At 38.1% G+C, this 72,089-nt stretch overlaps 1 protein-coding gene and 1 non-coding gene across 2 annotated transcripts; one reads left to right on the plus strand and one right to left on the minus strand.

Annotated features, from left to right (window-relative positions):
* The first annotated feature begins 3,881 nt into the window (after window positions 1–3,881).
* On the plus strand, window positions 3,882–3,987 carry LOC129535387 (U6 spliceosomal RNA). The gene has a single exon (XR_008681648.1). It is a non-coding gene; the product is annotated as a U6 spliceosomal RNA (small nuclear RNA).
* Window positions 3,988–36,035: 32,048 nt separating this feature from the next.
* NEXMIF (neurite extension and migration factor) lies at window positions 36,036–41,901 on the minus strand. The gene is made up of 3 exons (XM_055393269.2): window positions 41,823–41,901; window positions 36,723–41,094; window positions 36,036–36,129 (listed from the first exon to the last, which is right to left on the minus strand). The coding sequence occupies exons 1-3, from the start codon at window positions 41,899–41,901 to the stop codon at window positions 36,036–36,038; spliced, it is 4,545 nt and encodes a 1,514-aa protein (XP_055249244.2).
* Window positions 41,902–72,089: the final 30,188 nt, after the last annotated feature.

A 72,089-nucleotide genomic window follows, 5' to 3' on the forward strand; every position in this document is an offset into this window, starting at 1 on the left:
TTGTGCTCTATGTCACAGTGACTGCTGTTATCACTCTCTGCTCCAGGTTCCTTCAGACTATAAAACCTGCCTTTTAAGGAAGGTTCATCCCTTGTTCTTACAAATGACCCAATAAGGAAAGCACCCTTGACAATTTCCTAAACCAAAGGGGCTGCTGTTGATAACTTCCAAAGGCACTCACCCACTCAGTGAGTACAAGGGTATCTGCTGTCATGTCTTCTTTCCTGAAACCTTGCGTTCCCTTTGGTTTTTAATAACCTGTAGTATAACATTCTTTTGCACTTTCCCCCTCAGAAATAGTAGCATATGCTTGTATTTCTATTTCCTTCTAATTCTCCCCAATTTATTTATTAAAGTTCTGTACATTCCCTACCATGCTTAATGCTAACACTATTTGTTGGACCATATTGTCTTTTGTCTTTCCTTTTCCTTCTCTTTTTTTTGTGTTTTAGACATTTGTTTTCTTAACATACTCCAGGTTTTACCTTAGGGGATTCCTCCCACAGTAAGAACTGTAAAGAAAAGAAGTTCTGGGGGCTTCCCTGGTGGAGTGGTTAAGAATGCGCCTCCCAGTGCAGGGGATACAAGTTCGATCCCTGCTCCAGGAAGAGCCCACATGTCATAGAGCAAGTAAGCCCATATGCCACAACTACCGAGCCAGCACTCTTGAGCCCAGCACCATAACTACTGAGCCCACGCACCCTAAAGCCCATACTCATAAGAGAAGCCACTACAGTGAGAAGCCCATGAACTGCAACTAACAGTAGTCCCCACTCACTGAAACTAGACAAAGCCTGGGTGCAGCAATGAAGAACCAGCACAGCTAAAAATAAATAAATATTAAAAAGAAGAAAAGAAGTTCTAGGTCTGCAGAAAGCATTCACAGTTCAAATAAAACTACCTTATCCATCTTCACATCCCTGAATAGAAGAATTTCTTTTAGGTGATATCTTTGCATCATTCCATTATCTAACCCACACCAGATCCATACATATTGAAATCCTAGTTTAGTAATTTCATCTTTTCTCCTCTTCCCTTAGAGCTCTAACTCCCTAAGTGTTATGGGCATCTTCCTCTTTGCTCCAAACTATACCTGCTTCCCCAATCACAAGTGGTGTCTCCTGAAACTCACTAAATAATGCCTGAAGTATCCTATGCCACTCATTGTGATCTTTCTCTCTTGATTTTTTTTCCTGAATATTTTGTAATCTGTCATGAAAAGGACTGTAATCTGCTCTTATTAATGACACATTGTCTGTAATACTCAGAGGGCTCCTCAATAGTTTTCTGGACCCGGGCTAGTTTGTGGGAAGAGGAGGGGCAATGAGAGGCCTTTCCAGTTTACTCTCATCTTTCTTTTTCTGTTAAATCTCTTTGACCTGAGTTATCTTCCTTGACCTAATAATAGAGCATATACCCTCCTTTTTCCTACTGTATACCAAAAAGCTTTTAGGCCTGGGGACATTTGGGGGGTGGGGTTATCCTTCTTTTCCTTTTCATATAAGCCAAATTTGACCACTAAGATCTTAAGTTTCCTCAATCTTCATTTCTTGATAAACCTCTGGTTTGCTTTCTGACATTCCTAAGTCTAAAATGGTCTTCTAGGCTGTGATTCTCTGTTCATTTACAACATGCTGTACTTTCTCTGCCTGCTGCCAATGTCTTTAAGCTGTTGCTGTGCCAACCAGATTCTCAAAACCAAGGCATTACTGCCACAGTCTCTTTTAGTGTGTTGCTTTTTTTGTTCTGAGTTTTTCTTTTGAATTCTTGGTAATTTATTTCACTGTCCCCCCACCCCCGCAACCTTAATTGTAAAAGCCGCCATATTCTTCCATGTATTTAAGGCTTTCACACTTCTTGATCTGGTTTCTAATAAAGTCTACCATCCTTTGGGTCTTTGAAATCAACAACAAGGATCATGGTATACCTAAGGGATAGCTAGAACCGATTCACAAACTTATGAAACAGGAAAGGGAGCCTTAGAAGTATGGCATACAAGTCACACAGAAAAGCAGCAATATAGGCAGATGGCACCAACTATAAACACTTAAAGGCCTAATTGTCTCCCACCAAAGTTCAGTTTATAGTCATGCCAAAGGGACAGAATGAAAAAAGGGGGAAACAAACTATGATATCCAAAATAATTCCATTGTATTAAAGAGAAAGGATATATCCAAAGAAAAGACACATAAACCGTCACTGTTTGCAGATGACATGTTACTATACATAGAAAATCCTAAAGATTCCACCAGAAAACTATTGAATCTAATCAGTGAATTTGGTAAACTTTCAGGATACAAAACTAATGCATGAAATCTCTTGCATTCCTATACACTAACAAAAAGGCAGAAAGAGAAATTAAGGAAACAATCCCATTTACCATCACAACAAAAAAAATAAATCTACCTAAGGAAGCAAAAGATCTATACTTATAAAATTATAATACTCTGATGAAAGAAATCAAAGAGGACACAAATGGATGGAGAAATAAACCATGTTCTTGGATTAGAAGAATCAATATAGTGAAAATAAATATACTACCCAAAGAAATCTACAGATTAAATATAATTCTTATCAAATTACCAATGGCATTCTTTACAGAATTAGAACAATTTTTTTTTACAATTTGTATGGAAACACAAAAGACTCCAAGAGTCAAAGTACTCTTGAGAAAGAAAAATGGAGCAGGAAGAAACAGGCTCCCCAACTTCAAATTATACTAAAAAGCTATAATAATCAAAACAGTATGGTACTGGCACAAAAACAGAAATATAAATCAGTAGTACAGGATAGAAAGCCCAGAGATAAACCCATGTACCTATGGTCACCTAATCTATGACAAAAGAGGCAAGAATAAACAATGGAAAAAGGAGAGTATCTTCAGTAAGTGGGGCTGGTAAATCTGGTTAGCTACATGTAAAAGAATGAAATTAGAACACTACCTAACACCATACATAAAAATAAACTCAAAATGGATTAAAGACCTAAAAAGGTCTGCATAGTCAAAGCTATGGTTTTTCCAGTAGTCATGTAGAGATATGAGAGTTGGACCATAAAGAAGGTTGAGTGCCAAGGAATTGATGTTTTCCCAAGAGTTGATGCTTTCAAACTATGGCTCTGGAGAAGACTCTTGAGAGTCCCTTAGACATCAAAGAGATCAAATCAGTCAATCCTAAAGGAAATCAACCCTGAATATTCATTGAAGGGACTTATGCTGATGCTGAAGTGCCAATACACTGGCCGCCTGATGGGAAGAGCTGACTCCCTGGAAAAGATACTGATGCTGGGAAAGATTGAGGACAGAAGGAGAAGTGGGCAACAGAGGGTGAGATGGTTGGATGGTATCACTGACTCAATGGACTTGAATGTGAGAAAACTCCAGGGGATAGTGAAGGACAGGGAAGCCTGGCATGCTGCAGTCCATGGGGTCACAAAGAGTCAGACATGACTTAGTGATTGAACAACAGCAACAACAACAAATGTAAGACCAGATACTATAAAACTCTTGGAGGAAAACATAGGAAAAACACTCTTTGACATAAATCCCAATAAGATCTTTTTTGAAGCACCTCCTAGAATAATGAAAATAAAACAAAATCAATAAAAAGGGTCTGCATAGTCAAAGCTATGGTTTTTCCAGTAGTCATGTACAGATGTCTGGTTTGACATAGCTTTCCTTCCAAGGAGTAAGCATCTTTTAATTTCATAGCTGCAGTAAACATCTGCAGTGATTTTGGAGCCCAAGAAAATAAAATCTGTTACTGTTTCCACGTTTTCCCCTTCTGTTTGATGGGATGGATGTCGTGATCTTAATTTTTTAAATGTTGAGTTTCAAGCCAGCTTTTCACTCTCCTCTTTCACCCTCATAAAGAGGGTCTTTAGTGGTCACTTTGGCAGCACATATGCTAAATTTGGAATGTACAGAGAAGATTAGCATGGCCCCTGTGCAAGGATGACACACAAATTTCTGAAGCATTCCATATTTTTAGACATAGAGAACAGACTTGTTGACACAGCGTGGGGGAAGGAAAGGGTAGGATGAATGGAGAGAGTAGCATGGAAAAATATCTACTACCATATGTAAAATAGATAGTTGGAATTTGCTATCTGACTCATGAAACTCAAACCAGAGCTCTGTGACAACCTAAGAGTGGTGGGATGGGGTGGAAAATGGGAGGAAGTTTTAAGAGAGAGGGTACATATGTATACCTATGACTGATTCATGTTGGTGTATGACAGAAACCAACACAGTATTGTTAACCAAGTACCGTTCAATTAAAAATAAATTTTTAAAAAGAGACTCTTTAGTTCCTATTCACTTTCTGCCATTAGAGTGGTAAGTAAGTAAGTGTTAGTCACTCAGTGGTGTCCTACTCTTTGCAACCCCATGGACTGTAGCTTGGCAGGCTCTTCTGTCCAGCGTTCTCCAGGTGAGAATACTGGAATGGGTTGCCTGTTCCCTTCTCCAGGGGTTCTTCCCAACCCAGGAATTGAACCCATTCCTGTCCATTTTAGTTCACTGATTCCTAAGATGTTGATACTCAACCTTGCCATCTCCTGGTTGACTACATCCAATTTACCTTGATTCATGGACTTAACATTTCAGTTTCTTAAGCAATATTGTTCTTTATAGCATCAGACTTTACTTTCACCACCAGACACATCCACAGCTGAATGTTCTTCCCACTTTGGCCCAGATGCTTCAGTCTTACTGGAGCTATTAGTAGTTGTCCTTCACTCTTCCCCAGTAGCATATTGGACACCTTCTGACCTGGAGGGCTCACTTTCCAGTGTAATATCTTTTGCTTTTCATATTGTCTGAAGTGTTCTCCAGGCAAGAATACTGGAGTGGTTTCCTTCTCCAGTGGGCCATGTTTTGTCAGAACTCTTCATTTTCAACCATCCATCTTGGGTGGCCCTGAGAAGCATGATTCATAGCTTTTTTGAGTTACACAAGCCCCTTTGATATGATAAGGCTATGATTCATGAAGTGGCTCAGTGGTAAAGAATCTACCTGTCAATGTGAGAGACTCAGATTCAATCTCTGGGTTGGGAGGACCACCTGAGAATAAAATGACATCCCACTCAAGTATTCCTGCCTGGAAAATCCAAGGGACAGAGGAGGTTGGTGGCTACAGTTCATGGGGTCACACACACACACACACACACACACAAATACGTGGCAAGTAAACAGTACACTACTAAACTAGCAATGGATCAGTGACGAAATCAAAGAGAAAATCAGAAAACACCTAAAGACAAATGGAAATGAAAATGTAATTTTCATTTATATTTGTAAATGAAAGCACAACAGTCCAAAATCTATAGGATTCAGCAAAAGCAATTCTAAGAGGAAAGTTTATAACAATACAATCTTCCCTCAAGAAACAAGAAAAATCCCAAATAGATAATCTAACCTTACACCTAAAACAACTAGACAAAGAATAACAAAAAACCCTAAAGATAGTGAAAGAAAAAAAATCATAAAGATCAGAGCAGAAATAAATGTAATAGAGGCATAGAAAACAATTGCAAAGACCAATGAAACTAAAAGTTGCTTCATTGAAAAGATAAACATAATTTATAAACCTTTAGTCAGACTCATCAGGGAAAAAAGGGAGAGGGCCCAAATCAACACAATTAGAAACAAAAAAGCAAAAGTTACAACTTGCACCACAAAATTACAAAACAACATAAGAAAGCAACTGTATGCCAATAAAACGGTAAAACGGACAACCTGGAAGAAATGGACAAATTCTTAGAAAGATACAGTCTCCCAAGGCTGAACCAGGAAGAAATAGAAAATATGAAAAGACCAATCACAAGCACTGAATTGAAGCTGTGATAAAAATTTCCCCAAAAAACAAAGTCCAGGACCTGATGGCTTCACAGGTGAATTCTATCAAGCATTTAGAGAATTAACACCTATCCTTCTGGAACTGTTCCAAAATATTACAGAGAAGGAAAACTTCCAAATTTATTCTATAAGGCCACCATCATGCTGATACCAAAACTAGCCAAAGATACCACACACAAAAGAAGAAAATTACAGGCCAATATCCCTGATGAACATTGATGCAAAAATCCTTTGCACATTACTAATGTTTTGAATCCAACAGTACATTAAAAATATCATATACCATGATCAAGTGGGATTTATCCCGGGGATGCAAGGATTTTTCAATATCCACAAATCAATCAATGTGGTACACTACATCAAAAAGTTGAAAAATAAAAACCATTTAATCATCAAAAAGAATAAAATACCTAGGAACAAAACTGCTGAAGAATACAAAAGACCCATACTCTGAAAACTGTAAGATGCTAATGAAAGTAATCAAATAAACCACAAACAGATGGAAAGACATATCATATTCATGGATTGGAAGAATGAATATTTTCAAAATGACTATACTACCCAAGGCAATATAGAGAGTCAATGCAATGCCTATCGAATTGCTAATGGCATTTTTCACAGAACTAGAACAAAAAATTTTTAAATTTGTTTGGTGACACAACAGACTCTGAATGGCCAAAGCAATCTTGAGAAAGAAAAACAGAAATATAACTCAGCCATAAAAAGAATGAAATGATACCATTTGTAACAAATGGATAGACCTAGGAAGTGTTATACTGAGTGAAGTAAGCCAGACAGAGAAAGACAAACATTATATGACATGGCTTATGTATGGAATCTAAAAAATTAGTACAAACTATTTATGAAACAGAAACAGACTCACAGACTTAGAGAACAAACTTGTGGTTGCTGGGGGAAGGGAAAGAGGGGAAGGGATAGTTAGGGAGTTTGGGATGGACACGTACACACTGCTACATTTAAAATGGATGACCAACAAGGGCCTACTGTATAACACAGGGAACTCTGCTCAATGCTACAGGGCAGGCTGGATGGGTGGGGAGTTTGAGGGAAAATGGATACATGCATATGCATGATTGAGTCTCTTTGTTGTTCATCTGAAACTATCACAACATTGTTAATGGGCTATACTCCAATACAAAATAAAATGTTTTAAAGAAAGCTTATTTGTCTATTTTACTACGAGTGTTAACATATATTTTGTCCGTTTTTCTTTCTTTCTTTTTGTTGGAGACTTTGGGATTCTAGTTACCAAACCTAGTTCCAGGCTCTTGACGGTGAATGTGCTGAGTCCTAACTACTGGAGTATTACAGAATTCCCTTGCCCATTTTTCTATTAAGTTATTTTGGTAATTTCCCTTACTAACTATATATTAAGGAAATTAATTGTTTGTTATATGTGTTACAAACTATTCCCCAGTTTCTCATGTGCCTTTTGATTTTATTTATAGCATTTTCCCATGCAGGAAAAAAAGCCCATGATTTTTATGTAGTCAAATTCATCAATCTTTTCTCTAGTAACTTCATTATTTTGCTTATTTTAAAAGTTTTTTTTATTAAAATATAATGTACATAAAAGTGATTATTATCACATGTCATAAATGTAGTTCAATGAATTTTTGTAAACTGAGTACTTTCCTGTAACCAGCATCCAGATCAATAAATAGAACATGAACAGTATCCATGGTACTCCCACACAGTCACTACCTGTTCCTTCCCACACAAGGTAGTAAATTAGTTTCATAATGTTTCATTTTTTAATATAACATTCAAAAACTCATTTTTAAGGTAAAGAGTGAATCCAGGGACCCATTTTATTTTTTTAAATGACTAGTTAGTTGTCCCAACACCATTTATTAAATAATAAATAAATAATAAACCTTTTCTCCATTGATAGGAAATTTTACCTTTATCATATATCAATCTCTTTTATGTATTTGAACCTATTTCTAAACTCTTTTTTCCACTGATGTGACTATCTCTTCATGGTTTCTAGCAGAGGAATGACATAGTCTATGCTTTCAAAAGATCATTTTGACTGCTGTGTGGAGAATGGACTGTATGGTGGGGTCATGTGCAGGGTGCAAGTAGGGAGAACATTTACAAGGATATTGTAGTAATCTAGGTGAGAGACAACAGTGGCTTAGAATAGGAAGTTACAGCAGAATAGAGAAAAGCTGTCATAGATGAGGTAAGATTTGGGCATTTAATTCATATATCAGTACCACACAGCTCTTTTAATTTCTGTATCTTTATAACATACTTTAATATCTCATAAGACTAATTTCTTCCTCATTAGTAATTTTTCCAGAATTTTTCTTACTTTTCTTGATATGAGCTTTTCTTTATATTAGTTTAAGAATCAGTTTGTTCAGTTCCAAAAAATTCTATTGTTGTCTTTAAAAGATCAAATTAAACTTATATAGTAATACATACAAGAAAGAACATCTTTGTACTATGAGTAGTCCCATCCGGTAACAGAACATTGAAGACTCTGTGATTGTCAAAAGTATATAAAAGGTTTCTTCACACAGATCTTTTAAGTTTCATATTTTTAAGTCCTGAGGGTTTTTATTGTTGCCATTTGAAACTGGGCATTCTCTACCATTATATTTTTATTATCAGTTATTATCTCAAATACACAAAAGGACAAAGAATCAGACACCCATGTTTTTATTATCTAGACTTAACTGAATGTTGACATTTTTCATACTTGCTTCAGATCATTTTAATCCTATTTTAAAATTGAAGTATTATTGATTATAATGTTATATGTTACAGATGGACAATATAGTGATTCACAATTTTAAAGGTTATATTCTATTTATAGTTATTATAAAATATTGGTTATATTCCTGGTGCTGTTCATTATATCCATGTAGCTTATTTTATGCCCAATAGTTTGTACCTCTTAATCCTTTATCCCTATATTGCCCCCCCATACTGCTTACTTCTCCCCACTGATAACCACTTTTTTGTACATATCTTCAATTTTACTGAATATTGACTCACTTTCTGAATAGCAGTTAGTTCAGTGCACAAATATTTATTTACTCCACAATATGTGCCAGACACTATACTAGGAGCTGCGTGACAAGAGTGAACAAAGAAGACAAAATTTCCTGCATTCTGAAGAGTACATTGAAGTTGGGAGAGATAGATATTTTCTTTAGATATCAAAATATCTAAAGAAAATATAGAATGTGTTATATCAGATATGTTAGAAAAAAAATAAGACTGAGAAACTGAATATAGAGTGCAATGGTGGTTAATCTTAATTGTTAACTTGGCTAGGCTATACTACTCAGTTTTTTTAATAGAATACGAACCTAGATGTTGCTGTGAAGGTATTTTACAGATGTGGTTGACATCTACAGTTAGTTGACTTAAAGATTACCCTAATTAATGTGGGTGCTTGCATGTATGCTCAGTTGCTCAGTTCTGTCTGAGCAAAGATGCAGTAACAGAAACTCTAGCCTGCCAGGTTCCTCTGTCAGTGACATTTTCCAGGCAAGAATACTGGAGTGGGTTGTCATTTCCTTCTCTAGGGGATCTTCCTGACCCAGGGATTGAACTTGTGTCTCCTGCATTGACAGGCGGATTCTTTACCACTGAGCCACCTGGGAAGCCCTAAATAATGTGGGTGGACTTCACCAATCAGTTGAAAGTCTTAAGAGAAACCCTGAAGTTTCTTGGAAGAGAAAGAATTCTACCTCAAGATTGCAGCATCACTTCTTGCAGTTTCCTGCCTGATGGCCTGCTCTATGGATTTATGACTGACAGCCTCTGCAATTGTGTGAGCCAGTTTCTTAAGATAAATATCTTATTATAAATATATTAAAACATTGTATATAATTTTATACATATATAAATTATGTCCTATTCAGTTTATCTGAAGAACCATGACAAATGTACAGTTTGGCTTGAGAGGACAGAATCTTAAGGATAAGTTTTCATTTTTATTATTGTTGTTGTTGTTTTGGCCATGCCACACAGAACATGGGATCTCAGTTCCCTGGTCAGGGATGGAACCTGTGCCCCCTGCAGTGGAAGCATAAAGTCTTAACCACTTAACCAGGGAAGTCCCAAGGATAAGTTTTAAGAATTGGTTCTGGAGTTTCTGGAATTGCTTCTCTAATCTATTAGGTTTAAATACATGAATGGCCCTATTTACAGTGGTAAAGAGGGCATTGGGGAAAAAGAAATAATCAGACTTTCAGGAATTATTGATCATGAGCTCTGAACTGACATTAATTCTAGGAGACCCAAAAGAACAGTATACTCCACTAGTCAGAGTAAGGCTCATGCACGTCAAGTGATAATGGATAGCTCAGGCCATCTCAAAGTGGATACAGTGGGTCCTCAAATCTGTCTTGTGGTTATTTTTCTGATCTGGAATGCATAGTTGGAATAGATATAGTCAGTATCTGGCATAATCCTTTTATTGGTTCCCTAACCTATGTAGTGAAGTCTATTATGGTAGGAAAGGCCAAGAGGAAGCCACTAGAACTGCTTCTACCAGAAAAATAGGAAACCAAAAGCAACACCACCTTCCTAGAGGAACTGCAGAGATTAGTGCCACCATTGATGACTTGAAAGATGAAGGGATGTTAATTACCACCACACCCACATTTAGTTTGCCTATTTGGTTTATGCAAAAGACAGGTGGGCCTTAGAAAATGACAATGGATTACCATAACTTTAACCAGATGTTGAATCCAATTGCTGTTGCTATTCCAGATGTGGTTTCTTTACTTGAGAAAATTAATATATCCCTTGGTATCTGGGGTTATTGCAATTGTTGATCTGGCAAATGCCTTTTATCAATACCTGTTAGTAAACACCACCAGAAGCAGTTTGCTTTCAACTTCCAAAGCAGCAATACTGTCTTGTTGCAAGTATATCAATTACTCCACTACTAATTTTCATACTTTATAGAGATCTTTATTGCTTTTTACTTTTACATTGATGACATTGTGCTGATTGGACCTGGTGAGCCAGAAGTGGAAACTACTCTAAACTTACTGGAAAGACATTTACGTGTCAGAGGGTGGGATATAAATTCTACAAAATGCAGAGGCCTTCTATCTCAGTGAAACTTCTAGGGGCTCAATGGTGTTATGTGAAGATATCCTTAGGATGGCTAAGTTGCTGCATCTGATCCCTCCTACAACCAAAATATAGACCCAAAGCCAGGTGGGGCTTTTTGGATTTTGAAGTTATGTTTTTCATTTGGATGTGCTACTCTGATCCATTTACCAAGTGATCTAAAAAACCACTAGTTCTGCATGGAGCCCAGAAGAAGAGAAGGTTTTGCAACAAGTTCAGGCTGCTGTACAAACAGCTCTACCATTGGGCCATATGATCTAGCAGATCCAGTGTCACTTTAAGTGGTATTTGTCAGTGGAAGATAGGGATTCTACTTGGGGCCTTTGGTAGGACCTTATCAGTCAATCATAATGTATACCCTTAGGATTTTGAAGCAAAACCCTGAGAGTTTCTGCAGATAACCACTGTCCTTTGGAGAAATAGCTTTTAGCTGCTTGCTATTGGGCTTTAGTAGAGACTGAACACTTAACCATGAGCCACAAAATTACTATGAGACCTGAGATGCTCATCATGAAGTGGATATTGATTCCCCCACAAACCCATAATGTTGGCTATGCACACTGGCACTCCACTAGCAAATATAAGTGGTATATAAGATTATGCTCTAGCAGGCTCTGAAGGCACAGGTAAATTAAATAAAGAAATGTATCAAATGCTTATGGCCCCTACTACTTCTATATTACCTCCTTTCTCTCATCCTATATCTATTGCCTCATGGGGAGTTCTCTACAATCAGTTGACTGAAGAAGAGAAAACTTGGGCTTGATTGATATACATGCATATCAAGATGGTTCTGCTTGATATGCACGCAACACTTAAAAGTAGACTGTTCCACCACTACAATCTCTTTGTGGGACATCCCTGAAGGACAGTGGTGAAGTGAAAGCTTTCCATTGTACAGAACTTTGAGCAGTGAATATGCTTGTTCATTTTTACTTTGAAGCAGAAATGGTCAGAGGTATGAGTGTGTATATACCAATTCATAGACTGTAGCCAATGATTTAGATGGGTAAGCAGGGGCTTGGAAGGAACATGATTGGAAAATTGGTGATGAAGAGGTCCAGAGAAGACGTATGTGGGTAAGCCTCTTTGAATGGTCAAAACCCTTCACAAAATTGGATATTTGTGTCCAATGTGAATGCTCACCAAAGAGTGACATCGGCAGAAGAGGACTTTTATAATCAAGTGGATAAGATGATCTGTTCTATGGATAGCCATGAGCCACTTTCCTCAGCCACTCCTGTCATTGCTCAAGAGACTCATGAACAAAGTGGCCATAGTGATAGGGATGGAATTTATGCATGGGCTTAGAAACATCAAGTTCCACTCATCAAGAACAACTTGTCTCCACCCACTACTCAGTGCTCAGTCTGTTAGCAGCAGAAACCATTGCTTTGTCTCTGATCAGACACAATTTCCAGGGGTGATTAAACCAGTTATTTGGTGGCATGTGGCTTATTAATACATTTGAACACCTCTAGCATAGAGGGGGACAGTCCTTTAGTTTTACTGGAACAAATGCATTAGATATGGACTTGTCTTCCCACCATTCAGTTCTTCTGCCCAAAATACACTCTGTGGACTTACAGAATACCTTACCCACTACCATGTATTCCAAACAGCATTGCTTCTTATCATGGATCTCACTTCATAGTACTTGACTAGTGGCAATGGGGTCATACTCATGGAATTCACTAGTCTTACAATGTTTCCTATCATCCTGAAGCAGCTGAGTTGATAGAACCATGGAATGGCTGTATGAAGGCTCAATTACAGTACCATCTGGGTGACAATATTTGCAGGGCTGAGGCATGCTATCCAGGAATTTGTACATACCCTAAGTCAGCATCCAATACATGGTACTGCTCCTCCTTAGCCAAAATTTATGGGTCTAGGAACCAAGGGGTGGAAATGGGAGTGGCACCACTACTATTACCATAGTTATCCAATAGCATAAATTTGGCTTTCTGTTTCTGCAACCTTGTGCTTTGCAGATCTACAGGTCTTAGTTCCAAAGACTGGAATGCTTCCACCAGGAGATACAACAGTGACTTCATTGTACTTGTAGTTAAGAGTGTCACCTTGCCACTTTGGGCTCCTCATGCCTTTGAATCAACAGACAAAGAAGGGAGATGTTTTATTGGCTGAAGTGATTGATCCAGATTACTAAGGAGAAACTGAACTCCACAACACAATGGAGGCAAGGAAGAGCTTGTATGGAATACATTAGAGTCCTTAAAGCATCTCTTAATACTACTATCCTTATGACTGAAATCAATGTAAAACTATAATAACTCAATTCAGTTATTACTAATGGCTCAAAAATTTCAGGAATGAAGGTTTGAATGGCTTCATCAGGCATAGAACCACGATCAGCTAAGGTGCTTGCCAAGGTCAAAAGGAATATGGACTAAGAAGTGGAATAAAGTAGTTATGAACACCAGTTATGACCATGTGACCAGTTGCAGAAAAAATGGCTATAATTGTTATGAATACATAATCCTTATTTTTTATTAATATTTTTGGGTGTATATTTATGTCAAATGCCTTTCTTCTTCCATTATCTCCTCATAGAACATGAGATGCATTAACGATAATTAAATTTACATCATAGCATTTGAGTTACTGGATATCAAGGAGAGAAGTGACTCAAAGACTTTGCATACTCTTATGGTGAAAAAGTTAGCAATTTTTCAGTTGTAAATGACTTTGTTATTGTATTTATTTAGAGATATGTGTATGGATACCAATTGGACAAGAGTGGGACTGTGATGGTTCATTTTATGTATCAACTTGGCTAGTTTATTGTATCCAGTTATTTGATCAAGCACTTACATAGGTGATGGTGTATGCTAGATGTAGTTAAAATATGCAGTCAGTTGACTTGAAGTAAAGATTACATTTGATAATGTGAGTGAGCTTTATCAATTAGTTGTAGGATATAAGAGAAAAGCCTGAGATTTCCTGGAGGAAGAAATTCTGCCTCAAGGCTGAGGTGTCACATTCTGCCTAATTTACATCCTGTGGGGTTTGCCCTAGATCCCACTCAAGACTGCAGCATCAACTCTTCTTGAGTTTGCAGCCTGCTGGCTGGTCAACAGATTTCAGATATGCCAGGCCCCACAATCACAATCACAATTACATGATCACATGTTCTAACTCCTTAAAATAAAATTATATATATAAACATATATATTATGTTTCTTTGGAGAACCCTGACTGATTTAATTGTGCAGGTGCAATTTTAAATAAGATGTTTAGGAAAGGTGGCATTTGAGTATCATTTATGTTTCCAATAATAGTTTATGCCTTTTTACTGTTTAAAAATTATTTCTTTATTATTTTTATTTATTAAACTTTCATTTTTAGATACTGTAGATTCACAGTTTTTTTTTATAGTTCCACTATATATTACAACTGTTTTTAAGTAGATAAGATTTTTCATTGGAATTTCAATATCAAACTCAATTAATAGAAAGAATAGACAAAAAGTAGGAAGATACAGATCTGAAAACACTATGAACCAATTCAACATAATTAAGATTTATACAATTTTCACACAACCACAGGATACAAATTCTATTCAAGTCCCCATAGATTATAAACCAGGAAACACTGGAACATATCCAGGGACATGAAACAAAGTGGAAAAGTTTCATGGTTTAAAGGTACTGAAACTATAGAGAGTCTGTTCTCTTATCACTGTGGAGTTATGTTAGGAATCAATATCAAAAGATATTTGAAAATAACCATTCTGGTTCAATATGGCAGAGTAGAAGGATATGCGCTCATCTCCTGCAAGAGCACCAAAATCACAACTAGCTGTTGAACAACCATCAACAGTGGAACTCACAAAAAAGTATACCCCATGTCCAAAGACAAAGAAGAAACTGCAGCAAGATGGTTGGAGGGGCACAATCACAATAAAATCAAATTCCATACCCACCGGGTGGGTGACCCACAAACTGGAGAGCAATAATACCAAAGAAGTTCTCCCACTGTTGTGAAGGTTCTGAACGCCATGTAAGGCTTCCCAGCCTGGGGATCTGACAAAAGGACTGAGAATCCCCAGGGAATCTGACCTTGAAGGCCAATGCGATTTGATTACAAGACTTCCACAGGACTAGGGGAAACAGACACTTCAGTCTTGGAGGGCACAAACAAAACCTTGCATGCACCATGACTCAGAGGAAAGGAACAGTGACCCCATAGGAAAATGAACCAAAACTACCTGCTAGTGTTGGAGGGTCTCCTGTGAAAGTGTGGGTGGTCAGGGGCTCACCACAGGGATGGGGGCACTGGCAGCAGCAGTCCTGAAATATCCCCCATGGTGTAAACCCTCATGGAGGTCGCCATTAACCCAACCACAGAGCCGGTAGAACCGAAGTCTGGGTCACTTCTGGTCAAAAAACTACCGGGGAAAGAGTGCAACCCCACAAATCAGCAGATAATTGGATTAAAACTTTACTAAAGCAAGACCCAGTTTTTCCCACCAGCAGTCCCTCCCATCAGGAAGCGTACACAAGCCTCTTAGCCTTCTCCATCAGAGAGCAGACAGAAGAAACAAGAACAACCACAGGCTCACAGCAACTAAAACAAAAATCACATTACAGAAAGCTAATCAGCATGAAAAAGCAGAAGGTTATGTCCCAGATGAAGGGACAAGTTAAAACCTCAGGAAAACAACTAATTGAAGTGGAGATAGGTAACCTTCCAGAAAAATAATTCAGAATAATGATAGTGAAGATTCTGGATCTCAGGAAAACAATGGGGAGGATGCAAGAAATGTTTACCAAAAACCTATAAGAACTAAAGAACAAACAAACAGATGAATAGTACATTAGAGGGAATCCATAGCAGAATAACCGAAGCAAAAGCACCAATAAATGACCTGGAGGACAAAATGGTGGAAATCACTGCTGCAGAACAGAACGTAGAAAAAATGATAAAAAGAAATTAAGACAGCCTAAGAGACCTCTGGGGCAACATTAAGTGTTGTCTGCTACATTATAGGGGTCCCAGAAGGAGAAGAAAGAGAGAAAGGACCTGAGAAAATACTTGAAGAGATCATAGCTGAAAAATTCTATTACATGGGAAAGGAAACAGTCAACCAAGTCCAGGAAGCACAGAGAGTCCCAGGCAGGAAAAACCCAAGGAGGAACACACCAAGACACATAGTAATCAAACTGACAAAAATTAAAAACAGAGATAAAATATTAAAAGCAACAAGGAGAAAACAAATATACAAGGGAACGCCCATCAGGCTATCAGCTGATTTCTCAACAGAAACTCTACAAGCCAGAAGGAAATGGCACGATATATTTAAAGTGATGAAAGGGAAGAACCTACAACCAAGAACACTCTACCCAGAAAGGTTCTTCTTCAGAATTTTGTGTGTGTGTGTGTGTGTGTTTTATTTTTTATTTATTTATTTTAATTGGAGGCTAATTACTTTTTGATGGAGAAATCAAAAGCTTTCCAGACAAGCAAAAGTTAAGAGAATTCAGCACCACCAAACCAGCTTTACAATAAATGCTAAAGGAACTTCTCTAGGCAGAAAACAAGAGAAGGAAAAGCCCTACCTACAGAAAATAAACCCAAAACAATTAAGAAAATGATAATAGGATCATACATATGGATAATAATAACCTTAAATGTAAATTAACTAAATGCACTGACCAAAAGACATAGACTGGCTGAGTAGATGAAAATATGTGCATGTATGCACTTCCACTTCCACATCACTCTGCTTGACCCCCCAAATTGTAAGTAATTATTTTATATTGTTAGGCTAGTCATGTTCCCATTATGGCTTTCAACTGTAATAATCTTTTATTTTTTGTCTGGTTATTGATTGGGAAAACTGATAAACATCATTTACTATTGTAATTGGGTAACTATTACTCACTTAATACCATTGTATTGGTTAACAGAAAAATAATAGAACTCTATGTGACCAAAACTACCATTTAATAGAAAATCCTGTAATCACTTTTAAAAATCTAGATGTATATCAGAATCATCTTGGAATTTTTTGAAAAATACAAATGCCCAGGAATTGCATTTTATTCACCAGCACTCCAGATACGTTCCTAATGAGCAGTCATGTTTAAAACAACTGGACTCTATGAGGATCTTTTACTTTTATCTAGTTTGTTTCACTTTTTCTATTTCACATTCAGTGCTTTCATTTCATTTAGTTTATGTTTTCCAGTTTCTCCATATCTTTTTTTAAATGTTCTTTCTCAAGCCTTTATCATGCATAGTAGAAAAGCTCTTGTATACATATATACATAATGTGTACAATATATGTATTTCAGAAAACTTATGAATTTTTGCCTAGCTAAAAATTTTATGACATTTTGATTCCACTTGTTTGACTTAATATAAATAGAATGCCAGATTTCTAATTAAGAAAACAGACGTGCAACAAGCAACAAAGGTTTACTGTCTAACACAGGAAACTATAGTCAAGAACTTGTTTTAACCTATAATGAAAAGTAATTTCAAAACTAATATATGTGCTTATATATAAATCTGTATCACACACACAAAAATAATTCTATCTTTTGAAATTTAGTAATGTTTATCTTTTTGCCAGTTTTTTTAAATGTCCTATGGAAATCTAATAACAATGTATGAGATACAAAATTTTAAATATATTTGTGTAGTGTATGATTAATATAAATTAATTAAATAGAAATCTATTATTTTTAAAGCATTAGTGACATAATTCAAGATCCTCCTATTGTTGTTTTTCTGCACTTGATAAAATATTCTCAGAGAAATGTTAATATGTCTCACTATGATTATATATTTTTTCTTTTCCCTGATATTTCTTCTGATTTTTGCTTTATGTATCTTTGCTTCTTTGTTGTTAGGTGTCTAATGGTTTATGATGTCCATCTCTTTTGTGAACTGTACCTTTTATCATTAAAAGTATTTATATTTGTTTCATTTAAAAATAAATTTAATTACAAAATAGATATTTGAAAATAACCCACATATTTTCAAGTGCAATATAGATTCAGTTTTATTGATCTTTTTTACCTAGATTTTGCTCTGATTTTCAATGTTGTTTATTTTGGCTCTTTATTCTTTCCTTCCTTCTTACTCTGGTTTTGTTTTGCTTTTCTTTTTCTAGTTTCTTGAGTTAGAAGTAGGATTACTGCTCTGAGACCTTTCCTGTTTTCTAATGTAAGCAGTTAGTGCTATAAATTTCCCTTAGCACTTTAACTGCCACCCCATGTATTTTGGCATTTTGTATTTTTATTTACATTTAGCTATTTTTTTTTTCCTCTCAAGACTTCCTTTTTGACTGATGAATTATTTAGAAGTCTAATTTCCACATTTCATGATTTTCCTTTGTCTTTCTATTATTGACTCCAAGTTTGACTCCATTGTAGTCAGAGAACACATTCTGAAGGATTTCAATTCTTTTAAATTTGTTGAAGTTTGTTTCATGGTATGGTCTACCTTGATGAATGTTCCATAGTGAAGTGCAAGTTGCTCAGTCCTGTCTGACTCTTTGTGACCCCACGGACTATACAGTCCAAGGAATTCTCCAAGCCAGAATACTGGACTGGGTAGCCTTTCCCTTCTCTAGGGGATCTTCCTAACCCAGGGATTGAACCCAGGTCTCCTGCATTGCAGGCGGAGTCTTTACAAGCTGAGCCAGGGAAGCCAGAGAATACTGGAGTGGGTAGCCTATCCCTTCTCCAGCAGATCTTTCTGACCCAGGAATCGAACCGGGGTCTCCTGCATTGCAGGCAGATTCTCTACCAACTGAGCTAACAGGGAAGCCTGATGAATGTTCCATAAGCTCTTAAAAAAATTCTGCTATTTTTGGATGGGGTGTCTTACATATGCTAATCAGATACTGTTGGTTGATGGGTACTTCTATATCCTTACTGATTTTCTGTGTAGTAAGTAGATCTATCAGTTGCTGAGAGTGAGATATAGGAGTTTCTAATGGTTGATTTGTCTATTTCCTATTTTGACTCTATAAATTTTTGCTTTGTGAATTCTTGGACTGAGGTTTTTGATGTGTACACATTTAGGATTATTAAATCTTCTGGGTGGATTTACCTTTTTATTCTATTTAAAGGTTTTATTTTTATTTAGTAATAGTCTTTTCTTTGAAGTCTACTTTATGTGACATTATGTAGGCACTTCTGCTCTTTTAAATTTATGTTTACATGGTATATCTCTCTCCATCTCTTTTCCCCCAACTCATCTATATCATTAAAGTTGAAGTGAGTTTCTTATAACCAGTACATAGTTGGGCTGTATTTTTTTTTTAATTTACTTGTCCAATCTTTGCCTTTTGAATGGTTTAGACCATTTAAATGTATTTAGACCATTTAAATTTAAGATGATCATTAATTTGTTAATACTTAAGTTTATCATTTTATTGTTTATTTCCTGTTCATTTCCACTTTCTTATTCCGCTGTCTTTCTCTTATTGCTTTCCTGTGTGTGAGTTATTTGACCAATTTTTACAATTTTACATTTATTTATGTGTAGTTCTTTGGGGTGTATTATTTTCTATAGCCTTCTTAGTGGTTGCTATGGGTATTACAATATCCATACACGACTTATTACAGTCTGGTGATATCACATCTCAATTGTGATGTGGAAATCTTACTTCAATTTAGGTTCTTGTAGCCTCCCAATTTTAAAATATTATTGTTTTGAGTATCAGATGGAGTTTTAATTTTTTGTTTTAATCATCATGTCTGATATGGGTTGAATTGTGTTTCTTCAAAAGATATGTTAGCTCCTCAGAATGTGACCCTATTCAGAAATAGGGTCATTGCAGATGAGGCCATACCAGAGTAGGCTGGACCCTTAATCCAATCTGACTGGTGTCCTTATAAAAATAGAAGAGACAGAGAAACAGAGACACACACACGGAAAGCTCCACATAATGATGACAGCAGGGATTGAAGCACTACAGCCACAAGTATTGTCAAAGATTGTGAACAAATCACCAATAACTAGGGAGAGGAAAGGAAGGATTCTCCCCCTTAGGTTTCAGAAAGAGCATGTCCCTGCTAACACCTTGATTTTGGAACATGTCCCTTCCTTCAGAACTGTTAGATAATAAACTTTTGTTTTCATAAGTCACACAATTTGTGGTACTTTGTTATAATAGCCTTAGGAAACTGATACAGATTTTGGTAGTGGGAAGTGAGGTTCTGAAGTAAAAATTACCTAAATATGTAGAAATGGCTTTGAAATTGGGTAATAGATATAGGTTGGAAGAATTTTGAGGTGCTTGATTAAAAAAAATAAACCTAGATTGCATTGAAGAGACAGTTGGTAGTAATATGAACATTAAAGGTACTTCTTGTGAGGAATCAGCAGGAAATAATGAACAAGCTATTGAACACTGAAGGAAATGTGATCGTTGTTATAAAGTGTCAAAAAGCTTGTCTGAATCATGTTCTGACTTTGGACAGAAAGTAAACTTGCAAGTAGTGAATGTGGATATTTAGTTGAGGAGATTTCCAAGCAAAGTACAGAAGATAGGGCCTGGTTTCTCCTTTCTGTTTATGATTAATGCATAGAGAAATAAACTGTGGAATGAACTGCTAAGTGGAAAGGAATTAGACAAGTAATAGAAATAAAAGGTATCAAAATTGCAAAAGAAGAAAAACTGACACCATTTGAAGATGACATGATACTACATACAGAAAACCCCAAAGACTCCATCAGAAAACTACTAGAACTAATAAATGAATTTAGTAAAGTTGCAAGATGCAATTAACACAGAGAAATCTGTTGCTTTTCTATACACCAATAATGAACTATAAGAAAGAGAAAGCAAGAAAACAATCCCATTTATAATTGTGAGGTCCTTTATAATAAGGAGAGACCTACATTCTCAAAACAATGAAATACTGATGAAGGAAACTGAAGTTGATACAAAGAAATGGAAAGGTATCCCTCGAATCAGAAGAATTAATATTGTTAAAATGTCCATACTACCCAGGGCAACATACAGATTTAATGCAATTCTATCAAAATATCCATGACATTTTTCAGAGAACTAGAACAAATAATCCTGAAGTTAATATAGAACCACAAAAAAACCCCAACTGCCAAAGAAATCCTGAGAAAAAAGAACTAGGTTAGAAGTATTATGTTCCCAGAAGTCAGATCATACTACGAAGCTACAGTAATCAAACCACATAGTACTGGCACAAAAACAAAAACATAGAATAATGGAACAGACTTGACAGACCAGAAATAAACCCACACACTATGATCAATTAGTTTATGACAAAGAATGCAAGAATATACAATGGAGAAAAGACAGTCTCATTGGTATATGGTAGTGGGAAAATTGGACAGTTACATGTAAAATAATGAAATTAGAATATTTCCTCACACCATATACAAAAATAAACTAAAAATAGATTAAATACCTAAATGTAAAACCTGAAAATAAGAGCCTCTTGATGAAAGTGAAAGAGGAGAGTGAAAAAGTTGGCTTAAAGCTCAACACTCAGAAAACTAAGATCATGGCATCCGGTCCCATCACTTCATGGCAAATAGATGGGGAAACAGTGGCTGACTTTAATTTTTGGACTCCAAAATCACTGCAGATGGTGATTGCAGCCATAAAATTAAAAGACGCTTACTCCTTGGAAGGAAAGTTATGACCAACCTAGACAGCATATTAAAAAGCAGAGACATTATTTTGCCAACAAAGGTCTGTCTAGTCAAGGCTATGGTTTTTCCAGTGGTCATGTATGGATGTGAGAGTTGGACTATAAAGAAAGCTGAGCGCCAAAGAATTGATACTTTTGAACTGTGGTGTTGGAGGACTCTTGAGAGTTCTTTGGACTGCAAGGAGATCCAACCAGTCCATCCTAAAGGAGCTCAGTCCTGGGTGTTCATTGGAGGGACTGATGTTGAAGTTGAAACTCCAATACTTTGGCCACCTGATGCGAAGAGCTGACTCATTTGAAAAGACCCTGATGCTGGGAAAGATTGAGGGCAGGAGGAGAAGGGGATGACAGAGGATGAGATGGTTGGATGCCATCACCGTTTCAATGGACATGAGTTTGGGTAGGCTTTGGGAGTTGGTGATGGACAGGGAGGCTTGGCATGCTGCAGTTCATGGGGTCATAGAGTCGGACACAACTGAGTGACTGAACTGAACTGAATTGAAAACCTGAAATCATAAAACTCTTAGAAGAAAACATAGATCACTCTTTGACATAAATCATTACAATAATTTTTTGATCTGTCTCCTAAAGCAAGAAAAATAAAAGCAAAAATAACAAATGGGACCTAATTACACTTAAAAGCTTTTGCACAGCAAAGGAAACTATTGACAAAACAAAAAGACAATCTACTGATTGGGAGAAGATATTTGTAAATTATATGAACTATAAGGGGTTAATATATTAATACAACACATATAAACAGTTTATACAACCCAATATCAAAAAAATCTAACAACCCAATTTCAAAATGGGCAAAAACTAGGAATAAAACTATCATATGACCCTGAAAGCCCACTACTGGGTATATACCCTGGAGAAAATCAAAATTCAAAAAGACATATGCATCCCAATGTCCATTGTACCACTATTTGCAATCACCAGGACATGGAAGCAACCTAGATGTCCATCGACAGATGAATGGATAAAAACATATACATATACAATGTACACATATGCAATGGAATATTTACTCAGCTGTAAAAAGGAACGAATTTGAGTAAGTTGAAATGAGAGGGATGAACATAGAGCGTATTATACAGAGTGAAGTAAATCAGAAAGAGAAAAACAAACACTGTATGTTAATGGATATATATGGAATCTAGAAAAATGGTACTGATGAACATATTTGCAGGGAGGAATGGAGATGCAGACGTAGAGGACAGTCTTGTGGACATAGAAGCAGAAGGAAAGAGTGGGACAAGTCAGGAGTGTAGCATTGACATATGTACATACTACCATGTGTAAAATAGCTAATGGAAAGCTGCTGTATAACACAGGCAGCCCTGTTCTATGCTCTGATCACCTAGAGGGTGGGATTAAGGGAGAGTGGGAGGGAGGCATATACTTATGGCTGATTCATATTGTCATATGGCAGAAATCAACAGAACACTGTTAAGCAATTATCCTCCAATTAAAAAAATAACTAAAAATATATTAGAATGCCAACTCTAAGGTTAAAAAATGGGTAGAAGACCTGAATAGACATTTTTCCAAAGAAGATATACAGATGGTCAACAGCCATATGAAAAGATGCTCAACTTTGTTAACAATCAGAGAAATACAGATCCAAACCATAATGGGCTACCACCTCATACCTGTCAGAATGGCTATCATCATAAAGTCCACAAGCAAGAAACATTTTCAAGAATATGGAGAAAAGAGAACGCTTGTACACTGTTGGTGGGAATATGAATTGCTGTGGCCATTGTGGAAAACAGTATGGAAGTTCCTCAAAATCTAAAAATAGAATGACCATTTGATTTACCATTTCCACTCCTGGGTATATGTATATATATATTTTAAAAGTGCTAATTTGGAAATATACATGCACCGCAATGTTCATGGCAGTGTTATTTACAATAGCCAGTGGGCTTCCCTGGTGGCTCAGTAAGTAGAGTCTACCTGAAATGTGGGAGACCTGGGTTTGATTCCTGGGTCGGGAAGATACCCTAGAGAAGGAAATGGCAACTCACTCCAGTATTCTTGCCTGGGAAATCCCATGGACGGAACTGGCAGACTACAGTCCATGGGGTCACAAAGAGTTGGACATGACTAAGCGACTTCACTCACTTTAGGATATGGAAGCAACTGAAGTGTTCACCAACAGATGAATGGGTAAAGATGTAGGATATATATGTATATATACAGATACACACATATATAATAGTTATATAGATATTTTACACATAATAGAATATTGCTCAGCCATAAAAAAGAATGAAAATCTGCCACTTACAACAATGTGGATGAACCTGGAGGGTATTATGCCAAGTGAAATAAGTCAGACAAAGACAAATATCCTGTAATCACTTATATGTGGGATCTAAAAAAAAATCAAACCCAAAGACAAAGTGAGGTATGTCTTCATTTTATGTGTGTGTGTTCATGAAAGGGTGGTTAATTCAAAGTTGCTATAATTCTGACTAAAGATGGAAGGAATTTCTATTTAATAGCTAAAATAATATAAAAATGTTGCAGTAGCATAACAGATTATTTCACATACTTGCCCATTTTGAAACTAATTATGGCTTTTCTGATAATTTTTAAATTTGAACTATTTCAAAAGCTGCACATCGTCAAACTCTCAATATTTTGTATTGTACTATCTCAAATTTTCATAATTAAAATTCCTATAAAATATCATCAAATTGGAAAACATGAAGCATTGCTCTCTGGTCTCATCTCTCTACTCCTTTCCAGCCATACTAGCTGTCTTCTAGCTCCTTAAGTACTGCACATTTCTCTCTGCCAAAGGATCTTTGTATGTGGTGTTTCTGGGAAGTTCCCTACTCTCATTTCCATATTCCTCTTCACCTAGGTCAATCCTACTCATCCTTAGTGTGCCAGTCCAAGTATCAGGTCAGGTTTTTTTATTAGTGGTTTTCATAAAACTATGTTCCTTTCCTTCAGAGCTCTTATATCAGTTTTAAACCATATATTCATAATTAAAGTTATTTTTTAAACTAGTGTAAGTTTTATGAGGAGAAAATCAAAGTCCAATTTTGCTCACCATCAGTATTCCCAGTACCTAGCATAGTTCCTAGGGCATAGTAGGTGCTCAAAATAATTTAATTGATTAATGAACAAGTGTCCATAGTTGCTTCAGTAATTTCTAATTTTGCTGCAGCAACTCAATATAATAATAGCTGATATATATGAAGTATCTTATATATGTACCAGCCACTATTTTAAATTCCTTTTTAAAAATTAATTAATTTATTTTAATTGGAGGCTAATTAATTTACAATATGGTGGTAGTTTTTGCATTACATTGACATGAATCAGCCACCAGTGTACATGTGTCCCCTATCCTGAACCCCTCTCCCACCTCCCTCCCCATCCCATCCCTCTGGGTTGTCCCAATGCACTGGCTTTGAGTGCCCTGTTTCATGCATTGAACTTGTATCAGTCATCTATTTTACATATGATAATATACATGTTTCAATGCTATATCATTCCATGCTCGCCTTCTCCTTCAGAGTCCAAAAATCTGTTCTTTATATCTGTGTCTCTTTTGCTGTCTCACATATAGGGTTGTCATTACCATCTTTCTAAATTCCATATATATGCATTAATATACTGTATTGGTGTTTTTCTTTCTGACTTACTTAACTTGGTATAATAGGCTCCAGTTTCATCCACCTCATTAGAAGTGATTCAAATGTGCTCTTTTTAATAGCTATCTCATTTCCCAAATTCTGTGAGATTGGCACCATAATTATTCCCATTTTTCTGATAGAGAAATTGAGGTAAGCCTTACTGTTAACAAGAGGGGAATACTGAATTCAGTTCCAGGCATTCTACTTCACTCCATGCTCTTAAATGCTAAGCCTTCTAACCCAACCTTTTCTTTATCCAGATGGAAAAATGCAAACCAAGAAAGGAAGTGACTTGTCTAAGTTCTTACAATGAATTTAGTGGCAAAACCAGGAATAGAACCAAGGTATCCTGATTTGTAATTTATAACATTTAACTACTTCATTCTGCTACTGATAATAAATTAACTCTGACAGAACTATTACACATATGCAATTATAAAACATATTATTATGTTTAATATAATGACTCTTTCAATTTCGTCTTTAAAGATGGCATCTTTCTCCAAATAAAGGTCAAAAGTTTTTTGAGTTAGGAATATACTAATTTTCTTAGTTTTTAGCCTAATAAAAATACAAATACTTGAGGGTAAGATGCTGGAGTGATTTCTAAGAATCCAAAATAAGAACTTTTAAGAAAACACCTATACATACCTGTTAAACAATAGCAAGTGTTAAGTATTACCTGACTGCCTACTTGGTTCCAAGACTCCACAAGTGTGATCTTTAATCCACAATAAGTCTATGGGAACAATAATCTTGTTATACTAGTTTGTTTTTTGTTTAAGCAGAGACTCTGGGATACAGAGCTATCAAAGTAACTTATCACAAATTTTGCAGTTATTAAATGGATCTAGGCTCATTCTCAACTGATTCCAAAATAGGGGGTAGAGATAGATATTGATTACTGGGAGTGGCATTTTGTGACATTATTTCCTCCATAACAATGAATGGAAGGTTCTCCACACCCCCGCTCAGGTGCTTAAGCACAGCAAATCACTATAGGTAGATCTCGTTTTATTCAGCTTTGCTTTATTGCACTTGGAAGATACTGCATTTTTTACAAATTGAAGGGTTGGGGCAACCCTGCATAGAATAAGTCTATCGGCACAATTTTCCCAATATCATTCATTCACTTCATGTCTCTGTGTCTCACATTTTGGTAATTCTTGCAATATTTCAATTCTTTTCATTATTATACTTGTTATGGTGACCTGTGATCACTTATTGTTACTCTTATGACTCACTGAAGGCTCAGGTGATGGTTAGCACTTATTTTTTTTTTAGCAATAAAGTATTTTAAAGTTAAGATATGTACTTTTTTTGGTAGACATAATGCTATTTCTCACTTTAAATAGACTGCAGTATAGTTAAACATAATTTATATGCACTGAGAAGCCAAAACATTCATGTGACTTGCTTTAGTGTCATATTTGCTTTATTGTAGTGGTCTGGAACTAAGTCTGCAATATCTCTGAAGTATATACCTGTAGTAACTTTATGTGACATTATTAAACTGACCAGTGGGTGTTTTTCTTATTAAATTATACCTCTCTGCTGTATATGTGAATTCCTAGAAGGCAAGGCAAGTGCTTATACAGTTGACACAGGGCTTGAGGCACTGACCCTCTGCCCAGTTGAAAATCCACATGTAACTTTACAGTGGGCACTCTGTATCTATAGTTCTGCATTTGTGGACTCAACCAACCTCAGACCTTATAGTACTGTAGTATCTCCTACTGGAAAAATTCTGCATATAAGTGGACCTGCACAATTCAAATTCATTTTGTTCAAGGGTCAAGTGTATTTAAACATTTTTTTTACTATCTAGCACAATATCTGGCATAGCCAAATATTTATTGAATAATTGTTGTTAGTATTAATACTTATAATCATATTTTTGAAATGGTATAGGCAATATAGTTTATGCTAGAAATAAATGTCTTGAGTTAGAGACATGGGCTTGGATGGGACAAGCACAGAGTGTGTTGTCAGCTTGGGTAAAAAGTCTTTAAGACTATTCATTGTATGATCTTGAGGAAGTTTACTATACCTCTCCGTGTTCCAATTTTCTTAAATGTAAAATGGAGAAAATGCCTCTTTTGCAAAGTTGTTGTGAGAAATAGTAATTCATTAAAGTGCCTGGCACGTAACAGACAATAAATAATAGCTATTATCTTGCGTCAGTGGAGAGGAGGAGATAGACTAAAACTCCATTCATTATACCGTGGGGAAGATATCTTGGAGAATTCATGCCCCTAATATGGGAGTTCCTAACCTGTGAATCCCCTGAAATTCTATGAAAACTTTTGAGTATGTTCATTTTCAGGGGGCAAAGGCCCATTGATTTCATTAGATTCTTAAAGTGGTATGTGGCCTGAAATATTTATTAACTACAGCTCCAATTATTTTAAATAGACTACTATATAAAAGGAATGTGATAATCACTCTCCTCCAAATTAAGTCCATTAAAAGCTCAACTCCAAGATATATCAAATGTCTTTAGACAAAGGACTTACCATCTTCCCCATGAGCTCTGGTACTGTCTCAACTTTGATCAGGAGTCAGAAAGAAAAGGATGTGAAATCACTGGGAAAACAATAGAACCACTTATTCACTACAACCATGCCGTTAGTTTAGTTCAAGAGGAATCTTTCTCTAGGGCCATAGTCACCAGAATACACCTCTGAATCCTGCACAGGGTGAAGAATATACATTTGTGATATCCATCACATAGGAAACTCATAGAAATTGGGAAAAGCAAATACTCAGAATATTAGAGGGGCCCAATTATGGGGGCTTTACCTGCTCTGTCCCTCATTCTCTATCCTCCCCCACTTCCTTGGTCTGGAAACTCAAAATCTCTTTTTATTCTTTAAAGCAATGGCTTGGGAGCTTGGTTTCAGTCTTTCATAGTCCTGGTGAAGAGAAAAAAGAGAATATAGTGCATTTAAATAAAGGATTTCCTGATTGTCTTTTGGTGTTAAAATGATCTTCTGTGAATTGATAATGACTAGTTTTATTTTAAATGTCTTTACTTACCAAAATAAAAAGTTGGTAACTATAAAGACTCCCCCTCCATCTCTTTTTCCTTATTTCCATCTGAAATCTAAGTCTGGAAACCACTGAATTAAGACAATGTTGCAATAGTCCAGGTGAAATACCATGAAAGCTTGAATTAATGCAGTGTCAATGAGCAGGGGCATAGAAAGGCAGGAGAATTAAGAGTGGCCAATTGGATATGAGGATAGAAGAGAAAAGAATTGCTAGTGAACCTTGCTCTCTGGCTTGGGTCACTAACTGGATGAATGGCAGCACCATTTACTGGGCAAGAACATACTCACATACTCAGGGGATATACGGATAAAGAAATGATCTTGAATACATAAGTCTGAAGAACTTGTAGAATGTGCAAGTGGATATAACCAGCCTGCTGCTGCTGCTGCGTCACTTCAGTCGTGTCGACTCTGTGTGACCCCATAGACAGAAGCCCACCAGGGTCCCCCATCCCTGGGATTCTCCAGGCAAGAACACTGGAGTGGGTTGCCATTTCCTTCTCCAATGTGTGAAAGTGAAAAGTGAAAGTGAAGTCGCTCAGTCGTGTCCGACCCCTAGCGACCCCACGGACTGCAGCCTACCAGGCTCCTCCATCCATGGGATTTTCTAGGCAAGAGTACTGGAGTGGCTTGCCATTGCCTTCTGCATAACCAGCCTATAACTGGAAATATAAGATGGGAATGTAGGAGAGATTTGAGGAAATCTAAGTGATAGTTCAAGTGGTAGAAGTGGATGAGATCCTCAAGTGAGAACAGAGGGTCACTTTCTCATACACATTTTTTCAATTTCCTTGAGTATATTTAAAACCAATGAAGTGACTGTTGGCTGTGTGTGCCACAATGACCTTGTGGTTATCCGGAGCTCTAGGCTCTCATAGGTGGCTCACATGGACTGGGCACTTGGAAGCAAAGTCGTTTTCTAGACATAGCCAATATTAAAATACTGAGCACCGTGGGACAAGAACTTAAGAAAGTCTCAGTTAAAAAGAATTATGAAAAATCTGATATCTTTTGGGTACTGGGCAAATTAACACGTATTACTTTCCAAAAAACAGCTTTGACACTTTGAGACGACTGTATCTCTGTAAAATCCATCTGGATCAGAAAATAAGGACATCATTTTCTAAGTCCTTTGAAGACTAGACACACTAGAAAATGATCCCCCAACTCAAGGGGTAGAAAAAACCCTCTGCACGAAACTTACCCAGTGCTTCTCAAATTTTAACATGAACACAAATCACCTAGGAATCTTGTTAAAAATGAGATTCTGATTCAGTAGAATTGTTGTAGTATCTGGAATTCAACATTCCTGGTGAGTTCTCAGATGATGGTAATACTCTTATTCTTTTCAAAGTGTTACTCAAAGCATGGTTAGAACCTTCGATGGCAATTTGACATTAATCAGTGGACTTGTCGGGCTTCCCTGATAGCTCAATTGATAAAGAATCCGCTTGCAATGTAGGAGGTCACTGTTTGATTCCTGGGTTGGGAAGATCCACTGGAGAAGGGATAGGCTACCCACTCCAGTATTCTTAGGCTTCCCTTGTGGCTCAGCTAGTAAAGAATCCACCTATAATGCAGGAGACCTGTGTTTGATCCCTGGGTTGGGAAGATCCCCTGGAGAAGGGAAAGGCTACACACTCCAGTATTCTGGCCTAGAGAATTCCATGGACTGTGTGTATAGTCCATGGGGTCACAAAGAGTCAGACACGACTAAGCAACTTTCACACACAGCGGACTTGTCTCAAATATGGTACCAATTTCTTGCAATTCTTTCCTTTTTTCCTATGTTATGTCTGTTTTGAAATGTAATTTGACATATTGAATTGAATATATTAGAGCTTTTATTTTGCATATCGTTTTAAATTTTACTTTTAAAATTCACTCAGTGTTTTTTATAATAGTATTAGTTTGTAATGGATTGGAGGAAAACATTGGCCCTTCATCACAGACAGTTTGAGAAACATTGATCTGGACAATGAAGAACTTTTTATTTGGGACATAGAATTTAATTAGAAATGGTTGGTTTCTGTTACATATGATTCTAAAGCAGTATTTTAAACTTTTCTTTTTTATTTATTCCATAAACAATAACAAAACTCAGCTAAGTAACATTATGACAGTTTCACCATACACTCAATCACAAATATTTAAAACCTTTGCAACAAGAACAACAAAACCAGAGGTGTTACAAGAATAATTTACAAGAAAATCTATAAAACAGCAAGAAGCTCACAAATGTTCATTTTCTTTTGCACAATATCACTACACTCGTTCACAACATGTTTTGTGTTACAAAATTCCCAACAAAAGTGTATTTTTTCTTTGTATTGTGGTTTCTAAAACCAGAAACTTTGAAGTAAATATCCTTTTATTAGCACCCAGTGGTGCAGAAAAAGGAAAATTCTCACATACAGACACTTCACAGCACTTTTCTAAGAAAAATATACACTTACAAAATATGTTACAAATTGGCACACTTAAAAATATACAAGATTTTGTAGGCGTCTTAAGAGTGATCCCTAAGCTTTATTCTTCGATTGACTCTACAGATTATTTATAAAGTTGACTCTAAAAGAAAAAGGCAAATAATTTCCTAACATTTTAAAGTTGCAGTGTCATATGTCAAACAGAAACTTAGGTTACATTCATAAAAAGGGCCTTTAACACTTTTAAATTTTCTTAAATGCTTAAGGGGCTTGGGAGAGGAGAAAAAATGGGGATAATCATTTTATTTAGCACCATAAATCAGTAACTTACTAAAGAGGTGCATTCAGTTTTATGGAAATTAAATTAAGGACTAGTACATTCAAAACTCTGTAGGCAGCAAACTAATCAGTGCTACAGGAATCCCAGTAGAGCATCTCAAGCTTTCTTTCTCTCATTCTCACTGGGAGTCAAAAACAAAAAGCCTCTTATAGTTTTCATTCTAAACCTTTTCTTTTGTGCTGTAAATCTAGGCATCTCTCAAAGAGGCAAAATGATTTAAATATCTCCTTTCTTCTTTGTGAAGGGGGTGTCTTTCTCAGACTCAGAAATCACCGAGCTTGTTAGATGGACAGACATCCTTTCCATATCATGTTGATGAGTGTTTCTTTAGTATCTTTAATTAATCTATTTACTCAGATACCAATTTTAAAAGCCTCATTCACACCGTAAACTTTGAACCAAACCTCTTTCTTTTACATTGTCCTTCTCCGATGCTTTATCTCTTAGTTATTATTCTGAAATCAAGAGTACATCTCAAGTATCATGTAGCTGCATAGGGAGCTCTGCTTCACGACTGTAGCTACTGTTTAGTATTCTGAGAAAAAAAAAATGTACCTTAAAGGGTAGCCTGAGTACTGCCATCAAAATAAGCCCATACTGGCTGAGGACCTTCAAGCTGATACTGTTTCCCAAGTTAAACAATCCACCTAAAGTTTTTTCTATCTTATCTTGTTCCTTGAGAAAACTTTACAAAATTCCTGGGCTACACTTTGTTGACAAGATCCCTATTTGTTACTAAAAATACTTGATTTTGGTACTAAGTCTTCCAAACACAATGATGGGTTTAGCGAATTTTATTATTAGAAAGTCAATCTCATGTTAGTTTTATTTCATAAAAAGGACATATTCCTGTAGTGATGGGTATTCACTTAAAAATCTCTAAATGAAAACAAAAACTCCTTAAATTGGACAATTTCTCAATAATACAGGAGAAAACCAATACTTCTAGTTCTAGCACCAGTTAGGACTAGCTAATGCTTCATTCTCTTCAGCACAGAAACTTAGCTCTCTTTCATTCTTGGAACTGTTCTGAGAGCATCTGTGAATTGAAGATGTGGCAGATCTGCATCAGACTGGTTCAGCTTGGTAAGACCAAGCTTGCTTAAGAGTTTCTTGGATATGGGTTTTCCCCTTTAGGCAGTAACTGCTAATTAGAACTCACTAAAATTGAAATTTACTAGAACTGCAGAATCTCACATAACAGGACAAAGGATGCTAGCCAGAGTTGTTTACAGCTTGTGAGCATCCTTTATGCCTCTCTCTCTTTTATGCACAGCTGCCCCACCCTATCCTGCCTGCACACATGCAGATGCTTCTTAAGAAGCAAGGAAAAAGGTCAGAGAAGGTGAAAGTTGTCACAAAAGTCCATCTAGCACCAAGGACTTCAGGAAGATGGCTAAAGAAGTGATGGTCAAGGTAGTGCCGGAGGTTTGAAAACATTGAGGAAAAGGTAAGGCCTTAACACATAACTACACAAAGTAACAAGTCAGAAGATAGAGCTGTGAGGAAGCTGGTATATGAGACACTGGAGAGGCCATGGGTTCAAGTCAGTTATCAAAGACCAAACATAACACTGAGAGTCTCAAAGAACATTGGTCAAGGCCACTGTTTCAGCACCCTGCTCCTCATAATCCAACAACTAACCAGGGCAGAAAGGGATCAGATCTTTCCTTATAGATCTTCAAGGAAAAGGAGTTTCCAACTTTCGTTAGTCATGTAATATAATTCTGCATGTGTGTGCATGTGTATTTGCATTTAAAATTAGATTTGAAAGTAGCCAAGGCAATGAAAAGTAATTAAGAGTATGAAAGTTTCCCTTTGAACTTCCATAAGAAAGTAGCCTGGCTGAAGTTGTTATAGTCTGATACCTTGGGGAGGTGGAATATAAGATTATAAAAGAAGAACATTTTTAAGATCAAGAACTGAAATTAAGTAAGGAGAATAATGGAGAATATCACTCCCAGGAAAGAAAAGATTAAAGGGGATTCTGTTGGGGGAGGAATTATAGGAAGAAGCTTCTTAGAGAGAAGAGAGAAGGGAGTGGCAATCAGGAAATTCAGACCAAGGAAAATTCCATATAGCTAATTTCAGATGTCTATGATAGGGTAAAATCACTACCTTTCTGTCACTGGTCCTCACTCCACTAAGGCAGTTGGTTGAATAAGGAATCTCCAAAAGTCAGGCCTATAATGTTGTTAGAGGGAGCAAAAGATTGTGAGAGCAGAGACAAGAGCAATAAAGCTTCCCAAACTGAAGACCTCAGAACATAATATACTGAGAGGGATATAGAATGCAATTTAGAGAACAATCATCTTCTGCCTAATCTCATTGTTCATTTCTCAAACTCGGTTCCTTGTGATGTTTCAGTACAAAATAATTGGTTATAAGCCACTAATTTAACCTTAAAAACATAAAACTAACTGTAGGCCAAGAAAAAAGGTACTTTAAAATGGCAGTTCTCTTCGGAGAAAGGGATAAACCTAGATTAGGCTCCTAATGGGCTCCATAGGAGCAACTAAAAGAGTATCGATTCCAAAAGATTCATGATAGCAAGTTCTGACAAGGAAATTGTTTGTTTCCAACAGTTTTAGGCTGTCCTTCTATCCCACCTCACCCTATTTGCCAAAGCTGAACTGATACTGAGGAAAAGTGGGACAACTGCTCCCATATTTATTTTTATAAAACACACTGTACTCATGGAACATTTTCTTTATTCTTTCTTTCATTGCCACCATTAGATTACATAGAGAGCACTCCATTCTTGTAAGCTGGTGACTTTGAGATTTGGAGTCTTGGGGATCAGAATACAGGCAGAGTTGGTGATTCCAAACTAAATTCAGCTGGAAAATAGAAAAATACAAACAAAACAAAGACCAGTTCTGAGGAACCAGCCATAGCATTTAGTAAAAGCAGCTAGCTATCAGAGTGGAGAAATAGAAGAAAATGTTCCCATTTGATTGTTTTTCCTTTTGAATGGCTGCTGAAGAACTGGAGATATGTCACATCTGGTACTTTTCCATTAAGTAATTTTCCAGGGCTCACCACACACTAGTGTCAAAACCTAGGAATAGGCCTGAAGCAGCCTCACGAAATGCTCTTCACCCACTCATCCCCACAGACATACACAATCACACCATCAAGAAGAAAAGTTTGTTCATTTTACTACCTAGTTGTAAGTAGTAGAGCTGGCTGGTAAAAGGAATCATGGACTGGGAAGTGTATATACTTATATATGTGACAGGCTTCCTTCCATTTCTCTCTGACTACTTTCAAATGTTGCTTCTCTGTTTGTGAATATATTTAGGTGTCAATGACTAGGTAGGTTCATACTTTGCTTAAAATTTTCCTTTTGAAATATATTCCCTTTTTTAAAATCCCCTTTTCCCCCACCCACCTATTCTCCACCCTCCCACCCACAGCCTATATATCCACAAGTTAATAGGTTTAGTAACAATATTAGTAAGAATAGTAAGAGTAACAACAACAACAACCAACAACATTAATAATATTAATCCCCTATATCTGTATAGCACTTTACGATCTACAAAGCGCTTTCACATCCATTATCTCATTTGTGCCATAATGCATCAGTCATCAGACACACAGGCCTTCAACTGTGCAAGGAAAAGAGATCAAATGTTAGAAGTCAAGTGGTGAATAAAAGGGAAGAAAAAGCTAGTTGTGAGGGATGTTGGGGCTGTGAAATTTTTTAAAAAGGAAAAGGGCTAAATAAAAATGTGATTTCAAAGATTTATATAAAAGATTGAGATTTAAGTTCAGTGTGTGGCATCAGATACTCTAGTCATCCTCAGACTAAGTATATATGGCCCCTGTTAGTTGTTACAGATTATTCAGTTTATCAAATATATGTATGTGATTCATAGGCATCGAACTGAGATACCTTAACATTTTCTTTAAATGACATTGGCATTGCAAGATTAAACACTTAACACTAAAGCCATGATATGAGTGCACTTCTGACAAAACTGGAATAAAACATTTATGAAACTACTTAAAAGCAATCTATGTATTTCATTTATCGTAGTCTTGATTTTATAGCTATTTTATAATTTATCCCAGACTATTATAAAATATATAAAACTGAGATATAAAGTATCAGCAATATAACTTTGCACTTTAAATAATTTTCAGATACAGATTTTCCTGTTAGAAAACAAACTTTAAAGCAGCTGCTTTGTTTCCTTGTAAAAGTTTTTGTAAATGCATATACTTGGGTCCCTGATGGACTTAGCTAGTGTGACTTTCAGACTTTTCCAACACTTTAACCCTAAGACAATGGAACAAACAAACCTTTATTGTGCCTTATTTAATGGTTCATGTTTCCAGACAGGACAGTAGAATTTTAATTTTAAAAATAAGGTATGTATTCTTATATTTTAAATTAATTAATGATCTTTAAACTGTGGGGGTAAATATGTAAGATGAGGTAAGGAAATTTGGCACATTTCAAACAGTATCCTTTAAGTTTTGGTAAATTGTGTAACACAACATATTTTTCCACTGTGATCTACAGGTGCTATCCACATAAGTGGGGGTGGTTAATAGCAATAATCACTGGAATGTTTCTAGTAAGTTAACAGGGACAAGTTCCCCAAATACTCACAACCAAATGTTGATATAGAAGTAAAAATATATACAATACAGTCACTTGTCTGTAGTTTGGCACAATGTTTTCCTTTATTTCCCCTTGGATAAATAGTGCATAAACTACTTGTGCAACTGTATGACTTCTAAAGTCTTTTACATAGAACATCAGATTAAAGTTTGCTTCTAAAGACTTATTCCCACACTTTAAAATTCTTTTCTTTAAGCACTTACATGTCAACATACATACCACAAGGCATATTTTGAAAGAAATAAAACACAAACATCAAATGTCTTTCTGGAAAAAGCGAGTCTCTTCTTCAAACACAGGTAAAACCCAAAATGTTGTTTCTGCTTTTAGGAGATTGTAGTCGGAATCCCTGCAGAAAAACCAAACAATTTATGCCATCTTAGTTAGATTTAGTGTATGTCCCACAAAGGGATCATACAATCTAAATTTGTTTACATCATACTAGATGCCGTATGATGCAGAAAAAGATACCAATAGTAGGGGGCACTAGAAAGCACTCCTAATTGCCTTATGATGAGATTTTGTTTTCCAAATTATGCTCTTTTTGTTTAAATCATCTTGGTTTTTTGGTCTACATAACTTTTAAATTCTGTTGGTCAAAATTTTTCTTACTGCAAAGCCCTTCCCTTCCCCAAATCATTCAAAAGCATATTTTAGTTGTATTTTCTCAGTAAGTATAAATTAATGTTGACTAGCAAAAAAAGTAGCCTTGTCAAAATTTATCCCTAGTCAAGCCACAACAAAATTGCCCAATCTTTTGGGTGGCTTAGAGGTATAGGGATTGTCATGCACTTTTTTCTTTTTGTTTTAATTTGAAAAAGGAATGGGACAGTTTCTTTCATGCAAACTTTTGCTTTTAGGAGGGAAAAAATGAGGGACTGTGGGCTTAGCAGAGTAGGAAAGCTAAGGTGCATCATCTCAGCCATTTTGGTGCAGTATTACCTCAGTTTTTCAAAAGAAGCTGTCCCAGCCTCATCCTTGTGGACCTGTTCTCGCTCCATGCGCTTTCCCTTACACTTCTCTTCTCTCAGGGCCTTGGAGCTGGTTTTGTGACGATATAGCTTTTTGTGTGTTGGTACATTATTGCCTAAAGTGCTCGGGTTATTAAGCTTTTTATCAAAGAAGGCAGAGCGAGAGTCCTCATTATAACCAGACATGCTTGCACGACCAGGATCACCTATCGCTGCTTTCCCATTGCTTTTACTCACACCCTTGATAGACCTGTGATTCTTAGTGGCTCCTGGAGAGCCACTGTTGACCTTTTTCTTAGATTCCTGTGGTGTCCCAGCCAATATTTTGAGGGTTTTTAATTTTAGACTATTGGACTCAGGGGAGTAGAATATATTGGGGTCCCCATGGTGCTCCATGGGTTCCCAAAGGGGTTCTATGGAGGCCATCATGAACCTCTGCACATCTGCCATACCAGAGGCAATGTTGGACAAGATATATGAAGGCTCCTGAAATTCCCGTTGGTCATCATCCAAAAGGTTGTTGGTGTTGGTGCCTATGTTCATGTCATTCCAGCCTGGGCTGCTCTCCTTCCCCAAAGACCAGTCTCCAGAAAGTCCCTTCTGACTTGGCATCTTCATAGAGGCCACAGGGCCATGTTGGATACATTCAGACAATGTCTTCCCTGTGGAGGATATGCTGTTGATTTGGCCTCCTCCACGACTGATGCCAATTTGCATTTTCTCTCCATTGATTGCAGCCGTGAATTTCCCTTTCTTTGTTGACTTAGGGACCTGGCGGGAGGTTTTGCCAGGTGGTTTTTCAATCCCTTTGTTGTTGCCTTTGGGGGATTTTTTCCTGTTGTTTTTCTGAGAAGAGCTTTGGTTCATAGCCCCACTCTTGCTGGGTGAACTTTTCTTTCTTGATTTTGACACCTTGTTGCTGGTACTTATTTGACTAGATGGATCATTAAATGTTGATAAGCAAGGAGCTTTCTGGAGCAGGCTGACAGAATCCTCATCATTGAACATATGGAACTGAAACTGATGGTTATTTAAAGTAAATCCATCATCCACTTGAACCTGCCGTGAAAGGGTACTGCAGTCCCACTTGATTTTCTCCATATTGCCCAGTGTTCCTGGGATACCCTCTTGGAATCCTTTTAGTGTTCCTAGTGTCTTGATATTCTCACAGCTGTTAATTTGAGGGGAAAGACTGGGAGTATCAGGTGGAGACATCTCTGAGAGGGAAGAGTGGCGGAATTTGTCAGGAGTGAAGTTGGAGATATCCAGGAGGTCAGTGGACTCCTTTAGTGGTGCTATCTCATCAATGCTCTGCTGGATCACCAACTTGGGGCTGCAGTGGGCCAAGAAGTCATCAGCAATATCATCATCACCATCCTTTTCACAAGATTTCAAGCTTAAGGAGCAATAATTGCTTGAGTTGACAGAGAGTGGAGCAATGGAATCAAAGCTAAAGAGTCGCACATCGTCCATATTGACTGGACCCTGCTGGAAAGGAAAGCAGACCTCTCCATTATTAAAGTGACATAATTGGTAAGAGTCATCAGATGAGAGCTGGGTGTCTTGCACAGAGGTATATATGACCTTGTTGCAACTACTGCCACCACTATTGAGACAGATTGGATTGTATGCTGCAGCTGTGAGGCTATTTTCCATGGAGACTACTTGGGAGACTCCAAATTCACTGGACTGTGTTGGAGCTATCTCCCTTGAGACTTCAGCCATGAATTCCTGGGAGCCAGAAGTCAGTTTGTTATGCCACACATCTCCATAACTGCTTGATTCCATTTTGAAGTTTTGGGATGACTGAAGCAACTCAGACTCAGAAGGTGAGGAAAGAACACATCCCTGGGTGGGTTGGAGAGGTACAAATGATTTTTCTGTTTGAGTGAGCCTGTCTTCATTTTGCTCTGGAGAATGATGATTGAAGTATGAGATACCAGTATTATTTGACAAGTCAGAAGCATCTAACAATGTCTGTAGATACCCTCCAGGAATAACAGGTATATTGTTGGCAACATGAGCAGATGATAGAGGCATTTCAGAAGAGCAGCTGGTTGGTAGGAAAGTAGAATTCTTAGAAACCTTTGTCTCATGATATTCAGATAGATGAGAACTGTTTGAGGTCCCAGCAATAGCTTCATTCTTTGAATTAGCCTTGGAGGATTGGTTTTCCAAAAGAGGGCTCATTTGAACAACTGGCTTGCTTTCTTGCCCAGCTTTGATTTTCTTGGATTTTAACCTGGCTTCACTTTTAAATTTGATTTTGTTAAGCACTTTCCTCTCTGGTCCCTTAAACTGACCGTCTTGGGCTTTGACTTTCTCTGAGTCAGGACCTGTGATGTCATTTAAATGTGATCCATTTGCACAGCTGGGGGAAGCCAGAGGTGCTGCCTTCAGTGTGCTTTTCAGGCCTCCATCTTCTTTACGATTATTAGCTTGCCTCTCATCATTGCAGAATGAAACTTGCTTACCACTTGCTGATGTTTCCATGGATGGGATTCTTTGAATCCTGTGCCTGTTGCCAAGTTTAGATTTTCGTTTGCGAGCAGGAGGCAGAAATGACATCTCAAAGCTACCTGGTTCAAAGCTTTGCTTTTGGCATAAGGATGTTTTGCTGGAGTCTGCATTACTGTTTCTCTGCTTTTTCTTCTTTTGCCAGAAGCCCTTCAAGGGAGCCAGCTTGGCATATTTGTTGAGCTGATTTTCACTCAAATTAACTGTTGTTTCACTGGCATCCACTCTACCCAACTTCACCAGCATGTTTTTCTCACCTTTAAAACGGTTGATGATAATATATTTGATAATAACAGGGGGCTCCTTACGGGTTACTTTTCTTCTCTTTTTGGGACACCATTCATCATCATCTTCTTCTATAGAACCACCTGGCAGCCATTCCTTCCTCTCATTTACTTTTTCACCCTCTAGTGAGTCAACATCATACAGATAATCTTCACTATACCTGACTTTTCTCTTGGCTCGTAGCCCATAGTTCTGCTGGGAGGAGGAGCTGCCAGAATTAGTGTCCCGAGCCATATAGCGGTTACAGTCCTTGACCTCCCCCATGGTATCAAATGATACCTCAATGAAGGAACTACCATCACTGAAATTCCCTGATGCCTCCAAGGAATTGGCAAGATGGCCTTGCTTTAGATTCTTAAATTGCCCTACTTCAGTTCCACTGCATGGTTTATTTAAGGCAGAGTTTTCTTCATTATCCTTTCCATCTTTTTTCTCTGCACCTTTTTCTTCCTGGCCTTCTTCTTTGCCTTTCTTCTTGTCCAGGTTTTTATCTTCCTCCCCCCAGATAATGCTCACATCAGGGACCTTGAATTGGGAAAAATCACTACTTTGCTTCAGGGCCCCAGTCTTAGACTCCCGCTTGGGACAGGTAGTAAAGACACTGGGAAAAAAGTTGAACTGGGCATCCTCCTGCATCAAAAGGGTGGTCTTGTCTCGAACATTGTCCTGGAAGGATTCATATCGAATTTTCAGGGAGCAGACATCACTACCCAGTGTTGACTCATCATCATCAAACATGTAGTTATCCACATCTTCTTCAGAGAACAGGTTGACAGACAGCTCATTCTTGGAACAGAGGTCAAGTAGTTCGATCTTACTCTCACTAATGAAAGTCTCAAAGTAACCCCAATCCTGATTGGAATTTGTCAGCAAAGCCTCTTCTGTATTGCACTTATCTAACAGTAATGCCTCATAATAACTTTTCTGACCTGGGTCCTCCAAGTCAATGTCAGGTTTCTCAGCTTCTCGTCTATCTCCTGCCCTTGATTTGTGCAAGGGGAAGCCTAGGAGCTGATCTGAGAGAAGCTGTTCTCCGTATTTCATGTTCTCTCCAGCATTAATACACTGAATCCCTATATCAGAGACTGCACAGGTTTCATAATCCCTGTTTAGATCACTGACTTTTAGACTGATCCCTGGTTCAGGATCTACTGCATCCTTGGATTCCATGAAGCAGCCCAAGCAAGTCCGGCTTGGCTGCATGAGGCAGTCCCCATTCAGAGCTGACATGCCTGCAGGCTCCATTATGGCAAATGGAGCTTTTTCACACTCATTGGGCAATGACCATGTGTTCAGGCCCTTTGCGACACCAGATGTAAGGGAGATGGCATTCACAGAAGCACTATTAGCAGCATGCTCAGGTGCTTCAATCAGGCCCAAAGGAGAGGGAGGGCTCTGCATACAGGGCTTCTTAGAGGGCAGAGGCAGGAGACCTCTGGGGTACATCAGGTTCTCTTTTTGAGCCACCGGTATAGACTGGATTGGTGCAGCAGCTTCTAGAGCTGCAAATGACTTCATTGCCACATCCTGGTCCTCTGAGTCTAGAGAAAAGGGGGAAAATGACAGAAATAAAGTTAAAGATCTTAGACCAGACTCATTAACTCTTGCCCTTGATCAGTTTCTGGTGCTTGACCTTAATGTATAAAAGGTAAGCTTCTGCTTCTCTAACTTTAGAACTAGAAACTACAAAGTTAAAGAATGACCCTGATTTTGTACTGAACATTTATGGGAGTGAAAAGTAATTATTTCTTCAGGTTCAGCTTTTTCTTCAGACACACATAACACTCTCCTCAGAAATGAGGGGAAAATGGATTGCTTGATCAATTGGAAAGTCAAAGCTTTCAGGATGGGAAAATGCTCAGATGGGATATATTCATGATTTTTAAACTCTAAGGCATATTCCTATCCTTCAGACTTACCTCTGTTTTGGAAGCTTCTACAGACATTTCAAACTTCACATCAAAGCAGATTTCTAATTCCCTACGAATTTAGGAGAACCAGAGTCGGACACAACTGAGCGACTGAACTGAACTGAACTGAAGTATTCATTTGATAGAGATGATTTCAGAGAGCAAAGGGGTTGGATTAGATACCTCCTAGAGACCCTTCTAGTCCAGTTACAGATTTGGTGGGATAAAGTTTAGGATTAACACCTATCTCAGAGGTATTCTAGGCTTAACTTGCCCCTGCTCTGTGGATAATGAAAATTTATAGCAATAACAAAGTACTACTGGAAGAGCTATTGCATACTATAATTAAATTCCCTTACCATTTTCCTTGACCCCATTAATCATAGTGTTTTCTCCGTTGGTTGAGGCAGCAATAGAATTATCTTGTTGGTTATCCATGAATGGAACCTCTTATTGTTTCATTCCAAGTCCAAATGCTGTCCAACCTGCACATTTCAAATACATAATAATATCAGTCACTAAATTCTTTCTCTGTTTTAAGGTTATTTCAGCTAGAGAGGTCTTAAAAGCTTTACTGGAATTTACCTGTTTCCAGACTGGCTTCATAGCCACTATTGTTTTTGTTTCATAGCTTATATATACCATATAAGTCAGCTTGGAAATTCATACTTAATTCATACATTCTAGATCCTTCTATCCCCTCTTGGCTACCATACTATTAAAACAGAAGTCTGAGGAAGCAGGCAAACTTACATCTTCTTTCAGATAGTAGCACATTTAACCACTTCCAACCCCTGGCCAAAACAAGGATGTAAAAATGTTTCCACAGATTACTGATCTATACTTATATACCCTTTCAGGTAATGAAATAAAGAACAGTTCCTTCAGACAAATATTACGAGCAAAAATTAATGTATCATGAAATATATACAGGAGCAATGCACTTAATTATCAAGAATTGTCTAATCTTGTCATATACAATAAGAATACTGTGTCATGGAACATATAAGTGCCACCGTAACTTTACTCTGGGATGCTGTTTTCCTGAGAACATAAATTTCTCCTCAGAAAAAATCTGACCAAGCACCCAGGACTCATTGCTCTGAATTAAATGCCAAAGAAGTGTTGAGAATAGAGATAATATGCTTTGGCGAAAGAGAGAAGAGGTGGAGACTGGTATGGGAGTTTGATAAGTTGGGAAGGGGAGAGGAAGAGAGCATTAGGTGCTAGGCTGGATACAGTTACAGAAGCTCTCTCATTTTGTACTTATAATCACCTTGTAATTTTGGCTCTAGTAGGTTCTTATTTGTTTTATTTTTCTGGGCCATGCCATGTAGCTTCTGGGATTTCAGTTTCCCCACCAGGGATTGAATCTGGACCATGGCAGTGAAAGCACTGAATCCTAACGTCTAGACCACCAGGGAGCTCCCTTATTCCCTTAATTTTTTTCAAAAGGGCAAACTGAGTATCATAGATACTGGCTTAGATACTAATAGAGATACTATCATAGATATTAACAATGATTATCAATTATTTGGGCCTTTTTTCCCCCTACAGAATCAGAAGGCTAAACCATGAGCAGAAAATCCTTTAGTCCTTTCCTATGACTTTTTAGATCTCAGGTCTAAATGACACAGCTTAAAGGTATGTATTTTTGCACATTTTAATTTATACCTTGGCTATTTATAAAAAGAGATTTGGGAGAAGGATTATAATTTTTTTATACCTGTAATACAAACATCTCTGCACTTGTTTAACTCTTCCCTATCGATCAGCATTTTAGGATAACAAATTTTATGGGGTTATTAAAATCTATTTTGAGCTAAAATTGATTAGCACATTTGGAATAATGTACAAGTTGCTTTGCTGATAATGGTAAATCATGCAGTGTAGTGGCACTGACATAACATTAGCATGGAGACAGGTATTTTGAAGTAAGAAAATGCTCAGTTAAATTGGAAAACAACCTCTCCTACTTGACCTTCCCTCATTTGGGTCTGAAGAAGGCTCACAGATCTTGTCCTAGTAGATTGCTATGCTCTTCCCCAAAGGCCTTTAGGGCTCAGGTCTCAGAGTCCAGATGACCCATGCCTACAGTTGTGTTGGGGGCTGTCCTCGGCCTTTCCCAACTGGGAAAAAATAAGGCAAGAAAGTAATTTATGTTTCTGCCTATGGATCTGGGACAACATAGCCTTTGGGATGAGTAGTGCTAATCTCTGGGATACCAGTTTAAATTAATTCAACAAGTTTACTATGTACTACCTGTGGTCATGGTGATGCACCAGAAACTGCAATGGAAAAGACAGTTGACTGAGACTAGATCCTTGCTCTCAAGGTGCTCAGAATTTATGGGAGAAAACAAGTCATAGACAAATGCTAATAAATATATTTTATTCACTGAAATAGAGGGGAAAAGTTTCTATAGGAGTTCAAAATAGAGAGAAATTATTCCACTTCTAAAAAGGAGGGAAATCAGTGAAGGATTCACTAATAGCAGCATTTGATTTGGACCTTGAAGGATGGTGTTCCAGGGAGTAGGAATGGGGAATAATAGAAGAGAGAAAGGCATTCTAGGCTTCAGGAACTTCATGAGTTTCCATGAGTCTCTCCCTTCTCCAGTCAACTTAAACAATTGCTACAGAATCATAGGCCTGACACTTTCCTTGCATATAACACCCTTTTCCTTATTTTTTCATTGTTCTTTTTTAAAAATTAATTTTAAATGAAACAAAGATGAATATCTTTTTATAATAAAATGTACAATTCACCAAGAAGATAGAAATCATAAACCATTAACAGCAAAGAAACCGTAACAACAAAGAAACAAAGATACAAAAGCAAATATCAGAAGAAATATAAGTGAAAAGAAAAAATATATAATCATAGTGAGACATATTAACATTTCTCAGAGACTATTTTATCAAGTGCAGAAAAAACAAGAATAGAAGCATCTTGAATGATGTCATTAATAATCTAAATATAATAGATTTACATTTAATTAATTTATATTAATCATTTTTTTAAATTCAAAATTCTGTATTACATAAATTGTTATTAGACTTCCATAGGACATTTAGAAAAACTGGTAAAAAGATAAACATTACTAAATTTCAAAAAATATAATTCTTTTTTGTGTGTGATTCAGTTTTATATATAAGCATATATATTATTTTTGAAGCTATTTTGTTATAGGTTATTACAGGACATTGACTATGGTTCCCTGTGCTATATAGTAAACCTCTGTTGCTTGTTGCATATCTATTTTTTTAAAATTAGAAATATAGCATTCTATTTATACTAAGCCAAACAAGTGGAATCAAAATGTCATAAATTTTTCAGGCAAAAATTCGTAAGTTTACATATATATATTCGTAAGTTATACATATATATATGTATACAAAAGTTTTTCTACTATGATTGATAAAGGCTTGAGAAAGAACATCAAAGAAAAAAGAAGAGATGGAGAAATTGGAAAACATAAGCTAAATGAAGTGGGAGCACTGACTATGAAATACAAAAATGAAACAAACTAGATAAAGGTAAAAGATCCTCATATAGTCCAGTTGATTTTAAACATGGTTGCTCCATAGAAACATATCTGGAGCTCTGATTAAAAAAAAAATACCTGGGCATTTGTATTTTTCAAAAAATTCCAAGATAATTCTGATATGCATCTGGATTTTAAACAATGATTACAGGTTTTTCTATTAAATGCTAGTTTTGGTGATATAGAATTCTATAATTTTTCTGTAGTGAGTAATACTTACATAATCACAATAGTAAAAGATATCTATCAGCTTTCACAATCAATAATCAGACAAAAAATAAAAGATGATTACAATTGCAAGCCATAATGGGAACATGATTAACCTAACAATATAAAATAATTACATACAATTTGGGGGGTCAAGCAGAGTAATGTGGTAAGTGGAAGTGCATACATGCACAGGTTTTCATCTGCTCAGTCAAACTATGTCTTTTGGTTGGTGTATTTAATATATTTACAGTTAAGGTAATAATCGATATGTACGATCCTATTCCCCTGGAGAAGGGAATGGCAACCCACTCCAGTATTCTTGCCTGGAGAATTCCATGGACAGAGGAGCCTGGCAGGCTAAAGCCCATGGGGTAGCAAAGAGTCAGATATGACTGAGTGACTAACACTTTCACTTTCATGATCCTATTACCATTCTTTTGGGTTTATTTTCTGTAGGTAGGGTTTTTCCTTCTCTTGTTTTCTGCCTAGAGAATTTCCTTTAGCACTTGCTGTAAAGTTGGTTTGGTGGTGCTGAATTCTCTTTACTTTTGCTTGTCTGGAAAGCTTTTGATTTCTCCATCAAATCTGAAGGAGGGTCTTCCTGGGTAGAATATTCTTGGTTGTGTGTTCTTCCCTTTCATCACTTTAAATATATCATGCCATTCCCTCCTGGCTTGTAGAGTTTCTGTTGAGAAATCAGCTGATAGCCTGATGGGAGTTCCGTTGTATATTGTCATTTTCCCCTTGTTGCTTTTAACATTTTTATCTCTGTCTTTAATTTTTGTCAGTTTGATTACTATGTGTCTTTGTGTGTTCCTCCTTGGGTTTATCCTGACTGGGACTCTCTGTGCTTCCTGGACTTGGTTGGTTATTTCCTTTCCCATGTTAGGGAAGTTTACAGTTATGATCTCTTCAAGTATTTTCTCAGGTCCTTTCTCTGTCGCTTCTCCTTCTGGGTCCCCTATAATGCAAATGTTGGTGTATTTAATGTTGTCCCAGAGGTATCTTCAGTTCAGTTCACTTCAGTTCAGTTCAGTAACTCAGTCATGTCTGACTCTTTGTAACACCATGGACTGCAGCACGCCAGGCTCCCCTATCCATCACCAACTCCTGGAGCTTACTCAAACTCATGTCCATCAAGTAGGTGATGCCATCCAACCATCTCATCCACTGTCATCCCCTCCTCTTCCTGCCTTCAATCGTTCCCAGTATCACGGTCTTTTCAAATGAGTCAGCTCTTCGCATCAGGTGACCAAACTATCTGAGTTTCAGCTTCAACATCAGTCCTTCCAATGAACACCCAGGACAGATCTCCTTTAGGATGGGCTGGTTGGATCTCCTTGCAGTCCAAGGGACTCTCAAGAGTCTTCTCCACAGTTCAAAAGCATCAATTCTTCAGTGCTCAGCTTTCTTTATAGTCCAATTCTCACATCCATACATGACTACTGGAAAAACCATAGCCTTGAGTAGATGGACCTTTGTTGGCAAAGTAATGTCTCTGCTTTTTAATATGCTATCTAGGTTGGTCATAACTCCTTCCTTCCAAGGAGCAAGCATCTTTTAATTTCATGGTTGCAGTCACCATCTGCAGTGATTTTGGAACCCCCCAAAATAAAGTCTGTCACTGTTTCCATAATTTCCTCATTTATTTGTCATGAAGTAATGGGACTGGATGCCATGATCTTAATTTTCAGAATGGTGAGTTTTAAGCCGACATTTTCACTCTCCTCTTTCACTTTCATCAAGAGACTCTTCAGTTCTTCTTCATTTTCTACCATAAGAATGGTGTCATCTGCATATCTGAGATTATTGATATTTCTCCCAGCATTCTTGATGCCAGCTTGTGCTTCATCCAGCGTGACATTTCACATGATGTACTCTGCAAATAAGTTAAATAAGCAGGGTGACATTATACAGCCTTGACCTACTCCTTTCCTGATTTGGAATGAGGATGTTGTTCCATGTACAGTTCTAGTTGCTTCTTTACCTGCATACAGATTTCTTAGGAGGCAGGTCAGGTGGTCTGATATTCCCATCTTTTTAAGAATTTTCCATAGTTTGTTGTGATCCATACAATCAAAGGCTTTGGCATAGTCAATAAAGCAGAAATAGATGTTTTCCTGGAATTCTCATGCTTTTTTGATGATCCAACATATGTTGGCAATTTTATCTCTGGTTCCTCTGCCTTTTATAAATCTAGCTTGAACATCTGGAAGTTCATAGTTCACATACAGTTGAAGCCTGGCTTGGGGAATTTTGAGCATTACTTTGCTAGCGTGTGAGATGAGTGCACTTGTGTGGTAGTCTGAGCATTCTTTGGCATTGCCTTTCTTTGGGATTGGAATGAAAACTGACCTTTTTCAGTCCTGTGGCCACTAGTGAGTTTTCCAAATTTGCTGACATATTGAGTGCAACACTTTCTCAGGATTTGAAATATCTCAACTGGAGTTCAGTCATGTCCACTAGCTTTGTTCGTCGTGATGCTTCCTAAGGCCCACCTGACTTAAAATTCCAGGATGTCTGACTCTAGTTGAGAGATTATACCATCATTATTATCTGGATCTTTAAGATCTTTTTTGTATAGTTCTTCTGTGTATTCTTGCCACTTCTTCTTAATATCTTGTGCTTTTGTTAGGTGTGTACAATTTCTGTCCTTAATTGTGGTCATCTTTGCATGAAATTTTCCCTTCAGTTCAGTTCAGTCGCTCAGTCGTGTCCGACTCCTTGCGACCCCATGAATCACAGCACGCCAGGCCTCCCTGGCCATCACCAACTCCCGGAGTTCACTCAAACTCATGTCCATCGAGTCGGTAATGCCATCCAGCCATCTCATTCTCTGTCGTCCCCATCTCCTCCCGCCCCTAATCCTTCCCAGCATCAGAGTCTTTTCCAGTGAGTCAACTCGACGCATGAGGTGGCCAAAGTATTGCAGTTTCAGCTTTATCATCAGTCCTTCCAATGAACACCCAGGATTGATCTCCTTTAGAATGGACTGGTTGGATCTCCTTTCAGTCCAAAGGATTCTCAAGAGTCTTCTCCAGCACCACGGTTCAAAAGCAGCAATTCTTCGGCGATCAGCCTTCTTCACAGTCCAACTCTCACATCCATACATGACCACGGGAAAAACCATAGCCTTGACTAGACAGACCTTGATTGGCAAAGTAAATGTCTCTGGTTTTTAATATGCTATCTAGGTTGGTCATAACTTTCCTTCCAGGGAGCAAGCGTCTTTTAATTTCATGGCTGCAATCACCATCTGCAGTGATTTTGGAGCCCCCAAAAATAAAGTCAGCCACTGTTTCCACTGTTTTCCCATCTACTTGCCATGAAGTGATGGGACCGGATGCCATGATCTTAGTTTTCTGAATGTTGAGCTTTAAGCCAACTTTTTCACTCTCCTCTTTCACTTTCATCAAGAGGCTCTTTAGTTTTTCTTCACTTTCTGCCATAAGGGTGGTGTCATCTGCATATCTGAGGTTATTGATATTTCTCCCAGCAATCTTGATGCCAGCTTGTGCTTCCTCCAGCCCAGTGTTTCTCATGATGTACTCTGCATATAAGTTAAATAATCAGGGTGACAATATACAGCCTTGACATATTCCTTTTCCTATTTGGAACTAGTCCATTGTTTCACATCCAGTTCTAACTGTTGCTTCCTGACCTGCATACAGGTTTCTCAAGAGGCAGGTCAGATGGTCTGGTGTTCCCATCTCCTTCAGAATTTTGCACAGTTTCTTATGATCCACACAGTCAAAGGTTTTTGCATTGTCAATAAAGCAGAAATAGATGTTTCTTTGGAACTCTCTTGCTTTTTTGATGATCCAGTAGATGTTGGCAATTTGATCTCTGGTTCCTCTGCTTTTTCTAAAACCAGCTTGAACATCTAGAAGTCCATGGTTCACATATTGCCGAAGCCAGGCTTGGAGAATTTTGAGCATTACTTTGCTAGTGTGTGAGATGAGTGCAATTGTGTGGTAGTTTGAGCATTTTTTGGCATTGCCTTTCTTTGCAATTAGAATGAAAACTGTGACCACTGCTGAGTTTTACAAATTTGCTGACATATTGAGTGCATCACTTTCACAGCATCATCTTTCAGGATTTGAAATAGCTCAAGTGGAATTCCATCACCTCCACTAGCTTTGTTTATAGTGATGCTTCCCAAGGCCCACCTGACTTCACATTCCAGGATATCTGGCTCTAGGTGAGTGTGAGTCATCACACTTTTATGATTATCTGGACCATGAAGATCTTTTTTGTACAGTTCTTCTGTGTATTCTTGCCACCTCTTCTTAATATCTTCTTCTTCTGTTAGTTCCATGCCATTTCTGTCCTTTATTGAGCCCATCTTTGCATGAAATGTTTCTTTAGTATCTCTAATTTTCTTGAAGAGATCTCTAGTCTTTCCCATTCTATTGTTTTCCTCTATTTCTTGGCATTGATTGCTGAGGAATGCTTTCTTATCTCTCCTTGCTATTCTCTGGAACTCTGCATTCAAATGGGTATATCTTTCCTTTTCTCCTTTGCTTTTCGACTCTCTTCTTTTCACAGCTATGTGTAAGACCTCCTCAGACAGCCATTTTGCCTTTTGGCATTTCTTTTTCTTGGGGATGGTCTTGCTCCCTGTCTCCTGTACAATGTCACGAACCTCTGTCCATAGTTCATCAGGTATTCTATCAGATCTAGTCCCTTAAATCTATTTCTCAGTTCCACTGTATAGTCATAAGGTATTTGATTTAGGTTATACATGAATGGTCTAGTAGTTTTTCACACTTTCTTCAATTTAAGTCTGAATTTGGCTTCCATGTCCTAGCTAATGTACATATTGCCACAATGAACATTGGGGTACATGTGTCTCTTTCAGTTCTGATTTCCTCAGTGTATAGTCCCAGCAGTGAGACTGCTGAGTCATATGGCAGTTCTATTCCCAGTTTTTAAAGTAATCTCCACACTGTTCTCCACAGTGGTGTACCAGTTTGCATTTCCACCAACAGTGTAAGAAGGTTCCCTTTTCTCCACACCCTCTCAAGCATTTATTGTTTGCAGATTTTTTGATGATGGCCATTCTGACCATTGACAATACCCTTTTCAATCAATACTCACTTTCATTCTCTTCACCTCTACCTTATACTCCAAAATATTTTAACTTAATATTCTAGACCACTTTTGATTCCAGGTATCTTGCTTGATATTCTCTGTGCCTGGAATATCTCTCCCTATTCTTTCTCCTTCCTCTATTTTTCCCTTCCTCCCTTTCCAGCTTTTGTTTAATTTCCCTCTCCTATTCCCTACTCAAAATTTCCTGACACTGTCCTTTATTCTCCCTGCTGCTGCTGCTGCTAAGTCGCTTCAGTCGTGTCCGACTCTGTGCGACCCCAGAGATGGCAGCCCACCAGGCTCCCCCGTCCCTGGGATTCTCCAGGCAAGAACACTGGAGTGGGTTGCCATTTCCTTCTCCAATGTGTGAAAGTGAAAAGTGAAAGTGAAGTCGCTCAGTCGTGTCCGACCCTTAGCGACCCCACGGACTGCAGCCCACCAGGCTGCTCCATCCATGGGATTTTCTAGGCAAGAGTACTGGAGTGGCTTGCCATTGCCTTCTCCATTATTCTCCCTACTACAAACAAAATTAATTTTTTCCCTTCTCTGTGTTCCCAAAGAACTTTGCTCTTCTCCGTGTTTATCATCTTATATAAATATTACTTGTTTATATCTGATACCCTCAAAAGACTAAGCAGTCCTCACTTACATAGGGCTTAGCTCAAATAGTGTTTAGAATATGGTATATACTCTGTAAAAAAATGTTAAATGATAGAAAATGATGAGGGAGAATTTGGGCAACAGTAGTTTTTTTTTTTTTTTCTAAAACATCAGATACATATAAGAAGCTATGGTTGAAAAGATGAGAACTATACTGTGCAGGCCACCCAAATCTTAGTTAAAGAAGACACTGAAAGGTTTTGAGCAGAGAAATACTAGGATTAGAACATTAGGACCAATGAGAGAGGGAGAATCAGAGGTTAGAAAATGTTAGGAGACAATGTTCAAGTATGAGTGGTCAAGAAGATTAGAATTAGGGAGGAGGAAATAAAAATGGAAAGATTTTAGACTTGAGTAAATTGCAGAGGTATGCTGTAGAGATTTGGAAAATGATTTAGATGTGGCAGGTAAGGGAGCAGGAGTTGGCATATGGAGAGGAGAGAGGTCAAAGAGTTAATTTATTGTTGTTTAGTCACTAAGTTCGGAGAAGGCAATGGCACCCCACTCCAGTACTCTTGCCTGGAAAATCCCATGGACGGAGGAGCCTGGTAGGCTACAGTCCATGGGGTCGCTAAGAGTCAGACATGACTGAGTGACTTCACTTTCACTTTTCACTTTCATGCATTGGAGAAGGAAATGGCAACCCACTCCAGTGTTCTTGCCTGGAGAATCCCAGGGACGGGGGAGCCTGGTGGGCTGCCGTCTCTGGGGTCGCACAGAGTCGGACACGACTGAAGCGACTTAGCAGCAGCAGCAGCAGTCACTAAGTTATGTTTGACTCTTTGCAATTCCATAGACTGTAACCTGCCAGGCTCCTCTGTTCATGGGGTTCTCTAGGCAGGAATACTGGAGTGGGTTGTCATGCCCTCCTCCAGGGGATCTTCGTGGACCAGTGATTGAACCTGCATTTCTTGTGTTGGCAGGCAGATTCTTTACCACTGAGCCACCAGGGAAGCTCTCAAAGAGTTATTAAATGATTGTAAAAGGACGCGAGAGACGCCAATTCCGGCGGTGTAGACGCGAGAGACACCGGCTCCGGCGGGCGCAACCGACCACGCACAGAAGCATGGCCGAGAGGAGCTACCCCACATCCAAGGTAAGGTACAGTGGCTGCGCTTTGCTGGAGCAGCTGTGAAGAGATATCCCACGACCAAGGTAAGAGAAACCCAAATATGATGGTAGGTATTGCGAGGGGGCATCAGAGGGCAGACACACTGACATCATAATCACAGAAAACTAGTTGATCTGATCACATGGACCACAGCCCTGTCTAACTCAATGAAACTAAGCCATGCTATGTGGGACCACCCAAAACGGACAGGTCATGGTAGAAAGGTCTGACAGCATGTGGTCCACTGCAGAAGGGAATGGCAAACCACTTAGGTATACTTGCCTTGAGAACCCCATGAACAGTATCAAAATGCAAAATGATAGGATAGTGAATGAGGAATTCCCCCCAGGTCGGTAGCTGCCCAATATGCTACTGGAGATCAGTGGAGAAATAACTCCAGAAAGAATGAAGGGATGGAGCCAAAGCAAAACAAATACCCAGTTGTGGATGTGACTGGTGATAGAAGCAAGGTCCGATGCTGTAAAGAGCAATATTGCATAGGAACCTGGAATGTTAGGTCCATGAATCAAGGCAAATTGGAAGTGGTCAAACAGGAGATGACAAGAGTGAACATAGACATTCTAGGAATCAGCGAACTAAAATGGACTGGAATGGGTGAATTTAACTCAGATGACCATTATATCTACTACTGTGGGCAGGAATCCCTTAGAAGAAATGGAGTAGCCATCATGGTCAACAAAAGAGTCCGAAATGCAGTACTTGGATGCAATCTCAAAAATAACAGAATGATTTCTGTTCATTTCCAAGACAAACCATTCAATATTACAGTAACCCAAGTCTATGCCCCAACCAGTAATGCTGAAGAAGCCGAAGTCGAATGGTTCTATGAAGACCTCCAAGACCTTTTAGAACTAACACCCAAAAAAGATGTCCTTTTCATTTTAGGGGACTGGAATGCAAAAGTAGGAAGTCAAGAAACATCTGGAGTAACAGGCAAATTTGGCCTTGGAGCACGAAATGAAGCAGGGCAAAGGCTAATAGAGTTTTGTCAAGAGAACGCACTGGTCATAGCAAACACCCTCTTCCAACAACACAAGAGAAGACTCTACACATGGACATCACCAGATAGTCAACACCGAAATCAGATTGATTATATTCTTTGCAGCCAAAGATGGAGAAGCTCTATACAGATAGCAAAAACAAGACCAGGAGCTGACTGTGGCTCAGATCATGAACTCCTTATTGCCAAATTCAGACTTAAATAGAAGAAAGTAGGGAAAACCACTAGACCATTCAGATATGACCTAAATCAAATCCCTTATGATTATACAGTGGAAGTGAGAAATAGATTTAAGGGACTAGATCTGATAGATAGAGTGCCTGATGAACTATGGGTGGAGGTTCGTGACATTGTACAGGAGACAGGAACCAAGACCATCCCCATGGAAATGAAATGCAAAAGAGCGAAATGGCTGTCTGAGGAGGCCTTACAAATAGCTGTGAAAAGAAGAGAAGTGAAAAGCAAAGGAGAAAAGGAAAGATATAAGCATCTGAATGCAGAGTTCCAAAGAATAGCAAGGAGAGATAAGAAAGACTTCCTCAGCGATCAATGCAAAGAAATAGAGAAAAACAACAGAACAGGAAAAACAAGAGATCTCTTCAAGAAAATTAGAGATATCAAGGGAACATTTCATGCAAAGATGGGCTCAATAAAGGACAGAAATGGTATGGACCTAACAGAAGCAGAAGATATTAAGAAGAGGTGGCAAGAATACACAGAAGAACTGTACAAAAAAGATCTTCACGAACAAGATAATCACAATGGCGTGATCACTCACCTGGAGCCAGACATCTTGGAATGTGAAGTCAAGTGGGCCTTAGAAAGCATCACTACGAACAAAGCTAGTGGAGGTGATGGAATTCCAATTGAGCTATTTCAAATCCTGAAAGATGATGCTGTGAAAGTGCTGCACTCAATATGCCAGCAAATTTGGAAAACTCAGCAGTGAACTCCGGGAGTTGGTGATGGACAGGGAGGCCTGGCGTGCTGTGATTCATGGGGTCGCAAAGAGTCGGTCATGACTAAGCAACTGAACTGAACTGAACTGAACTGAAAAGGAGCATTAGGAGTGGTTGGATTCCAGACCAGAGTAACTTCAGAAACGCAAGTGCCAAGATGTTTATGAGAATAAAGCAAGATGAGTAATAAGCCTGATCATCAGGTCCAACATCTACAATGAAGCTGAAAAAGGTCTTAGCTGGAAAGGAGGCAACTGACCAGCAAGTTGATATGGATGGAGAAACTACAGGTTTGGTTAGGGACTGAAATGGATCAATGAAATGAGACTGTTGTAGTGAACAGGTCCACAGAAATTTTCCAGGTTAGCCTAGCTAAGCTCTATTTAGTCTAAATCTTCCCAGTTCAACTCCAGTCAGCTGACAGATGACAGAATCAGCGTTAGTACAGAGAATACATAGTTATCCATAATGCTGCTTGGCTAATTCAACTTTCTAACATCTACCAGGATTTCAAGATACTAGGTTAGATATGTGGAGATGTGGTGTTTTTAAGTACATAAAACATGAGGAGTCATACAAGTTTCTTAAATATTAAGGATAAGAAAGGCATCAAAAAAAGATGATCACAGTAAAACACTAAAAAATTCTATATATCTCAGAAGTATGGTATAATTCTATGTCATCTTTCATGATTAATAGTCCAAAATTCAAAAGATATGCACAAAAACTCATGTAAGAACTGATATCATGGGATGGATGAAGTACAACCACTAACGAGCTGGGTAACAAGGCTCTGCATGTTCCATCTGTCTTGATTTTTGGCAGACGTAAGTCTAAGACATAAGTCTTTGCTGTTAGGTTCCTGGGCAGCAGCTATGGTGGACGCATTTTGGCATAGCTCAGTGGTTCAATATTTGGATCTCCATTCCTCTTATTTTTCCCTCCCTCACTATTGTCTGCACAATCCTTTCTGATATCACTGTAAAGAAATTCCCAAGAAGAACAAGTACATAGGATCATAAATCAATGAGAAAGTATGTGAAAATGCATTATCCATATTAAAGCACTACACAGATGCTAGAAAACCTTATATGCAATAAGATGTGAATTAGAAGTAGACAGAAACAAGCAGAGATATTCATGGGCTCAAGTTGGGAATAGCCAGCCTCCCCACTAGACTTATACACTTTATTTTTTTATTTTTAATTCTTAAAAAAAGTTTTAATGGGACTTCCCTGGTTGTTCAGTAGTTGGGGATGAACTATCTTCAGAAGATAGCACACACTGTAAATCAACAGTACTCCAATATAAATTTTTAAATATTCATTTATTTATTTATTTTTGGCTGTGCTGAGTCTTTGTTGCTGCTGCATGTGGACTTTCTCCAGCTGGGGCAAGCGGGGGCTACTCTTTGGTTGCAGTGCATGGGCTTCTCACTGAGATTGCTTCTCTTGTCCAGAGTATGGGCTCTAGGGTGCTCAGGCTCAGTAGTTTTGGCACATGGGCTTAGCTGCCCCATGGCATGTGGAGTCTTCCTGGACCAGGGATTGAGCCTGTGTCCCCTGCATTGGCAGGTTCATCCCCAACTACTGAACAACCAGGGAAGTCCCATTAAAACTTTTTTTAAGAATTAAAAATAAAATAATAAAGGAGTACTGTTGATTTACAGTGTGTGCTATCTTCAGGTGTACAGCAAAGTGAATTAGTTATGTATATATATATATATACACATACTTATATCCACTCTTTTTTAGGTTCTTTTCCCATTGAGTATTGAGTAGAGTTCCTTTGAGTTGAGTTCTCTGTGCTATACAGTAGGTTAGTTATCTGTTTTATATATAGTAGTATGTACATTTGAATCCCCAAATCCTAATTTATCCCTCCCCTCATTTCCACTTTGCAAATTTTAAGATTGTTTTCCATGTCTGTGAATCTATTTCTGTTTTGTAAATAAGTTCAATTGTATCATTTTTTCAGATTCCATATATAAGCGATATCATATGATATTTATCTTTCTCACTGTCAGTATGACAATCTCTAAGTCCATTCACGTTGCTGGGAAGGACATTATTTCATTCCTTTTTATGGTTGAGTAATACTTCATTGCATATATGTACCACACCTTTATCCATTCCTCTATCAATGGACATTTAGGTTGCTTCCATATATTGGCTATTGTAAATAGTGCTGCAGTGAACATCGGGGTGCATATATCCTTTCAGACTTGGTTTTCTCTAGATATATTCCTAGGAATGGGATTACTGGATCATATGGTAACTGTATTTTTAGGTTTTTAAAGAACATTCATACTACTCTCCATAGTGATTTTATCAATTTACATTCCCACTAACAGTGTAGGCAGGTCATCTTCTCTCCATACCCTCTCCAGCATTTATTGTTTGTAGACTTTTTGATGATGGCCATTCTGACCAGTGTGAGGTGATACCTCACTGTAGTTTTGATTTGCATTTCTCTATTAGTGATGTTGAGCATCCCTTCGTGTGCTTTTTGGCCATCTGCATTTCTTTTTTGGAGAAATCTCTATTTAGATCTTCTGCCCATTTTTTGACTGGTTTGTTTGATTTTTTAATATTGAGTTGCATGAGCTGTTTGTATACTTTGGAGATTAATCCCTTGTCAGGTACTTCATTTGCCAATGTTTTCTCCCACTCTGTGGGTCATCTGTTCATTTTGTTTATGGTTTCCTTTGCTCTCCAGAAGCTTGTAAGTTTGATTATGTCCTATTTGTTTACTTTGGTTTGATTTTCATTACTCTAGGAAGTGGATCAAAAAGATATTTTTGTGATTTATGTCAGAGTGTTTTGCCCACGTTTTTGTCTAAGAATTTTATAGTATCCAGCCTTACATTAAGCTCTTTTTAAATTCATTTTGAGTTGATTTTTGTATTTTAGAGAGAGTGATCTAATTTCATTCTTTTATATGTAGCTCTCCAGTTTTTACAGCACCACTTATTGACGATATTGTCTCTTCTCCATTGTATATTTTTGCCTCCTTTGTCATAGATTAGGTGACCATAGGTGCATGGCTGTATCTCCAGATTTTTATCCTGTTCCATTGATATATATTTCTCTTTTTGTGCCAGTACCATACTGTTTTGATTACTGTAACTTTGTAGTACAGTCTGAGGTCAGGGAGCCTTATTCCTCCAGCTCTGTTTTTCTTTCTCAAGATTGCTTTGACTATTTGAGGTCCTTTTTGTTTCCATACTAATTGTAAAACGTTTTGTTCTAGTTCTGGGAAAATGCCCTTGGTTATTTGAAAGGGATTGCATTGAATCTGTAGATTGCTTTGGGTGGTATAGTCATTTTCACAATATTGATTCTCCCAATCCAAGAACATGGTATGTCTCTCCATCTGTTTGTGTCATCTTTTATTCTTTTCATCAGTTATCTTATAGTTTTCTGAATATAGGCCTTTTGCCTATTTGGGTAGATTTAGTCCCAGGTATTTTATTCTTTTTGATGCAGTGGTAAATGTGATTTCCCCCTTGATTTCTCTTTCTGATTTTTCATTGTTAGTGTATAGGAATACAAGAGATTTCTGTGTGTTTATTTTGTATGCTGCAACTTTACTTAATTCATTGAAGAGTTCTAGTAGTTTTCTAATAGCATCTTTAGGATTTTGTATGTATAGTATCACATCATCTGCAAACAATGACAGTTTTACTTCTTTTCCAATTGGGATTCCTCTTATTTCTTTTTCTTCTCTGATTGCCATGGTGAGGACTTCCAAAATTACATTGAATGATAGTGGCAAGAGTGGACATCATTGATTTGTTCCTGATCTTAGAGAAAATGCTTTCAGTTTTTCACCATTAAGAATGATGTTTACTGTGGGTTTGTTGTATATGGGTCTTATTATGTTGAGGTAGGTTCCCCCTATGCCCACTTACTGGAGAGTTTTTTTAAAAAATCATAAGTGAACATTTTCTGCATCTACTGAGATGATCATATGGTTTTTATTCTTCAATTTGTTGATGTGGTTGGTATACCATACTGATTGATTTGCGGATATGGAAAAAATCTTGCATTCCGGGGATAACTCCAACTTGATCATGGTGTATGATCCTTTTAATGTGTTTTTGGATTCAGTCTGTTCATATTTTGTTGAGTATTTTGTGTATATGTTCATCATTGATACTGGCCTGCAATTCTCTTTTTCTGTGTGATATCTTTGTTTTTGGTATCAGGGTGATGTTGGCCTCATAGAATGAGCTTAGGAGTGTTCCTTCCTCTGCAATTTTTGGAAGAGTTTCAGAAGGGTAGGTGTTAACTCCTCTAAATGTTTGATAGAATTTGCATGTGAACCATCTAGTCCTGGACTTTTTTTCATTGAAAGATTTTAATCAGTTTCAATTTCAGTACTTGTGATTGTGCAAGTGAAAGTCCCTCAGTTGTCTCCAACTCTTTACGACCCCACGGACTATATACAATCCATGAAATTCTCCAGTTCAGAATACTGAAGTGGGTAGATGTTCCCTTCTCCAAGGGATCTTCCCAACCCAGGGATTGAACCCAGGTTTCCTGCATTGCAGGCGGAGTCTTTACCAGCTGAGCCACGGAAGCCAAAGAATACTGGAGTGGGTAGCCTATCCCTTCTTCAGCAGATCTTTCGGACTCAGGAATTGAACCGGGGTCTCCTGCATTATAGGTGGATTCTTTACCAGCTGAACTACCAGTGAAGCCCCGAAACTTGTGATTGGTCTGTTCATATTTTCTATTTCTTCCTGGTTCAGTCTTGGAAGGCTGTACCTTTCAAAGAATTTGTACATTTCTTCTAGTTTGTCCATTTTATTGGCATATAGTAGCTTGTAGTATTCTTTTATGATATTTTGTATTTCTGTGGTGTCTGTTGTAACTGTTTTTTTCATTTCTAATTTTATTGATTTAAGTTCTCCACCTTTTGTCTTAATGTGTCTGCTGCTGCTGCTGCTAAGTCACTTCAGTCATGTCCGACTCTGTGCGACCCCATAGACGGGAGCCTACCAGGCTCCTCCGTCCCTAGGATTCTCCAGGCAAGAACACTGGAGTGGGTTGCCATTTCCTTCTCCACTTAATGTGTCTAAGTTTTATTAATTTTGTTTATCTTCACAAAGAACCAGCTTTTAGTTTCATTGATCTTTGCTATTGTTTTCTTCATCTCAATTTTATTCATTTCTGCTCTAATCTTTATGATCTCTGTCCTTCTACTAGCTTTGGCCTTTGTTTGCTCTTTCTCTAGTTGTTTTAGGTGTAAGGTTATGTTGTTAAAGGTTTTTCTTGTTCCATGATGTAAGGCTGTTTTGTTATAAACTTCCCTCTTAGAATTGCTTTTGCTGCATCTCTTAGGTTTTGGACCATTGTGCTTTCATTGTTATTTGTCTCTAGGTACTTTTTTAAAATGTCTTCTTGGATTTCCTCAATGATCCATTGGCTATTCATGAACATACTGTTTAGCCTCTACATGTTTGTGGTTTTGTTTTATTTTTTACTTTTTTTTTACAGTTTTTTCCCCCTGTAATTTACTTCTAATCTCACAGTGTCTTGGTTGGAAAAGATGCTTGATATGATTTTGATTTTCTTAAACTTACTGAGGTTTGTTTTGTGGCCCAAGATGTGATCTATCCTGGAGAATTTTCCATGTGCATGTGAGAAAAAAATGTATTCTGCTTCTTTAAGATGGAATGCCCTATAGATATCAGTTATATCCATCCAGTTTAATGTGTCACTTAAGTCTGTGTTTCTTTATTGATTTTCTGTCTGGATGATCTGTCCATTGATGAAGGTAGGGTGTTAAAGTCCCCTACTGTTATTGTGTTACTGTTGATTTCCCCTTTTATGGCTGTTAGTATGTGCCTTATATGTTGGGGTGTCCTATGTTTGGCGCATATATGTTCACAATTGCTATATCTTCTTCTTGGGTTGATGCCTTGATCATTATGTAGTGTACTTCCTTGCCTCCTGTATCAGTCTTTAAAGTCTGTTTCGTTTGATATGAATACTGCTACTCCAGTTTTCTGTTGATTTTCATTTGCATGGGATATCTTTTTCTATTCCCTTACCTTCAGTCTGTATGTATCCCTAGTTCTGGTGTTGGTCTCTTGTGGACAGTATATATCTGTGTCTTGTTTTTGGATCCATTCAGCCAGTCTACATCTTTTGGTTGGAACATTTAATCCATTTACATGTCAGGTAATTATCAATATGTATGCTTCTATGGCCATTTTCTTAATTTTTTGGATTTGTTTTTGTTGGTCTTTTTTCTTCTCTTCTTTTGTTCTCTTGTCTATCTGTTTGATAACTATCTTTAGTGTTGCATTTGGGCTGCATTTCTTTTTTTTTTGTGTGTGTGTATCTATTTGAGAGTTTTGGTTTGCAGGTTCTATGATGTTTTAATATAGCAGTCTATATATTTACAGGGTTGTTTTAATTTGATGGTCTCTTAATTTCAAATGCAATGTGCATTTCTTACATTTGTATTCTCCTCTTCTCATGGTTGCTGGTTTTGATATCATATTTATGCACTGATGATTTCCTACTATTACTTTTTCATGTTTGCTTTGACTAATGAGTTTCCCATTTGTAATTTTCTTGTTTCTAGTTGTGGCCTATTTTCCCCTCTGCCTAGAGAAGTTCCCTTAGCATTTATTGTAAGGCTGGTTTTGTGGTGCTTAATTCTCTTAGCTTTTGCTTGTCTGTAAAGCTTTTGATTTCTCCATCAAATCTGAATGACAACTTTGCTGGGTAGAGTGTTTTTTTTTTTCAGGTAGAATATTCTTGGTTATAGGCTTTTCCCTTTCATCACTTTAAATATATCATACCACTGTCTTCTGGCCTGCATGGTTTCCGCTGAAAAATTAGCTGATAACCTTATGGGGATTGCTTTGTATATTATATTTGCTTTTACCTTGTTACTTTTAATATTTTTCTTTGTATTTCATTTTTGTCAGTTTGATTAATATGTGTCTCAACATGTTCCTTCTTGGGTTTATCCTGCCTGGAACTCTCAGTGGGCTTTCCTGATAGCTCAGTTGTTAAAGAATCCTCCTTCAATGCAGGAGACCCCTGTTCGATTCCTGGGTTGGGAAGATCTGCTGGAGAAGGAATAGGCTACCCACTCCAGCATTCCTGGGAACTCTCAGTACTTCCTGAGCTTGGGTGGCTGTTTCCTTTCCATGTCAGGGAAATTTTTGGCTATAATGTCTTCAAATATTTTCTCAGACCCTCTCCCTTTCTGTTCTTCTGGGGCCCCCTACAATGTGAATGTTGGTGCATTTAATGTTGTCACAGAGGTCTCTGAAACTGTCTGTTCTTTTCATTCTTTTTTTCTTTATTGCGTTCCATGGTAGTGATTTCCACCACTCTGCCTTCCAGTTCACTTATTTTTTTCTTCTGCCTCAGTTATTCTGCTACTGATTCCTTCTAGTGTATTTTGGATTTCAGTGATTGTGTTGTTCATCTCTGTACCTCTGTTTGCTTGTTCTTTAAATCTTTTATCTATTTGTTAAGCATTTCTTGTACATTCTCAAACTGTGCCTCCATTCTTTTTCCGAGATTTTGAGTCATCCTTACTATAAATACTCTGAATCTTTTTCCAGGTAGAATTTCTATCACCTATTCATTTAGCTGTTCTTGTAGGTTTTTTACCTTGTTCCTTCAACTGTAACGTATTTCTCTGTTGTCTCATTTTGTCTAACTTTCTGTTCTTCTGGTCTCCTTTCTGCAGTCTGCACTCTTGTAGTTTCTCTTGCTTCTGGTGTCTGTCCCCAGTGGGTGAGGTTGGACCAGGAGCTTGTGTAGGCTTCTTGGTTGGAGGGACTGGTGCCTGCCTTCTGATGGGTGAGGCTGAGTCTTTTCCCTCTGGTGGGCAAGGCCACATCAAGAGGTAAGTTTTGAGGGGGCTATAAGCTCAGTATGACTTTAGGCAGCCTGTCTTCTGATAGTTGAGACAGTGTTCCTATCTTATTTGTTGCTTGGCCTGAAGCTTTACAGCACTGGAGCCTATAGGTTGTTGGGTGTGCCTGGGTCTTCTTGCAGAAATGGAGACCTCACACCAATTACTATTTGTTGGGGCCTCTGCTACCAGTGTCCTTGCCCCCACAAGTGAGCTATTGCTAACCCTTGCCTTCCCAAGGGATGTTCCAAAACCTCTAGTTTGGCGGAGCCTAGGTTCATATGAAAATACTGCTTTGTGCTGGGTCCCAGTGCATGTGAGTCCTTGTGGTGCACCCTCCAAGAGTGGAGTCTCTTTTTTCCCCAACCCTGTGGAGCTCCTGCACTCAAGCCCCACTTGCCTCAAGGCTAAATGCTTTCAGGGTTTTCCTTCTTGATGCCAGACCCTCAGACTTCCTTGGAGGACTATTTTTACTTGGGGACAACTCTGTTCTGTGTGGGTTTGATATTTTTTGGTGTAAGAACTGTTTTTTAGATATCTGCAACCTCTTTCTTTGGTGTATTCTGATCATTATTCCCTTGATAGGAGGTGTGACTGATGTGACCACAGCCTACACTGGGTATTGAGCATGGCATCTCTGTTGTGCTGTGGTTTCACTGCCCTGTCAGTGGCAGGGTCTCTGCTTCATAGCTATTGGAGTTAGAGGCCCCCAGGTCTACTTCTTAGCTGCGTTTCTGATCTGCAGTGTGAGGTAGGTGGGATTGGAGCACTCCCACTGGAAAAGAAGTCTCTGAGTATTCCTTCTCCAGAGCTGTTCACCTGTGAGTGTGCTCTGTTGTGTCACCTTTCACCCATTGTGTGAGCTCTCAGATTACAAGGTTGGTGGCACTGCTCTCAGCCCCACTTTAACAGTGTAAATGCTGGCAATTGGCCCTGGTGTCTCTCAGATGTGGTTTTCACCAGGCCACCGGTGTTGATCCACTGAATTCTGGTCCCAGGATTGCATTAAGTGTGGAACAGGACCTGCTGTGGGCACTATTGGGCTCACACTCTGGCTTGGCCAACCCCCACGTGCACGTGCCCGTAGAATTCACAGTTGCTAAAGCCAGACTTGTCTTGGTTGTGGGAGCACTCATTGTCCATTCGGATGTTCTGCAGGCACTGAGTTTATAGAGTCAGTTGCAGAGGTATAAATTTGCAGTTTGTGAAGGTATAAATTTGCAGTTTGTGAAGGTATGAATTTGCAGTTTGTGCAGCTCTTTTTCCTTAGTTGCATGGTTCTTGGGGTTCAGCTTAATTAATTATTAAGCCCCACTTCTTTCTGTGGGCTACCCACAGGTATCTGCTCCTGAGGCTGCCCTGGAGCACATGAGGAGGGGATGTGAAGGAGGAGGTGGCAGCCAAGAGCACGAAAGCCCGTCTGAGCAGGACCAGGTGTAGAGGAGAAGGTGGTGACTTGGGGTACAAGAGCCCATCCTTTTGGGGATTGGGCACAGAGGAGGACATGGCGGTTGGGGGTGTGAGAGCCTGCCCCAGCAGGAATGTTTCTTAATGCCTGGGTATGCAAGGGCTAGTACACAGGGATAGAGGCTGCAATGGTGGCCCTGCCTTTTGCCTGTCACTCAATGGTGCTTCACTTTCAGGGTGGTCCAGGATTCTTCCATGAGCAATCCTCATTACAAAGCTCCTCACTACCATCCGCTAAGGCTGTCTTCTCATAGCCAACAGTAGTCCCCTCCCCAGGTCTTCTCTCCAAACCCCATTTTCCAGTACCTATTCCCCATCTGCACTGGCAGACACACATGTTAGGCTGGGGAGCACATGGCTGTGGCACAGACCATCTGCATAGGTCTCACTCTGTCCTGCCTGCCTCAGACCAGTAGCTGGGCTCTCCTCTGAGCCCCCGAAGCTCCCCTTCTGTTGCAGTAATCTCCCCACTGGTGAGGGGGTTTCCCCAGATGCAGGAACCTAGCCTCTTCCTCAGCAACCCCCCAGGGGCACAGTTTCCATTCCACTTCCTCTCCTCTTCCTTCACTCTATCTGGTTACACAGGGATCTGTCTTGCTTTTAGGTGTCTGAGGTCTTCTGCTAGTGTTTAGCAGGTGCTTACAGAGAATTGTTCCATTTGTAGATGTATTCTTTTTTTTTTTCATTATTTTAATGAAGGACAATTGCTTTACAGAATTTTGTTGTTTTCTGTCAAACCTCAACATGAATCAGCCACAGATGTACATATATCCCCTCCCTTTTGAAACTACCTCCCATCTCCCTCCCCATCCCACCCCTCTAGGTAGATACAGAGCCCCTGTTTGAGATTCCTGAGCCATACAGCAAATTCCCGTTAGCTATCTACTTTACATATGGTAATGTAAGTTTCCATGTTACTCTTTCCATACATCTCACCCACTTCTCCCCTCTCCCCATGTCCATAAGTCTATTCTCTATGTCTGTTTCTCCATTCAGTTCAGTTCAGTCGCTCAGTCGTGTCCGACTCTCCGCGATCCCATGAATCACAGCACGCCAGGCCTCCCTGTCCATCACCAACTCCCGGAGTTCACTCAAACTCATGTCCACAGAGTCGGTGATGCCATCCAGCCATCTCATTCTCCGTCGTCCCCTTCTCCTCCCGCCCCCAACCTTTCCCAGCATCACAGTCTTTTCCAGTGAGTCAACTCGTCACATGAGGTGGCCAAAGTATTGCAGTTTCAGCTTTAGCATCAGTCCCTCCAATGAACATCCAGGATTGATCTCTAGAATGGACTGGTTGGATCTCCTTGCAGTATAAGGGACTCTCAAGAGTCTTCTCCAACACCACAGTTCAAAAGCATCGATTCTTCGGCGATCAGCTTTCTTCACAGTCCAACTCTCACATCCATACATGACCACGGGAAAAACCATAGCCTTGACTAGACGGACCTTGGTTGGCAAAGCAATGTCTCTGCTTTTTAATATACTATCAAGGTTGGTCATAATTTTCCTTTCAAGGAGCAAGCGTCTTTTAATTTCATGGCTGCAATCAGCATCTGCAGTGATTTTGGAGCCCAAAAAAATAAAGTCTGACACTGTTTCCACTGTTCTTCCATCTATTTCCCATGAAGTGATGGGACCAGATGCCATGATCTTTGTTTTCTGAATGTTGAGCTTCAAGCCAACCTTTTCACTCTCCTCTTTCACTTTCATCAAGAGGCTTTTGAGTTCCTCTTCACTTTCTGCCATAAGGGTAGTGTCATCTGCATATCTGAGGTTATTGATATTTCTCCCAGCAATCTTGATTCCAGCTTGTGCTTCTTCCAGCCCAGCGTTCCTCATGATGTACTCATTACTGCCCTGTAAATAAATTCTTCAGTACCATTTTTATAGATTCGGTATATGTGCATTAGAACACAAAATTTATCTTTCTCTTTCTGACTCACTTCATTCTGTATAATAGGTTCTAGGTTCATCCACCTCATCAGAACTGACTCAAATACATTCCTGACTCAAATGGCTGAGTAATATTCCATTGTGTATAAGTACCACAACTTCTTTATCCATTCATCTGTTGATGGACATCTAGGTTGCTTCCATGTGCTGCTGCTGCTGCTGCTAAGTCACTTCAGTCGTGTCCGACTCTGTGTGACCCCGTAGACGGAAGCCCACCAGGCTCCCCCCTCCCTGGGATTCTCCAGGCAAGAACACTTATTATAAATAGTCCTGCAATGAACAATGGGATATATGTGTCTTTTTCAATTTTGGTTTCCTCAGGGTATATTATGGTTTTGATTTGCATTTCTCTTATAATGAGTGATGTTGAGCATCTTTTCATGTGTTTGTTAGCCATATGTATGTCATCTTTGAGAAATGTCTGTTTAGGTCTTTTCCCTACTTTTTGATTCGGTTGTTTGTTTTTCTGGCATTGAGTTGTATGAGCTGCTTGTACATTTTGGAAATTAAGCCTTTGTCAGTTGTTTCATTTGCTATTATTTTCTCCCATTCTGAGGGTTGTCTTTTCACCTTGCTTACAGTTTCTTTTGATGTGCAAAAGCTTTTAAGTTTAATCAGGTCCCACTTGTTTACTTTTGTTTTTATTTCTGTTACTCTAGGAGGTGGGTCATAGAGGATCTTGCTTTAATTTATGTCATCGAATGTTCTGCCTATGGTTTCCTCTAAGAGTTTTATAGCTTCTGGTCTTACATTTAGGTCTTTAATCCATTTTGAGCTTATCTTTGTGTATGGTGTTAGGAAGTGTTCTAATTTAATTCTCTTACATGTAGCTGTTCAGTTTTCCCAGCACCATTTATTAAAGAGGCTGTCTTTGCCCCATTGAATATTCTTGCCTCCTTTGTAAAAAATAAGGTACCCATAGGTCCATGGGTGTATTTCTGGCCTTTTTCTCTTGTTCCATTGATCTATATTTCTGTTTTTGTGCCAGTACCATACTGTTTTGATGACTGTGACTTTGAAATATAACCTGAAGTCAGGAAGGTTGATTCCTCCAGCTCCATTCTTATTTCTCAAGACTGCTTTGGCTATTCAGGGTCTTTTGTGTTCCCATATGAATTGTGAAATTTTTTGTTCTAATTCTGTGAGAAATGCCATTGGTAATTTGAAAGGGATAGCATTGAATTTGTAGATTGCATTTGGTAGTATAGTCACTTTCACAATATTGATTCTTCCTACTCAGGAACATGGAATATCTCTCCATCTATTTATGTCATCTTTGATTTGTTTCATCAGTGTCTTATAATTTTCTGTGTACAGTTCTTTTTTCTCCTTAGGTAAGTTTATTCTTAGATATTTAATTCTTTTTGTTGCAATGGTGAATGGGATTGATTTTTTAATTTCTCCTTCTGATTTTTCATTGTTAGTATATAGAAATGCAAGTGATTTCTGTGTATTGATTTTGTATCCTGCAACTTTGCTAAATTCACTGATTAGATCTAGTAATTTTCTGATACTATCTTTAAGATTTTTTTCTGAACTGGATTCCTTTTGTTTCCTTTTCTGCTCTGATTGCTGTAGCTAGGACTCCCAGAACTATGTTGAATAATAGTGGTGAAAGTGGATGCCCTTGTCTTGTTCCTGATATTAGGGGAAATATTTTCAGTTTTTCACCATTGAGAGTAATGTTTGCTGTGGGCTTATCATATATGGCCTTTATTATGTTGAAGTAGGTTCCTTCTATGCCTATTTTTTGAAGAGTTTTAATCATAAATGGGTGCTGAATTTTGTCAAAGTTTTTTCTTCATCTATTGGGATTATCATATGGTTTTTACCTTTCAATTTGTTAATATGGTACATCACATTGATTGATTTGCATATATTGAAGAATCCTTGCATTCCTGGAATAAACCCAACTTGATAATAGTGTATGAGCTTGTTGATGTGTTGCTGAATTCTGTTTGATAAAATTTTGTTGAGGATTTTTGCATCTATATTTATCAGTGATATTGGCCTATAGTTTTCTTTTTGTCTGGTTTTGGTATCAGAGTGATGGTGTCCTCATAGAATGAGTTTGAAAGTGTTCCTTCCTCTGAAATTTTCTGAAAGAGTTTTAGAAGGATAGGCATTAGCTCTTCTCTAAATGTTTGATAGACTTCTCCTGTGAAGCCATCTGGTCCTGGGCTTTTGTTTTTTGGGAGATTTTTTTCTATCACAGCTTCAATTTCAGTGCTTGTAATTGGGTTGTTTATAATTTATATTTCTTCCTGTTTCAGTCTTGGAGGATTGAACTTTTCTAAGAATCTGTCCATTTCTTCCAGGTTATCCATTTTATTGCCATATAGTTGCTCATAATAGTCTCTTATAATTCTTTGTATTTTTGTACTGTCTGTTGTAACCTCTCCTTGATCATTTCCAATTTTGTTGATTTGATTCTTCTCCCTTTTTTTCTTGATGAGTCTGCTTAAAGGTTTGTCAATTTTGTTTATCTTCTCAAAGAATCAGCTTTTAGTTTTATTATTCTTTACTGTATGGATGTGATAGTTGGACTGTGGAGAAAGCTGATCGCCGAAGAATTGATGCTTTTGAACTGTGGTGCTGGAGAAGACTCTTGAGAGTCCCTTGGACTGCAAGGAGATCCAACCAGTCCATTCTAAAGGAGATCAGTCCTGGGTGTTCATTGTAAGGACTGATGCTACAGCTGAAACTCCAATTCTTTGGCCACCTCATGCGACGAGTTGACTCACTGGAAAAGACTGATGCTGGGAGGGATTGGGGGCGGGAAGAGAAGGGACGACAGAGAATGAGATGGCTGGATGGCATCACCGACTCTGTGGACATGAGTTTGAGTGAACTCCGGGAGTTGGTGATGGACAGGGAGGCCTGGCGTGCTGTGATTCATGAGGTCGCAAAGAGTTGGACACGACTGAGCGACTGGACTGACTGACTGACTGATTGTTTCTTTCATTTCGTTTTCATTTATTTCTGCTTGGATCTTTATGATTTCTTTCCTTCTACTAATTTTGGGTTGGTTTGTTCTTCTTTTTCCAGTTGTTTTAGGTGTAAAGTTAGGTTGTCTATTCAATGGTTTTCTTGTTTCTTGAAGTAGGATTGTATTGGTATAAAATTCCCTCTTAGGACTGCTTTTGCCTCATCCCATAGGTTTTGAGTTGTCATGTTTTCATTGTCATTTGTTACTAGACATTTTTAAATTTCCCTTTTGATTTCTTCAGTAGCCTGTTGGTTATTTGGAAACGTGTTATTTAATCTCCATGTATTTGTGTTTCTAACAGTTTTTTTCTTGTAATTGATATCTAGTCTCATAGTGTTGTGGTCGGGGAAGATGTGTGACACGATTTCAATTTTCTTAAATTTACTGAAGTTTGATTTGTGACCCAAGATGTGGTCTGTCCTGGAGAATATTCCATGTGCACTTGAGAAGAAGGTGTATTCTTCTGCATTTGGATGGAATGTCCTGAAGATATCAATGAGATCCATCTTATCTAATGCATCATTTAGGACTTGTGTTTCCTTATTAATTTTCTGTTTTGATGATCTGTCCATTGGTGCGAGTGGGGTGTTAAAGTCTCCTACTATTATTGTGTTACTGTCAATTTCTCCTTTTAGGACTGATAGTGTTTGTCTTACTCCAGTACTCTTGCCTGGGAAATCCCATGGACGGAGGAGCCTGGTAGGCTACAGTCCATGGGATCTCAGAGTTCAACACGACTGAGCGACTTCACTTTCACTTTTCACTTTCACGCATTGGAGAAGGAAATGGCAACCCACTCCAGTGTTCTTGCCTGGAGAATCTCAGGGACGGGGGAGCCTGGTGGGCTGCCGTCTATGGGGTCGCACAGAGTCGGACACGACTGAAGTGACTTAGCAGCAGCAGCACCAGTGTTTGTCTTATGTATTGAGGTGCTCCTATGTTGGGTGCATAGATATTTACAATTGTTATGTCTTCCTCTTGGATTGACCCCTTGATCATTATGTAGTGACCTTCCTTATCTCTTGTAATCGTCTTTATTTTAAGGTCTATTTTGTCTGATATGAGGATTGCTACTCCAGCTTTCTTTTCTTCCCATTTTCATGGAATGTATTTTCCATCCTCTCACTTTCAGTCTATATGTATCTTTAGATCTGAAGTGGGTTTCTTGTAGACAGCATACTTATGTGTCTTGTTTCTGTATCCATTCAGCCAGTCTGTGTCTATTGGTTGGAGCATTTAATCCATTTACATTTAAAGTAATTGATATATGTGTGTGTGTGTGTGTGTGTGTTCCTATTGCCACTTTTTTTGTGAATTAATGTTTATTTTTTTCCTTTTTTTTAAACGATGAATATTTTATTTTATTTTTTTAATTATTATTATTTTTTAAAATTTATTTTATTGGAGGCAAATTACTTATATTAATATATTGATTGGTTTTGCCATACATTGACACGAATCTGCCCTAGGTGTACATGTATTCCCTTTCTTGAACCCCCTCCCACCTCCCTCTTCCCCATATCCTCCCTCCAGGTCATCCCCGTGCACCAGCCCCAAGCATCCTGTATCATGTGTCGAACCTGGACTGGTGACTCATTTCACATATGATAATATACATGCTACAATGCCGTTCTCCCCAATCATCCAACCTTCATCCTCTCCCACAGAGTCCCAAAGGCTGTTCCATATACCTATGTCTCTTTTGCAGTCTCGTATACAGGGTTAAGGTTATCATCTTTCTAAATTCCATATATATGCGTTAGTATACTGTATTGATGTTTTTCTTTCAGGCTAACTTCACTCTGTATAATAGGCTCCAATTTCATCCACCTCATTAGAACTGATTCAAATGCATTCTTTTTGATGGCTGAAAAATATTCCATTGTGTATATGTACCAAAGCTTTCTTATCCATTCATCTGCAGATGGACATCTAGGTTGCTTCCATGTCCTGGCTATTATAAACAGTGCTGCAATGAACGTTGGAGTACATGTGTCTCTTTCAATTCTGGTTTCCTCGGTGTGTATGCCCAGGAGTGTGATTGCTGGATCATATGGCAGTTCTATTTCCAGGTTTTTGAGGAATCTCCACACTGTTCTCCATAGTGGCTGTACTAGTTTGCATTCCCACCAACAGTGTAAGAGGGTTCCCTTTTCTCCACACCCTCTACAGCATTTATTGCATATAGACTTTTGGATAGCAGCCATTCTGACTGGTGTGAAATGGTATCTCATTGTGGTTTTGATTTGCATTTCTCTGATTATGAGGGATGTTGAGCATTTTTTCATGTGTTTGTTAGCCATCTGTATGTCTTCTTTGGAGAAATGTCTGTTTAGTTCCTTGCCCCATTTTTTGATTGGGTCATTTATTTTTCTGGAATTGAGCTGCAGGAGCTGCATGTATATTTTGGAGATTAATCCTTTATCAGTTGCTTCATTTGCTATTTTCTCCTATTCTGAAGGCTGTCTTTTCACCTTGCTTATAGTTTCCTTTGCTATGCATAATCTTTTGATTTTAATTAGGTCCGATTTGTTTATTTTTGCTTTTATTTCCAATATTCTGGGAGGTGGGTCTTGGAGGATCCTGCTGTGATTTATGTTGGAGAGTGTTTTGCCTACGTTCTCCTCTAGGAGTTTTATAGTTTCTGGTCTTACATTTAGCTCTCTAATCCATTTTGAGTTTATTTTGGTGTATGGTGTTAGGAAGTGTTCTAGTTTCATTCTTTTACAAGTGGCTGACCAGTTTTCCCAGCACCAATTGTTAAAGAGACTGTCTTTTCTCCATTTTATATTCTTGCCTCCTTTGTCAAAGATAAGGTGTCCATAGGTGCGTGGATTTATCTCTGGGCTTTCTATTTTGTTCCATTGATCTATATTTCTGTCTTTATGCCAGTACCATACTGTCTTAATGACTGTGGCTTTGTAGTAGAGCCTGAAGTCCAGCAGGTTAATTCCTCCAGTTCCATTCTTCTTCAAGATTGCTTTGGCTATTCGAGGTTTTTTGTATTCCCATACAAATTGTGAGATTATTTGTTCTAGTTCTGTGAAAAATATCGTTGGTAGCTTGATAGGGATTGCATTGAATGTATAAATTACTTTGGGTAGTATACTCATTTTCACAGTATTTATTCTTCCAATCCACGAACACGGTATATTTCTCCATCTATTAGTGTCCTCTTTGATTATTTTCACCAGTGTTTTATAGTTTTCTATGTACAAGTCTTTTGTTTCCTTAGATATATTCCTAAGTATTTAATTCTTTTCGTTGCAACAGTGAATGGAATAGTTTCCTTAATTTCTCTTTCTATTTTCTCATTATTAGTGTATAGGAATGCAAGGGATTTCTGTGTGTTGATTTTATATCCTGCAACTTTACTATATTCATTGATTAGCTCTAGTAGTTTTCTGGTAGAGTCTTTAGGGTTTTCTGTGTAGAGGATCATGTCATCAGCGAACAGTGAAAGTTTTACTTCTTCTTTTCCAATTTGGATTCCTTTTATGTCTTTTTCTGCTCTGATTGCTGTAGCCAAAGCTTCCAGAACTATGTTGAATAGTAGTGGTGAGAGTGGGCACCCTTGTCTTGTTCCTGACTTTAGGGGAAATGCTTTCAGTTTTTCACCATTGAGGATAATGTTTGCTGTGGGTTTGTCATATATAGCTTTTATTATGTTGAGATATGTCCCTTCTATTCCCACTTTCTGGAGGGTTTTTATAATAAAT

This window comes from Moschus berezovskii, chromosome X (genome assembly GCF_049115385.1).
Source record: "Moschus berezovskii isolate FMDL1 chromosome X, NW_MosBer_1.0, whole genome shotgun sequence".
NCBI lineage: Eukaryota > Metazoa > Chordata > Mammalia > Artiodactyla > Moschidae > Moschus > Moschus berezovskii.

Bases quoted from the DNA above. Each gene is read 5' to 3' on its own strand.
- NEXMIF (XM_055393269.2), bottom strand. From the start codon at position 41,901: ATGGATAACCAACAAGATAATTCTATTGCTGCCTCAACCAACGGAGAA. The intron at 41,095-41,822 runs GTAAGGGAATTT...CCTTTTCTCTAG, and splicing joins TAATGGGGTCAAGGAAAATG to ACTCAGAGGACCAGGATGTG. The intron at 36,130-36,722 runs GTAATACTGCAC...GTTTTTCTGCAG, and splicing joins GCTTCTTTTGAAAAACTGAG to GGATTCCGACTACAATCTCC.